We start from the raw sequence: 71,646 nt of genomic DNA, 5'->3' as shown, positions 1-71,646 counted from the left end.
AACCCACTCAACCACACATGCGCTTTAACAGGTCCATAATTATGTGCTTGTGTTGTGCAGACAACCACTGCCTAAACCCACAAACAGGGCAGTAGCTAACACTGCAGACTGAGGTCATGTCCTCGATATTCTTTTCTGGAAATGCCTGGTGATTTTACACAACCTGAGCAGGAGTTAAGATGAAATAAAAAATGTCACACAAGGTTTTGTTTTGTTTCTGACTGTGACTGAAGGCAAAATAAGTTAAAATAAAATAATATAAAGAGATTAAGTATTTGAATTACTGCATGTGATGTGAACAGATTTTCATAGGGGGCTGGGGTTTGACTGGGGGAATGTGGACTCATGATCTCAGTTTTTCTAAAATCCCACCCACAGCACCTTATGTTCAATGATAGTTGGGAACCAAATCTTTCTGTTTCACCACATGTCCGGGAGAAATATTGTACTTTACTTTTGACATAAATTCATCTAATGAAATACTACATACTTACTGTATAATAAACTACCCAGTAGCAAAACAGTTCAAATTATCACTTGCATGGTCAGTGCTTTAACTTTTCATACTTGTACTTACCTTTAGGGACTGTTCAAAAATGACTAGGGTGGAGAGAGGGGCTGAATCTCATATTTAATTTAATAAACAAGACATTTCCTAGCATTATTCATTTCATCAGACCCTCCATTGACTTATTATTTAGTAATAAATCTCAGAAGGTGAGAATGAATCTGGAATGAGAAAAAGTTAAACTTCCTCTCCCAACGAATTTAGACTACCCCATCAAATGTTTGTACATTACTTGAGTAAAGCTATGAAACCAGGACTTTTACCTCTAAAGGAATATGTATGTATATTGTTATGTTTTGGTATTTCTACATTTACTTAAGTAAATAATCTGAATGATTTTACCACCACTGATGATACCTGGCTGTATTGTAGAAGCTGCACGTGCACGTTCATGGCTGCGCATCAACTCCACGCCGCTAGAGGGCAGCGCTTTCATTTTGATGTCAGGCAGTGCCCTAAATTCATTGTGTTTGTTGTTGTCAAAGGAAGTGGCCAAAAAAGTTAGAGAAAAAGCCATCATGAAAGAGAGATAGGGCGGGTGTTGTTGTGATAAAACACAAGAAATTGCTGCTACGCAGAAGAAAAAGCAGTTGGTGCGGTGAACAGATTTTTTTTTTTTTTTTTATGCTGCTTTGAGAGTCGAGGCTGAAAAACGAGCAGTCATGAACGAGAACTTCGACCGAGCTCCCGGAGCAGGGAGAACCCGAAATCTTCCAGCAGACCCCGGGCTCATGGGCACCACCGAGGATGGTGACACCAAAACCACGCTTTTCAACCAAAGGGAACCGTTGAGACAGCCGCGAACATCCCCGCCCTTTTCCGAGAACAACATTAGCACGGACATTGGTGGTGGAGGTAGGTAGCTAACCACAACGACAACTGAGCTAACGTTAGCTACTTTCAGAATCGATTTCATGTTAACGTTAACGTTAAATGCCACTCGCAGACATGCACACTGAAAGCCTAAAACTGTGTTTGCCTAGAACCTCCCCCCAGCTGACAGATCCCTTTAGAAACGGATAACGTTAGGGGTTTTAAGGTACCTGTTTAACCTGGTTTCAAGCTGGAGCTGCCGTTAGCTAGCTTAGCTGCTAAATAACATTCATGTTTGCTAACGTTATCGTGTTGGCGTTGTGACATGCACCTGTTGGATTGTTATTTCATGTGAGGTAACGCAACATCTAAATAAAGCTCCCACTCAGATATCACGTAGTCTACTGGTCACGTGCCACGGTGAAGGCTGTCCTATCCAGCTGAAGTTTTAGTTTGTAGAGCTAACATTCGCTGTAGCTAACTTAATGTTACGCTGAGTAAGTTAAGCAACGTAGAGCAAAGAGGAAGAATCAGTTCCTCTAGTAAGTTAACCTTAGATAGCTGGCGTTAAGGAACAGGGTAGCAAAGTATTAGTGAGAGAGTTCACGGTGTAGATGTACCAAAACCTTATTATTTGGTTATCAGCTGTAAACTCCTCCTGTCCAGGATTTGGACGATTAGAAATTAGTTTGTAATCCTTTTTTCTAAAGGCCTGTGTCACAAAATAAAACCAGAAGTGTGGCATGGCCGGTCTTAGCACCCCTTGTTTGCTGAGCTTCAGGCCCTTTCAGGTCGACATGATCGAGTTGCAAAAGTAACAGAGCCAGAAACTCCTTTATCCCATCAGCCATCACACTCTGTAACACATGTATGAGCTGCATCATTAGTGGGGGCAGGTGCACACACACAGCAAGATCATCAAGACACATTCAAATCGAATTATTGTACATTATTAGCACTGTGTAGTATTACATACTGTTTACTGTGGTTATCAACCATGTGCAGACTATGTTGGTTTCTTTTTTTACTGTGTATGTTTTTAATGTGTATGTTCAGTTTTGTGCCCACACTGCAAACCGATTTCCCTCTGGAAATAAAGTAAATCAATATTTATTTTAATTGTCACCCATAGAAGACTATAAAGGAAAACTATGAAAATACTAAAACCAAAACAATCCTACTAACAAGTGTTATTTGTGTAGCCAAAGTTTGATAGGACTTATTCCTCTGTGCCAAAGATTTCCATTGCTGTCCAAAAACTATTTAAAAACACACATGTGCCAGTGTTGTGATGTTATTTCATTATGACGAACATGGGCACAGTAGTTAATTTGAGCAAATCCCACATACAGCATCCTCCTGCCATAAATACTTGTAATAATAATAGTTTACAACTGCAACAGTATAGAATATCTCCATCAAATTTGGCCTTATGGGATGAGTTGTGTCACATATTACAAAGACTGAGAACATCTTTCGTCTTTCGCTTTCAGATTTCAAAAGACAGAGCAAACCCCAACAAAGTACAAATGCCAACAGTGCGTCTGACTCCAGAAGGAGTAATGAAGTGGATTCTATGGTCAAATCATCAAAGCTTTCAGCCAGTGCCCCAGAGTTTGTACCCTCTGGAAGTAACACGTATGAAGTAAGAGGAATTTTCATGCCATCACTTCGATTATCCCGATACTATTATATTTTTAAGTGTTTTTTAAACAGCATTATATGGTAATAGTTGTCTACTTTGGCGCTCTGGACTTTCCTGTTTATTATTGATGGTTTTTGTTGTGTTTTTTGTATAGGACCCTGCTTTTTATGATGACAGCGAGAGCTGTTACACTGAACCAACCTTGGCTGAAATGGTCACAGATTTTCTTGGCCACCTGAGTTCCTCACCAGGGTCCTTTGAGTCCGATGTTGAACAGATAGCTGGCATGCTTAATTCCTGGGTTACAACTGAGGAGTTGTTGCACGAGCTGGTGGAACTGATCTACACACAGGTTTGGACAGACACATTCAATCCTCATTTTGATTTAAATCAATCCAGTCTAAAGACAGCATTCACATTAAAAATAAATACATGTTTCTGACAAAACACACGATTGTATACCCGCTGGTTATTAAATTTTCTTTTCATTGCAGTCTACAGCCATTCCAAACTTCTCGTACACGGGTGCTAGGCTCTGTAACTTCCTGTCCCATCACCTCGCTATCAGCCCACGCAGTGGCAACTTTCGTCAGCTGCTCCTGAAAAGGTGATTTAAAAAAGAAATAATAATGATTTTTTTTTTTTTTGAATTTATGATGTGTTCATATCGGGGAAAGACAAAATGTTATTACAAAAATCCCATTAATTTTTCATTAAATACAAATTTTTAATGAATAGATTGTTGAGAAATGGTAAAACATCTTTTATGTGATGTAGAAATGTTGGTATAAATATTTTTAGTATTATAAACGGACTCTGTCAATGTTCAGCCAAGTTGCCTATAAAAGGTTGTTGTCTTCCGTAGATGTCAAACAGAGTATGAACAGAGGGATGTAGCTGTCCGAGGAGACCCAGAGACTCAGAAGAAATTCCACTCTTTTGTGCTCTTTCTAGGAGAGCTCTACCTTAACCTGGAGGTAAGAGATTATTTGATCATTCCTCAAGTTGTGTAAATGCATTTTTTTCCCAGTTAAATCAATGAGTTAAATTTTACACAACACAAAATTCCTGTCCCTGCAGACAGCTGGCCATACGTATTAAAAAAAAACAAGCCACACCATTTACATTTAATTTATGGTTATCTGCAGCATCTTGTCAGTCATGTTTTTATACACCCTGCTTGAATTGCTGCCAGATGTTTAGGATGTCTCTGACTGGTGGTGCACTCCATTATATTGTGCTCCCTACTTTAATTCCTTTAGTCGTTGTAGATCTCAGACAAGGGGCCACCAACACTATAATACTGCTCAGCATACTTTCAGCCTTTTCATTGTGTCTGTCAGCCATTTGTTGATATTTGTGTCACTCTGTTTTTGTTTGTTTAGGTAAAGAGTGTAAAAGGACCTCCAAATCGAGCAGATATCCTCCTCGATGCTCTGCAAGAACTGATGAAAAGTCTGTTCTCCAATCCCGTGGATGCAAATCTTATCTGCGCTGTTAAACTGCTAAAGGTTTAAAATGTCACTGATATGTTTGCAGATTTGTATTGAAAACTTTCCAGGTAGTTCTTTTGTTTTGGTAGGTAATGAGAATGTGTTTTGAATTTACAGCTGACAGGCTCTGTCCTGGATGACGCATGGAAAGGGAGTGGAAAACCCCACATGGAAGATCTAATCCACAGAATAGAAACTATTCTACTAGATGCCACCTGCAGCAGGTATGTATATCAACATAGTCTTTTGTGTGCAGCTGCTACTCAAGGCTTGTGCATAACGTAATTTTAGAATTAAAATGCGAAACATGCCTCTGCATGCTCTGGGATAGTTGTGCCACAGTGATCATGAGTTTCCTAGGTGTCACTGTTAAAGACAATACTCTTATCATCAGAACAGTTCAGAGTTAGACCCTCATAGATGTGCAGGGTAAAACATTTTTCTCCCCAGGGATGTGCGACAGATGCTTCTGAAACTTGTGGAGCTGAGATCTAGTGACTGGGGCAGAGTTCGTGCTGCTGCAGCAGCCAGCAATGCCACACCAGACAACGACCCCAACTACTTCATGGTGAATGTCAGCTTTGTTTTAAATACATTTTTTACACTCTCTCCCTTGCTGTTTGTCATGGATTTGTTTTGTTTTTTCCCTCTCAGAATGAACCTACATTCTACACAGAAGATGGCACGCCTTTCACCGCTGCAGACCCAGGTGAGACAGATGAGGGGAGGGCAACATGGGTCTTGCTGTCTACTAGGCTATCCGCTCTATTCAGTCAGTCACCGAGGACATGCTAGATCGTTCTCAGGTGTCCAGAATAAATACAATTTAAAACCCCACCTGAATAATGTAAAGTGGTTTTAGTATAGTTTATGCACACAAATAAAAAGGCTAGAAGGCCAAAAAAATGTCAGGAGGATTAAAATTTCTTTATTTTTTCATCTTGATAGAAGCTAAAATTCAAAATGGAGCCAGTGTTGATACAAATGGACTACTCATTTGTTTATGATGTTATTGTTGCTGAAAAAAGGTGAATTGAAAATGGCAACATGAAGCCGTATGCAGACAGAGCTTTACATTAATATGCAAGATTAATAACGTATAATAAATTTAAGTGTAAATAAACTTTATGTATATTTAAATACGTTGTTATTGACCAATAACACAACTACTCCTTTCTTATAAACATTCTACAAAAACTGATGGTGAGGAAACAGGGGCGAATACTGTCATTAGGCATAGAGGTTTCCACAACAACACACTACATTATTATTTTAGATACAAATAATTGATAAGCATTTTTTGCTTGACTTATCCTGGTTACTCTCCTCAGCCGAGTCACTGAATACGTCCTATAATGGCAGAAAAAAACAACCCTCTCCTACTTTACATGAAAAACATTTTCAACCGTGTTGCAGACTCTTGTGCTTGAATGTCGGTCTCTCTGCTTTTACAGAATATGCTGAGAAATACCAAGAGATCATGGACAGGCAGGACTATTTCCATGATATTTATGGAGAAAATGGAAATGAAGAGTAAGTACATATCATAGATGGATCAGACGTGCCTTTCTTTTGGGTCACAGACACCAACTTTACTGGGGGAGCTGTTGATGCTTGTTGCTATGGATACCATTCAGATATATGACCGTCACATCTTAACCTTAAGTCTTTGTCTTTATAATGTTTATCTTTATAAAAATTAACTCCTGTTTCTCAAAATTTCCTGTGTCAATTTTCACGTGGGTTTTCTTGACAAATAGTAGTTTGGAGGTGGTCGTCGGGTGACAAAGTCGTTGTCAGCTCGTGTTGTGTGTGGCAGTGTTGGGCAAGTTACTCAGAAATTGTAATATATTACTAGTTACTTATTACTCCTTAAAAAAAGTAATATTACTTTACTTATTACTGGGTGATAAAAGTAACTAGTTACTTACTATTTATGTTACTGTATTACTTTCCAGTGTTTCCCACAGAATGACAGCGGGCGGGGGGGGGGGGTATTCTAACGTTGGACAGGTTTGTGCAGCAGTGTTCACGAGAGAGAGAAAGAGGGAGCGAGCCAGGAAGTGCTGCACGACTATATGCTCCTCAATACAGCTCCTTAATCAGAAATGATTTAAAATAGACCTAGTAAAAATTTGGAAAATGAATATGTGGCGGTTTGCATTGATAATTATCCAAATTACAGGCTAAATATGGGAAACACTGCTTTCACTACCGCGACAATGTTCTTTGCATCTTAGACTGTGACACAATAGTGGCAGTAGCTACTTACAGGTGTGGAAAGAACACCTCTCCTCCTCGTTCTACATTTTTCCTTTAGTTTTGGCTATCAGTGGAGATGAAAAACAAAGTCCGGTCCCGCAGAGCTGTCACACAGTCGTGGATTTACGTCAAGGATGGTGTGTTCAGTAACGCGTAACACAGCGTTACTTGCCTTAGTAACTAGTAATATTACCGTTTTAGAAAAGTAATTAGTTACACTACTTAGTTACTGGAAAAAGTATTATTACAGTAACGCGTGTGTGATGACTTCAAGACTCCTGTTACAAGACAGCAAGTCGTGTAGTCTAGGGATAAACTGTAGTAAAATTCCAGACGGTTATTTTTGTCGTGGAAATCTTGCTAGTGAGGGATTAAGCAAATAACTGAGTAACAACCAACCATTGTCTTTGAAGAATTTATTAACAATAAACAGTTTTTAGAGAATAAACAGAGAATTACTACAACACACATACAGCTAGCTGGTCCGGGGACCTGCCGCCGATGAACGGCTTCGGGCGTCTGGCCCCGAGCAAAGGGATGCATCATCATTTACACAGTCTAGGTTTCTATGTTTTGGGGAACAGAGATCCTCTCTCAGCTTTGAATGAACATTCCAGAAGAGGAGAAGAACAACAAGAGAGGAAAACACCAAAACAATCTCACAGCTCTGACCTAAACCCTAGTAAATGTGGACGGACTAACATAGGAGTATAGGAGAAGAAAGGTTAAGGATAAAAACACAGTACATATATCTATAAGCCATAACAAAAATTAGTAATAACAATAGTAATAATAGTAAAAGAAAATACATAAAAGATTAAATGTAAGAGGACACAATTTTCTGCCATAACAATTTTTACCTTACACATTTCAATTATCATGATAACAGGCTTAGGTTGCCGCGCTATTATAAACTCACGGCAAATACTGTCCAGCATCAACCAAAGTTAGCGACAGCGCAGCATGCAACGTGAGTTTGTTTTGGGTCAGTGACAACATGGCGGGAGGCGGCGCAGCTGAAATCTGGTTGCATTTTAGTTTTTGTGAGAGAGCTGAGGGAAATTTGATTGAAGAAAATGACCTTTATAGTGAGTTAACTTTTAGCTTTGGTTTGTCTCTGACTAAAAGCATGTAAACTGAAGCTCTCAGTGTTAGCTGCCGCTGTAAAATCGCTACACGTTGTTCTGCTGCTGTGTGCGTTGTGTGTCTGCAGACTCTATTCGTCCACTGCACATGATAACATGTTAAGCAGTTTAGTCAACCGACCAGCATATCTTGTTCATTTTAACTCCGGCAGCTATGAAATTAGTTGCAAAAGTGTCAGAACAGGAGAAATGCTACAGACTGCTCTGTATTTTTGTCAGTTTTTGGGCTCATTACAGTTACTATCACTTTCTTCTAAAGACTTTCATGTTATTGTGCATGGGGTCTTTGCATTACCTATATAATATAATGTTATGTTTACATCAGGTATTGGCTGTTGTTTGTTTATACTATATATAAATGGCAATTTTATTTGTAGTTTTCAATATAAAACGTGTTGAAATTTTTTCAATGATAATACTGATAACCATGATAATTTTTGTCACTGTAATCGTGATATGAAATTTTCATACTGTTTCATCCCTAGTGTAGTCTGTACTAGGCTTTACTTCTTTCTTGTTTATTCCAAATTTGTTATTGTTTTTTTGGCAAACAAGGTACAAATAACAGGCAACATTGCAAAGTGTAAAACAAATATTAGTACTTGTAAAGCCTTAATACAATAATCTGTTCTCCTTATTTGACACAGAAGCTGAATATTTGTATTTATAGTACATATAATAAGGTTTGAAGCCACAGTACTGATTGGGATAGTTTTGAGTTTTCAAGTCGTTTCTGCAATTTGAAGATACGATTTTCTGTTAACAGAACCTATTCATGACTCATGATTCATGTTTAGATCCAGATCTGCCAGAGTTCAACAGTACCACTGTGACTGTAGAGCGACTTCACACAGGTCATATGAAAACCACTGACCTGTGGGCCCCTGAGCTTGGCGAGTGCATTTGATGGGCCCACAATGCAACAGGGTCAACCATGGCCTCAGATTCAGTGTAGTCAGCAGTTGGGTGTGAAAGAGGGCTTAGCTTGCTCCTATGCTCTCTCTCAGAGCTGTGTGTGTCTGTGATTATGTGTTGTTATGTGTTGTGTAAATGGCAGTTACACATTTTGCAGGTTACGTCACTATTAGTTACACAAATCATCTTTACCATCAGGAAAACATTTGTCTTAAATATAAAAGTAAAGTCGCTCCTTTTTGTTGTTGTGTTCACAGATACGACGACTCTGAAGATGAGTGGGAGCCCGAGATGGAAGAAGCTTTTGAGAATTTTTGTTTAGAATCAGAGAGGAAACGACAACAATGACGTGAGAGTGAGAAGCTGTGAGACTCAACAGGCACATACTTTTCCCACTAAACCTGCAGGAATGTTGAAAAGTAAAGGAAACTAGCTTCAGATAGGTTCTAACTTTTGTTTTACTGCAAACAAGCATTTTAACAAAAAAAAAAGCTGTTCATAGTTGCACTTCTGACACTTTTTCAGTCAGTGTTGATTAGAAAATGGGGACAATCAACAGGATAACTGTTTGAAGTATTAAGATTTTTCTGGACAAGGAAGTTCTCTCTTTGTTGTTTTGAATTCAGAAACTTATTTCCTTTTAAGCCTAAACTGAATGCCAAGAGGGAAATGGTGTGCTGTGGGTTTCTTTAGAGTTCTTTTCTGAAAGGCAGATACGTTTCATCAAATGTGTGCTTAATTTGTGGAATACTAATTAATGCCCCATGCAAGTATAGGCCGGTAAACTTAGAGAACTCACTGATACGTAATCTAAATGGAAATGCACTGTAGATGGGTGAGGTGGGTGTTTTACTACACACCTTTATACAATGCATATACAGCCTTTATCTCTACTGTTGTGGAATTGTGTCTCTTGTCAGGTTGCCAAAATTGAACACTATATTCAAGGTTGTCACTCGTTAATCTGGCTGCAGTTCACTGAAGTTTTCAGGAACTCTGTGAAAGGCTGTGCAGTTTGGAAAATGCAATACTTAACTGTAATTTCAGTCACAAACTGGTAAGTCAATATAGGCACAAACCTATTTTTTAAATCTTTCTGTGGGTCAGGTCGACATTTTAAGAATTTTAGGTTGTAAGTAAATGCTTCAAAATTCTATGAATGCAGTGCATCTTAATCCAGTTTATTTTTCCTGAATGTAGCTTTAAATATCTACACCTTTTGCAGTTAGTGGTCAGTGTGATACAACTGCAAAAAGGATTCATTCTTATCCAAGACTTAAAGACTGTTTACCAGCAATCCGTGGAACCCATAAAGAGGAATGTTGTTTAATAGTTTGTAAATATTATTTATGGTATTGTTTGCCTGCAATAAATACTTTATAATGTGAGGGGGTTTTTTTTGGTTAATTTTCAGTTTGAGCCTGTTTGAAGTTAAAGGAGATATACATTAAGGTACAGTCTGTATTTGGTGCGACCACACAAATGTTTTGCTCCAGAGATTTGATTGTAATGGCTGTGACATGAAACAGCGCAGTTACACTGAGTTACTAGTTTATAAGGTACACCAGGGCCCCGTTTCAGAAAGCAGGATTAGTGAAAATTCTGAGTATGTTAAGCCTGAGATGAGGGAAACTCTGGGGTTTCTGTTTCAGAGACCGAGATCAGATAAACCCTAGATCAGTAACTCTGCAACTGATGCTGTGAAACTAACCTCCTCCTGAGGAGATTTATCCTCAGCACAGAATAAAATCTATGTCCTTCTTTAGGTAGCACACATCACATTGCGACTCTGTGGACATTGCACTGAAAACACAGCCTACTGTGGGCTACATTACTGCAGTGATCACTGTTTAAACTAAGCTGTATAAAACTGATCAATGAACAGTAATCGTTCATATTGTAGTCTCACCGATAGGAACATTCTTATCGTAGTTATGTTGGATATGATGTGAATATTTCTGAGTGAGGATGACTGCTGCAGCTGCAACACTTAAATGTAGCGTAGTTTAAAAGGGAGTTCTTCATTATTACCTGCAGTGTAGGCCTAAATGTGTTTTGAAAGCATTTCATAAAATATTAAATGAGCTACATTTTATTAATGTAAAAAAGACATCTGAAACTTCAGTTTGAACCTTTAGACACATTTTCCACTGCAAAAAAAGCTCAATTTTTTTTCATCCCTACGCACGCGCTTCCATCAGGCTCAACATACTCAGAGTTGATTGAACTAATTCTGATGAGCTGTTCTGAAACTGAAAACTCAAGAGTTTCTCATCTCAGGTTCAGTCAACTCAGAGCTCAGGGATAGGCTCAGACTTTAAGCCTGCTTTCTGAAACAGTGACCAGAACATCTTGCATGAATACATACATACTTTATAATTTCAGCAATCCCAACTTTTGCTTATTATGATATTTTTTAACAGTGTCAGAGGCAGTGTTAATGAAAAACAATGTTGTAGAATTCAGTCACAATCCAATTTACTGTTTACTCGGCTTAACCTAATTTGCTGTTTATACCCGCTGTATTGATAGATTCTACATACATTATACATTTCCCTCTAAGACTTATCTCTCCATACTACATGAATATAAGGTGACAGATCTGTATTTCTGAAAAATAAGTCCTGAGGTATGTAGGACGGATCCTGACAGAATCAGAAATAAATACATAAATAAATAATGCTCAATAAAAAATAAGCATCCTATTAAATTCACAAAAGATACAGTAAATAAATGTAGGCAGCAATTAAATTATACAATGATATATATATATATATATATCCTTTAATTAGCTTCTTTATTTATTCACCTTCGTATTACCTTATTTATTTATTGTCCTTTATAATCTGTCTGCTCTTTTAACATTTCTCTATGCATTTCTGCCTCATTATGCAAATGAGAGGGGGGGGGGGGGTCTCAAAGGGTATTTATTTCTGATTCTGTCAGGATCTGTCCTCCATACTCTGGTTCTTCACATTTGCAAGAAAAGTAATGAAAATAATCAGATAATATTACAACCTACAATAAGGTAGTCAGTAACTTGCAATAGAAAGTAGCCTGTCCTACTTTTTTCTGCTGTTATAGTGTAGAAATATTACTTAACTACTAACAAGTCAGTTTGAATAAACTGCCATCATCTGGTGACTTTGTGTCTGTGCAACTTTGCTGCACAGTTTTCTTCAGTGTTGCATTTGATCAATAAGGCCCATACAAACATCACTTCATCTCATTTATAATCAGATTACAGCTGATGGTTTAAGTCACTGCTGTCAGGACAGCAAAGCACTAAAATCTGCAAATATATTCGGTGTCCTGAGAATATCAAGAATAAACATGTGATGACAGTATCTCTCAATGAGTTGTCCTGCCTGTGTAATAAGAACTATTTCAGATTTGTGTAATTCAACCTGCAGAACATTTTTGGACATCCTTGAATTTCAGTGAGACAAGATATAAGACATAAAACATCTCGCTTTAAAGCGACGTACAGTTGCGTATCAGCTGCGCAGAAATGAAAGTTGATGTTATGTCTATGCATATGGTTAATATGGACCCCTGGAAGACCCCACAAAAGAGACAAACACAAGTGGAGGAGGCATCTTCCAGCACAACAGTATAGCACATGAGGACCTGTTTGACTCATGGGAGATGAACCATGCCAGAGTCACGTCACTGATGCCAACATAGTTTTTCAGACGGTTGATGGAGACATGGTCCACTGTGTGAAAGGCTGAGGTCAAAGAGAATTAAAATGGAGCACAGGCCTGTGTCTGTAGCAAGCAGTAAGACACTGGTGAGCTTGACCAAAGCAGTGTCAGTGTTGTGTAGAGAGCAGAAACCAGAGTGAAATTCTACAAAGATACTCCGACTTGTTGTTTTACAATTGACTGCTGACTAGTACATGGAAAGACAGCTTATTTTATATACAGGTTTCAGATGGTCAGAAGACCCTGTTAGCCATTCTTAATGTGGTTCATCAGTAACAATGCCACGAGAGGTGCCCTGGGGCAAGGCACTAAAGCCCTAACTGTTGGAGAGACGCCGCTGCATGGTTCTGTGTGTGTGCATGTTTGTATTTTGGGCCTATGTGTGTAAAAATGTAATTTCCTGAAATAGATTAATAAAGTAATTATTTCCTTTTTTTGTTAGCCGTATAACTGTATGAGCATAAATAGTGGGCGAACATAGACAGTGTTTCAATGATTTTTATTTATTTTGTTATTTTCAGGTTTGCAAATACTCGTGCAACCAAACAAAGGGTTAAAAATGTTCAAGATACTGAATAGAATGTGGTAACTGGTAAAATACAAATGAACAGCAGTTGCCAAGGAAGCTTGTGTTAAGTCTTTACTACCATCTGGTCACCATGTTGAGTAATGTTTTAAAAATCAGCAGTCGTTCATTGTCAAGAAACTGCATCAATGATTTAACTCAAGACTTTTGGTACTTCAGTAACTATATATCTAAAATTGTCTGTTTTTTTAGTTCAAATAAAATTCTGAAGAAAGGGTTTTAAATTGAGACTGTAAATTGAGTAAAGGAGAAACTGATTTTAAGTAGATAAAGCGTTGAAGCAACACCTAAATGCTGTGATTATTAGAATACGAAAAGAAGGTGGTAAGAAAAACAGTCTGGAGACTGGGAGGTTGTCATCTGTAATGGTCAAACTCTCAGCGCTTCACTATCCTCTTGTCTTGCAGCAACAAATCTACATGATGTTATTGTCTTTGTTGAAATGCAAGCGCGTCTACCCTTTCCGTCGTTCATACAGGGAGCTTTTCCATATAAAGAAAAGATAAAGAACATCTTTCTTCCCATGTCAGAAATTTGTCAGTGTGTTCAGAATGGCCTTGTACATTCTTAGTGGTTGTCATACCATGACAATCCCTTAGCCTCAGTGACACACCACAGCTATTTTTCTTGCTGCAATAATGTAGCTCTTTTGTGCTTTGTAACTCAGCACCAAGCTTATATTGAAATCGTAAAATTCAGAGTTTGAATTACAGCCAAGAACATAGCCTCCTGCTCTTTTGACACTGTCTATATATCTTTCATGTCTGTCAGGGGTACAGTGTACTAAGGCATCCTGGTGCTATACAGCCACAATAATCCTGGCTCCTGCCTTGCTTGGGACCTTTGTTGTGTGTCACCCCATCTCACACTCCAGATGTCAAAAATAGAAATCAGTCATGGGTCACCACTTGAACCTAGGTAGCATACTTTATTTGGTTGTCCTATTATATTTTAAATTTAACTTATGTTATTTTAGCATACTGTTTCACTGAACTTCAAAATACAATGCTTTACAGTGTGTTTAAGTAAATTGTTAGCATCTGCCAGTTGGTACTACTACTGTAGACAAAAGATATTTTTTTGTTCAAAAGATGGAAAAACTTTCCCACAAGTCTGTCTCCGATTTATTGTCTATAAGCAGTTGTTGCAGTTATCTAGACCAAATTATGATCATTGCTGACTGTACTGCAGTAATTGTTATATATAGCCTACTATATCTGATATATTCATGATCTGGGAAAACAAATTTGCATCAATTTACATTTGAGTGTATTTTGAATGTGTGTGAGTGTGTGTCATCCACAGGGCTGTTGAGGAAGCACACTGCACATTGCTGATATCTTTATCTGGAAACCGGTGGTTGCCAACTCAACTATTGCACCATCTTGCTCGTATTTACAAATAACTGCATTCTTTACTTGCGCTTGGATATGCCCCTGTATGAATCTAAAAAACAAAACTAAAAAAACTTTGGTCACGTGACAGGAGGGTAACTTCAGCCATAAGTCACATTACCACCATGTCTGTGTGCAGTCACTGACTCGTGAGCCCCTCTGAGCCTGCTGGATGCGACTGTCTGGCTCACAATGCAACAGGGAAAACCAGGGCCTTAGATTCCCATTGGTCAGCAGATGGGTGTGAAAGAGGGATTAGTTCGATGCTGCAGTCTACTCACCCAGAATTGTGTGTGTGTTTCTCTATCTGTATTAAAGTCTATGCATATATTCCATAAAGTAGTTTTAAAACAGAGATGTATTTCTTCCTGGGAGCATTTTCGTCTGAAAGCTCTTGTGACAAAATCTGTGACTCTGAATTGCTATTTTTATAATGTTCACCAATGATTCAAAGTTGTTGAGGTGGCGCCTAAGACTGAGGAAGAGTTTAATCATGTTTCCTTCACTGCAGCGAGGCAACGAGGACATGCATGTATTGCTGGAATGTTTTTTATTTGGGAATATTAAAGAAACTTTGATTTATGATTTTTGATTGGATATTTTATTAAAAGTAGGATTTCTTTGTTTGCCTTGGCCATTCAATGTGTTGTGTCCACAGTGAATGATCTGAATAATACTGGAACGTACAGTACAGAGAGTGGACATGAACATGAATATGTGTAAAATGTAGAGCCAAAGCCCTGCAATGATCAAAGCCTTTGTGAACCATGTGTTTTGACTGTGTAAGAAAGTAAACACCACACAAACTACCAAATTAAACACCTGGCTGTGAACAGTTTTCATAGGAACTATTTCGCCGGTGTAAAGTAGTCCAGATGACTGTTGATAACATTTTTCCAGAGTAACGGAGAGACTGATTGGAAAAATTTAAAAAAACCATGTTGCTGTTTAATCTTACAAAAGTAATTTTTCATTTCCAAAAACAACAAAAATAGATATTCAGATCACCCCTATTGTATTGGAGAGGTGGACAATGGATTGGTCATAACCTTGAGAAAAACAGCCAACAGTCAATCAAAAACTACTTATATGGCAATATGGCAAGATGCCAGTAGAGGCAATGGGAAAATCCCTTTTTTTATAATGTGGGTCCTTATATAGTTAAAAAGACAAAGGCTTGTCCTGTGATTATAAAGGGTCTCCAAACATCCAGGCCAACCTCAAATGAGTCATGATCCTCCTCAGTGGGGACTTTTAATGACGTCCCACACTGCTCTATTATAGGGGCTCTGACAGGAAAACAGACTTGCTGTTTGAAGATCCTTCCTTAAATTGTTAAACATAATTTAATAGAGCAAGCTGCCTAAACCTCTCTGCATTGTTGAAAGTGAAAGAATGCAGCGTTAAAGGGAGAGAGGTATAACTAATGTAGTTTTCTTTATCTATAACATCAGTGAGTAAGACTCACAACATATTACCTTTTTTACTTTTTTTACTTTTGTGAAAAGTGAATGGTTCAGTTTCTCAAAGCAAGTCTTGTCAAAACAAATATGAGAAAAGAGGGCCGGTCTTTTCCAGGAACTGCTCAGCACCTCTACCACACTCACGCTTGCTCTGGCTCACCAGATGACTTACACAAGAATCAAGACGAGACGATGAGCATGAATAGAGGAGTGGGCATAGGGGTTCAGCTGCTGAATAAGGTTGCACAAGTAACATTGTTTCTTCCAGGACACCCAACCCTATTCAGTCAACTTAACTGAATCACATAGCTGATGGTCGTGGGTCTTTGGCAGTGGCAGACTCAAGCTGTGTGAGGGGCAGGGGTATGTGCCAGCTGCATGCGGTGGAGCACCAGCATGCAGACAGTCATGATGCATTTTTTCTAAAACAGTTCCATCTTGACCAGCCCAGCAGTGGTCTGTGACCCTGCTTACCCAAAGATTACATACACGTATCTGGATTCTGAAGTCTGATACAGATAATTTCCTGTTTCAATGTTCGTCCGGCCCCAATGTGTCTTAGTAAATGAGGAAGGAATTCTAGTTTTCATTTGCTTCACAACTCATTTGCAGGCATTGTATTAAATGGATAAGTTTGCAGGCAGATTTTGAAGACTTGACTGACAGCCTTTAATGATATTTTTGTGTTCTTAACAAGCTTAACACTTGGCAACTTATAGGGTCCGCCTAAGTTCATAACTGATTTAAGATTTGACGTGACCTACTTGGAAGGGTGGAGATTGCTAAAGATGTTCAACTCATCTTTGTTATAGGCTTTAAGTTCATTGGTTTCAGCAAGGACAGCATCACAGAAGCACCAGGTCAATGTTACAGTGAAACTCTCTGTAGGCAAGAGCCACAGTAGGGTAATACTGTTATACCGCATGGAGTAAGTTTCATCTAAATTGACAAGATTGTTAAGTAGTAATAGTTTGGCTACTCCTGGACACCTGGGGGAATCACAAGAGGCATGTTTGGCAGTGGTGGTTTGAGTTGAAACTCACTTACTACCAGCTGCTCCAGAGGAGCTGCTCAGTGGCCACCGACAGATCAGACTGGCGTTGTACTGGGCAGCTTCTGTAGATGTGTGTGTGTGTTCATGGCTGCCCTACTTAAGACAGCTTGACTCTCAGCTAAGTAAATAAAGGTTAACATTTTTTAATGAATTAATTTAAAATCGTCGCAGGAGAGGCCGAGATATCCTGACTTTTACTTCCTTTTATGGGGCAAGCTCAATTTCAACATCCTCAATTTCTTACAATGCAACCAAAAGCATCTTTTTGTTTGATCCACCCTGGCTGCTGAACACACATCTCTGAAATTCCACAAGCCCAGATCACTATGCAGCTTTCTGTTGAAAATCTGTAACTGAGATGATGTCATCAGGGTTTTTTTTCTCAGATTTCCTCCAGAGCCAGAGAAAGTGCAACAGTTGACAGAGGCTGAGACTACTTCCCATGAACTGAGCTTTTTACAAATTACTTTGAAATTGTTACTCACTGTAACTACATCTTGCATTACTTGCTCACAAAACAATATGACACCAGAGGATGTGATGTGTCTGTCTGGATATTAAAAAAACAAGCCAAGATTCTTTCCAGGAAAGCATTTTGGAAAGAAACCACTCTCACAATTAAACGTCCTTCAACTCTTTCACCACCCTGCCCTTTAACAACACACAGCAAATGTATCGTCTTACATCAAGGAAAAAAGGCTTTGGTCATTTTCCTAACAGATGAGAGACTTTCTATTGTTTGGTCTCCAGTTTATAGGTTCTTGATATTCTACATTTCATCAGATACATTTGTCTGAACCATAACTCTCTGCTCCGCAATGAAAAATTATAGGGTGTATCAGGATGATGGGAAATGAGACAAGTTTTTTTATTTGACATCTGTTGATTTAAGTGTTGTTTGTCCACTCCTGATGTGGGTCTGGAATGACGATTAAAAGAGATTTTAAATGAAGGCCTATGGGTGTGGACTTGTTTTGAACACTGACGTTTAGTTGTTGTTGGGTTGTTGTTGTTTTTTTGCTTCCATTTGAACTTAAATTTGTTTGTTTTTCAAGTTTGCACCTTTTTATCTTTATAGCATTAAAAGACTTGGACTTTAAAGATGAGATGTAATTCATCTGTGAGGCTCTTTTTCAGGTCTTCTGCCTGCTCATAGCCGGATTTCAAGCTACAGCATGTCGCAGCTGCCTTTACCCAGTCACACTTTTTTGCAGACTCCACTTCACGCCCTTTGATAATAGCTACCTGGGGCAAAGTTTGTGTCGGCAGGTAAGAGGAAGAACACAAGTCCTTATTTAGAAGTCTGTCCGGTGCGTCACCGCTGACTAAGCGCTGCGCAGCCACAACTTTGACAAGTGCGGCGGCTTCCTTTAACCACCTCATTCAAATGGGATAAAGACGACGATGGAGTTCTTCTGGGGGGATATCATATTCTTCGTACTTGTCATTAGTAAGTACTGAACTTGTTGTTGGACTTTGAACGTGTTATTCTTCACCATTATGCGACGCCGTCCTCTGTCCCTAAGAGTAAAAATGTGCAAATATTCTCGCCACTAATAGCGAGGGATTTATTCCGTTTTCTTAAGACTGAAGTCGGTGAGGTTTATCAGTAGTTAGCAATAGCTTTGAAGGTAATTGTTAAAAGGTGTCAGCAGTGAGTCCCTTTTACTTAAAAAAGTGATTTTGTTTTGATTTAGATTTCACCCTGCGGCGTCTCTTCCTCTGCACTCAAATGCATCATCCACAGTCAATCCACATGAGACCAGAGTCGTTGTTCTACTGTGCATCATTACACTAGTGGAGAAAAGTCACATACTGTGTTTCTCGGTGTGTCCTCTTTAACCTGTGGAAACTTTCAAGCAACAGCCAGACAGAAACGTTTAATTATTCTCCTATGCACATCCCACCATTACAGAACTGAAAGGAAATATTAATGTTAGGTGGTTTGCAGAACCCCTGCAGGAGAAAAAGTGCAGGTAAACAGGCGTGGCAGAAATGTGCTTGTCAAGTACTCCTGGGTCCAGTGCCCATCCGAATTCCTCTGCCCGTTGATCATGGGGGAAGGCAGGCTGATAGCTGAGCTCTCTGCCTGTATGAGCTTGTTGATCTGTTACTGCAGAAAGACTCGCTTGCAGACAAGCGAATTCCATGTCCTGAGGGGTTTCAGAGGGCTGTGATTGCAAGTGGATTGTGCTATGGAGAAACACACAGTTCCGGGATGAGCAATGGCTATTAATGCAATCTTCAACACCTCATGAATAGTATGACCTTCATATGTTGTGAAGCCATTTTAGTGGATTGCTAATCTTTCATGAGTCAAGCTGATGTGGTTTTTCAAACCTACACGATTCAGACAAAAAAAACACCCTCTTGACTCAAAGGAAATTAGATCATCTTAATTTGTTGCTGTAGATAAGAAGTTACACCTCTCTCATAAACAGTCAGAGTCATGAAAACAGTTTTATGGTGAACAATAAGTTAACTATTAGTAATATTTACATTTATCTGATGCTTTCATCCAAAGCAACTTACAATTGTTATATCAGAGGTAGCACACCTCTGGAGTATCTTGCTATTGAAGGGAGTTGAACCTGGGTCTCTTACACCAAAGACATATGTCTTATCCACTGCGCCATCACCACCCAGCTAGTGTACATAGTTGGTATAGCTTATTATTAAGGTCATTATTACCAGTAAAGAGAATCATGTGATGTTACTGATGTGTTATATTATATATGTGTCACGCAACCTCATCTTTGTCCTCCACCAGCTGACAGAATTTGGCATTCACAGTCCTTCAACATTGGAACTGCAGGTGCCAAAGTATTCAGCGGACCAGCTGCAGAAGAGTTTGGCTACACAGTCCAACAAGCGACAAACCATGAAGGCAAATGGTATGAATTTTGTGCAATGAAAGGAGACGTAGACTGCTTCGCTTTTATCTATGTTTCCATCCCAAACTGTGTCCTGCCCAGATGCTAAAGCTTTCAAGTGGTGTCCAGTTAATCATTTGTTTAGTTAATATGTCTTTGCAACAGCTTTAACAGCAATAAGTTGAGAAACATGTCAACATACATATATACACCTCATCAGTAAAAGCCTGAGTTCCAGGTTTGACAAGGTGCCTTACATGCTTCACAGGGATCGATCTTGGTCCACGCTGACTTCTGAGTATGAAACAGTTGTGTGCTTGCAAAAAAAAATCCATGTCCCTAATCCCAAAGATGCTCTACGAGGTTGAGATTTCAGTTTCGTCATGTCATGCAGAACTGTCCTCGCAGAAGTATCCATTTTGCAAATGAGGGCCTGTTGCTGTAAAGGGATGCACATGGTTATCAGCAATGTCGAGGTATTCTGTGGCATGAAAACAACTCTGAACACTGTTATACTACCACCACTAGCCTGTAGCCTACTGTTGGCACCAGGCGCCACAAAGCTATGAGTGTCTTGCAACACCCCAATTAAACACTTCCTTTAGCCCAGTTAAGCCTTCCGTTCACACCAGCTAAAACCAAACTGTTAAGCGGTTAGTAGGTGTTAAATGCTCCTCTGCTCAACAACGTGGGTAATACCACTTGGTTTTATCTAATCTAGTGGCATCGCTCTAGGGGTGGCCGCTCAGCCACTTTGGTTTTTATTAAAAATGTGCATATGTTAGCATACGGATGTTTTTTATGGCATTTACTGTACATCAAAACACCAGTGTGCCTTAGTACAGCCTCACAGAGCTGCTAGCATGGCTGCAGAATGTACAATATTTGGGAGTTAAAGAAATCTAATTTTATCGGTCAAGCACCACTGATAAGAAGATCTTAAAACACCATCCTGATTAAATTACTGCAAAATTTACAAAGAAAACAGACGTGGCAGAAAGCTGTGCTCAGTTTTTCATGCTTGTGCGACACAAACAATCGTGCCATATTTAAAGTCTCTTACATTTTGCCCTGCTCATTTGTAACATTTAGTTAAACAGTTACTGAAGTCTCAGTGATGTCTGGATGTGTGTGTGTTGAATGTGTTGTTCACTCTGAGTCACATTCTCCTAGAGTAACTCACTGTCTGAAGGACTGTCCAATTTGTGTAACTGGAGGAAGTGTACAGTATCCCAAAGTGGTCTCTGACTGTATTCCTCACATTATTATCAATGAGAAATCAAAGGTGATAAATCCTGTTTCCTGTCTTCTACTTCTAAATGCCGTTTTCCACTTCTTGTGCCTTGTTTGACACTGTTGGACAACCTCACTGCTGAACATGTGTAGAACCTTCAAAAACATTCTGTTACCATTTTCAGTATCAAATAATGTGAGTCTCATTCAAGTATTCTTAAGTACAGCCGCTTATACCCTGTTACAGAAACATTTGTTGATTGATGATTGATTGATTGAGATAACACTTGTGGTGCGTGTTTATGAGAGTGGGAAGAGATGAATATTGTTGTTTTCTGTAGGCTCCTGGTTAGTGCTCCATGGAGTGGTTTCAGTCAAAACAAGAAGGGGGATGTTTACAAGTGTCCAGTCGCCGGGTCCAGAAATAACTGTGACAAGCTCAATCTTCAAGGTAAGGTTTGGTGTTTTATTGTTTCACCTTTGACCTCTCTACCAAACATTGGCCATGTACTTAAAATGCCTAAACAGAGCTGAAAAGACACGTCATCTTAAAACATCCATGTTGTCTCCTGATAGTTGGCTTTTTTCTGTTTTGAAAATAAATAAAAAATATCTACCATGTCAAAGCATGTATTTTATTCATACACTGAGTTTATTATTATACACATTGTATAAATTCCAGATTTAACAACTATAATCTGCACTTTAATGTAAGAGCTCATTTATTGTCTTTGTCTACAGATTCTGTTAGTATTCCAGATGTTAAAAACATCAATGACAAGATGTGCCTGGGTTTGACTCTTACCCGCCTGCCTGCAGCCACTGGTTTGATGGTATGGGTATTTGTGTTTTCATTAAAAAAAAGATGGAAAGGAAGGACTGACAGTTTGTATATTTGCTTAACATATTTCATATAAATGTATTCCTGGGCTTTCATGTAACATTCATCATTTTATGAAATGTTTAGTAACATGCTGTTAAGTGCCACCTGAAATACTATCATCACAAGATAAATACACTTAGATGAAACAGCATTGTGCCATGGACAGTTAAGTAATGATTTCCTTTAAAATTTACATAGAAATGTCATTTTTAGGTGGAAGGAAGTGTTTCAGCGGTTTAGGTAAATTGATTGCTGTAGCGGGAAGCCAAGAATATGTGTTTCTAAATAGAAACAGCAGCAACTGCACAACTACTTATGTCACAGGTTTAACTTTGTTTTTTACCACCAGAAACACTTCAATATGACTTAAGTCGAATTTACAATTTAATAGCATTTAATTCACTATAAAACCCAGATGTAAGAGCTTGCTGTGAGCTTTTAAAGAAAGTTATAAGATTTTAACCAAGTCTCTTTTCTTTTCTTCTGTGGTCACCTGATACAGATGTGCGGTCCTCTTTGGGGACAGCAGTGTGGCGATCAGGACTTCTACCCAGGGATATGTGCACAAATGAACCCCCTCTTTCAACTTCAACCTGCCTTCTCTCCTGCCGTCCAGTGTAAGAGCTGTCCTCTTTGTAGATTGGCCTGTGTAATGTTAGATATCTTTAAATACAGGTTTCCGTTCATATCAGAATAGTTGAAATCCTTGACAGTGACATACAGTCTATTATGATGTTATTTCATTACATGGTTATGCCGTCACAGACCATTTTGCTTATGGGAAACTGCAACATCATAGCTTTTAGAGTTTGCTTACAAACTGCAGCCTTAAAAAGACATGGTCACGTTTGGATTCTTGGTTATTCTTTGTCTTCTGGGTTTGATTTTTAGCTTGTCAATGCTCTGCTTTTCATCAGTTATTGAATGTCAGAGCTTACTTGAATCCACCCAACATGAGTCTCTGCTTTTAGCCGTTTAACCACATAATAAAGGCAACTAACAGATGACTTCATTCACATTGATTCATCACTGTTGCTTAAATGCATTCTTATATGTCTCTTCTCATGACATTTCTAGCATGTAAAGGGCCTATGGACATCGTGATTGTTTTGGATGGCTCCAACAGCATTTATCCTTGGCCTCCAATGAACGAGTTCCTCCAGAAGTTAATACCCGGGCTTGACATCGGGCCCATAAACACACAGGTGCAGAGATGAAGCAGGGGATAATCTTGAGTTAATTCACCTTGTTACTTTTTTGTCTCATTGCTGAAAGCTTCCTGTGCTTTATCACACCATTTGCTATTATGCCAGGTCAGCGTGATTCAGTATGGTGTTACTCCCCGGTTTGAATTCAGACTGAACACATATAAAACCAAAGAAGAGTTGATGGCTGCTGTGTCCAGCATCAAGCAAATGTATGGTACACTTACCAATACCTTCAATGCGATTCAATTTGCCAGGTTGGTGTTGCCTTTTATGCATGTGTTTATTTATTTACGAAAGTGTTTGATTTCTTGTTATGCCGTCATAATTTGTATGTTGCTGCATCTGTCTTGTCTGTTGTATTTTTTTTTTCACAAAACCACAAACAGCAGCTTAGAAGTGTCAACTGTGCTTTCTCCAGTGACCAGGGGTTCAGTCAAACTAATGGCGCTCGACCAGGCGCTGCCAAGGTGATGGTGGTCGTCACTGATGGGGAGTCTCACGATAGCAATGTCAGAGATAAAGTCATTGCCAACTGTGAGAGACAAGGCATTACCCGCTTTGGTATTGCTGTAAGTGATGATCTGCCATTGACTCTCATCATGTCATATACAGTAACAGTAGTGTTTTTAAAATGTTGGTTAAAAATAAAATCTATATCAACATTAATATTTGATCATCTGGTCACAGCTTCAGTTTCCTGACTTTAATCACACTTTGAGTTCCACTGTCGGGTTTCATTAAAAATGCATTTTGTTGATCCTCACTATTTTGTTATTTATTAATTTGATTTAATGTGCCGGTGTTATTATCTAGACCTCTTTGCAATCCTGAATTTGTGGTGTTTCCTGTTTTTTTCCCCCCAGGTGCTGGGTTATTACATCAGGAACAACATCAACACGGATAAACTTCTAAAAGAAATCAAATCCATTGCCAGTTTACCCACAGAGAATTACTTCTTCAATGTGTCAGAAGAGGCAGCCCTCTCCACCATCGCTGGAACACTGGGGAACCGCATCTTCAACATAGAAGGTGCATATTATGTGCACTGTACTTGACGCTGCATGTTCACTCTTTTCAAAGAAACTCATCCAGGCACGTCACAACATGTCCGTCATAGCTGGAGATCCCTAAAAGAGATCAAAATAAAAATTGCGTTTTTTTTAAGGCAAGTTTATTTGTATAGCACATTTCAACAACAAGGTCATTCAAAGTGTTTTACATAAAACATAAAAGCAACAGGTAAATATAAAAAAGTTTAAAAGCAACATAGGGAAATTGAAAACAATACACAGGGTAAAACAGGACAGTAAAAGTTACAGTGCAGTGTACAATCAGGGTTAAATGGAAAATAAAAACAGGCTGAGGGGTTGAGCAAATAATTAAGTTACAATTATTTTGAAAAGAGAATAAACAGATAAGTACACTTAATCTACTCTCTCTAGCTAGTCTGTACTCGGGTCTGTAGCAATCTTTGGATCCACAAAAACCCTCGGACACTACAGAGAAACCAGGACATGTCTGTCCGCAGGCCACTTTGAGCCAGTTATACTCTGGACCCACCTGCGTGTTTACAGGTGGACAGAGGTTCCTGCAAATCACTCAGGCGCGAGATTTAAGACCACTTCCTTCACTCTGTTCAGTCTCACTCTCATTATCTTTTCACTCAATTACCTACTCATTTCTCACCGTGTAAATATTTAATTAAAAGCAATGGTAATAAGAAAAGTCTTAATTTAAAAGAACTGACAGTTTCAGCAGACCTGCAGTTGTTGGGAGTTTATTCCAGATACACGGAGCATAATAACTGAACGCTGCTTCTCCTCGTTTAGTTTTGACACTGGGGACAGAAAGCAGTCCTGCTGAGGTCCTGCTGAGGTCTGGATGTTTCATAACAAGCAGAAGATCAGAAATGTATTTTGGCCCTAAACCATTTAGTGCTTTATAAACTAACAGCAGAATTTTGAAATCAATTCTTTGACATACAGGAAGCCAGTGTAAAGACCTCAGAACTGGAGTGATGTGATCCACCTTTTTGGTCTTAGTGAGGACTCGAGCAGCAGCGTTCTGACTCAGCTGCAGCTGTCTGATGGATTTCTTAGGGTGACCTGTAAAGACACTGTTACAGTAGTCGAGTCGACTGAAGATAAATGCATGGATACGTTTTTCCAGGTCTTGCTGAGATATAAGTCCTTTAATCCTTGATATATTCTTCAGGTGATCGTTAGGCTGACTTTATAAATGTGGCTCCTCAAATTCAGGTCCGAGTCCATGACTACACCAAGATTTCTGATTTGATTTGTGGTTCTTAACATTACAGATTGAAGCTGAGCACTGACTTTCAATCGTTCTTCCTTGGCTCCAAAAACAATAACTTCAGTTTTATCCTTGTGTAATTGATAAAACACATCTTGTGCTCTGTCTGATTCTTGATCTGCTCTTCTGTATTTGATTCTGGTGTTTACTCTGTTCCTACAAGGCACTGGAAAAGGGGATAACTTCCAGATGGAGATGGCCCAGGCGGGATTCAGTGCGCACTACTCCAGTCAGGTACAGAGGTTCTATCAATTGTTTAATGTATTTATCAATTGTTTATTGTAATTATCCATCACTGCTGCAACAAATATATGGGGCTGTGTGTTGCTGTGGACATGTGAAATATAATAAAGGAAGTCTAGTTTGTGGCTTATTAGATTCCAAGGCATTGCACAGGGGATTGTACATCTTTGAGAGAGAATTTTACAAATCTGGAAAGTTATGACAGCAGCGTCTTCTCTTAAGTGTCAATGCTTGCAAGGAAAAGAGTCAAATTTGCATAATTCTACAAGGTATATGCAAAATGGTTTTCTGCAGTACTTGCTATATTTGCTGGTCCTAGAACCCTTTCACAACAGCCCTCCTGCTGTACCAACACAGCAAAGAAGCTGCACTTTTTTTACTGTCTGACCACAATTTTTTTCTCTTTTAGAATATTTTCTGTTCTCACACTATGTGTCATTTTTAGTTTCCATCATATTTTTTCTACTAGAAACCCAGTTGAGCAACACCCTACAGTTGAAAATCTTTCTTACTGAAAATTTGTTGGTTGTTTCACACTGCTCCGTCTGTAACCCAGACCAAAATATAATCCTGTGATCTACAGTAGTATTTCCATGGTGTCTGTTGACTGGTCTTTGACCTGTGCTGTTAAAGGATGTGATGATGCTAGGAGCAGTGGGAGCCTACGATTGGAGCGGGACCGTCATCCATCAGAAAGGGAAAAAAGTAGACATTCTTCCTTTCTCAGCCTTTGAAGGAGCACTTCAAGACAGAAACCACAGCTCATTACTGGGTAGGCATTTAGAGTTTTCCTCTGCATTTATTTGACCAACTCTGTTACTTTAAATCTGAGCATGAAACAAGACAGGAATGGAGGTGTAAGATTATGTAAGATGGCTGTGATCAAATGTTTTGACTGAGCTGGTAATAAAAGTGTAAATGCTGCAGCTGCCCTGCGTCAGCACCCTTAGTGGACATTCTCAGGCCTTGGACAAAAGTGGCTGACTGTGTTTCTAAACAAATCTTCTGTCTCAACAAAATATCTGTTGAAACCGGTTTACAAAATTGTCAGCTTCTCAGCCACCTAACCACTGCCTAACTTTGTGTGGCAATTTCAGTTTTAGTGGACTATAAAAGTCATATTGTTAAAATTTCAGTGGGTTGGTGCATGGTTTAGCTCACCTGTAGCATGCGCCTGATTTACACAACTATGTCCTTATTGCAGTCGCCTGGGTTCGAATCCGACCTGCAGCCCTTTGCTGTGTGGCGCACCCCCATCTTTCTCTTCCTTGTTTCCTACCACTATCCACTGACCTGTCCATTAAAGGCGAAAAAATGCCCCAAAACTTCTTTTAAAAAATATATATTTCAGTGGCTTTAAGAGAATATGTGAACTTAATATTATTCTATTACAAATATTTTGCTGAGAGAAATTACAATATTTATTATACCATAGATATTATGCAACGATTTGTTGTTTTTCACTATTGTATTATTGCAGTAACACTGTGTTACAGTGGCTGGTCTAAGTACAGTGTTGGCATTGAGGCACTGAGATTATTTACTTTACTTTAAGTGGCAATACTACGGTATATATACTATGTTACAAGGCCCTGCACTCCAAATATTATTTTAATTAAATTTCAAAAGTAAAATAAGTAATAATGCATCTATTAGTTTCGAGGTGTAATCAATAATAAAGCATTGTATTTTATAAACTGATAATATACTGCATTTTGCATGTAAAATCTTAAAACTGCTGTACACCCATAGTTAACGCACAAAGATGTTTTCATTTATGCTGCCTAATAAAACCTCTTCTCTGGACAGTGTGTGCTTGTACAAACTTGACTGAGACCTAACTCTAACTTTTTATTGTACCTGTTGAGACAGGACAACTTTCCCTGTTATGATTTGTATCAGTACATAGAGTTTAGTGAAACCTAATTCCCATCATTGCTTCACCAAACTTGAACAACAACATACGTGCAATGGCCATACACAAGTCAGACTGTAAACAAGAAAAGGATAGTGTGAGGGTGCAGAGTGCTGAAATAAATACTGAATGATTAATGTAATAGGTTAATTTATATACATGAAGTATGTGGATATGTCTATATACAGTATATGCAGAGTGCTTAGACTTATTATGAAATATATGATTTAAAATTTGTAGGTACAGTAGATGTTTTTGTATATATGACTAATATAACTTCATTATTATTATTACTATATTTCCCTCAAGAAATGTAAAAATAAAGTAAAAGTGTAAAATGGAAATACTCAAAAGTACAAATACCTCAAAAATGCACTTAAGTAAAGTATTATTTCCACCACTGTATTAAGTAAGAAGACGTCCTACGTTCAGATATCATCTAGTAAATGTGTCACTTGTGCTCATTTCCAGGTTACTCTGTCACCACATTGATTGATGGGTCTACAGAATACTTTGTGGCAGGTGCACCTCGCTCCAACCACTCTGGACAAGTTATTGTCTACACCGTCAACACCCAGAAGCAGTTAACTATCATAGATTCAGAAAGAGGGAAACAGGTACTGACATTGGAGGATATGGTATTCACATTTTTCCCAGGAACCAGCCATGTACATGTAGTGTGTAGCCAGACAAACAAATGTAACTCCTCATCAGTAAACAGCAGGCAATTGTTGTCCTAGATTGGGTCATACTTTGGAAGCGTCCTGTGCTCCCTGGACGTGGACAGAGACGGAGTGACAGACCTCCTTCTGGTCGGCGCGCCCATGTTCATGAGCGAGCTGAAGAGAGAAGAAGGCAGGGTCTTCGTCTTTTCTGTCACCAAGGTAAAAATGTCACTTTAATACTACCATTTTGTTGTCTGGTTTTCCTGAGTGTCAGTGAAGAAGGACATGATCATCACTATTCATGCTGAGGTATACAAATGAAAAGACGTTGTGTATAATTACATTGCCTTTCATGATTTAGAAAGTCTATCAGCATTGGTTGGTACACAAAGTCGGTGAAAAGTCATAGACATATTGTCAAAGCTGATCTTTTTCATTTCTAAAATTCAAAACAGCCATCAGTTAATTGTGAAATGGCCTTTTTTAGTAAAAAAAGACACGTGGATTTAATTTGCAGTTGTGTATATTTATAGTTTTTGAATTTAAAGGAACTGCTGGCATGACATTTAGCCACATACTTTTTCTGTCTCATCATCTGAAGGGTATACTGAATGAGCAGGGATTCCTCAGTGGTCCAACTGAGAATGCACGTTTTGGGATGGCCATTTCTGCTGTTCCCGACCTGGATCTCGACGGTTACAGTGATGTTATAGTTGGAGCCCCACTAGAAGAGAAAGAAACAGGTGTCATCTACGTCTACCGTGGGGAGAAGAAGACATTAAACAAAGAGTACTCGCAGGTACGGTGGGAAACGGCCTCGTTTAATAACTGACTGACAGAGAATCTGTTTGTTCTAGTTGGTCCTGTGTGTTGGGAACCAAATACATTTTCGTCTCTCATATCATGAATGTATATCATTTAGTTGATTAAACTCTTTAATAATGAGAGTGATGTTCTTCTATTTCAGAGAATCCTTGGCTCCAAACTGGACCCCCAGTTAAGGTATTTTGGAAGATCCCTAGATAGCTACCAAGATCTCAATGATGATACTATCCCTGACATCTCCATTGGGGCATATGGAAAAGTGGTGCAGCTCTGGTAGGTCTATACATCGCAATGAGTGGGAACTCAACAACATAACCTGTAATAAACTGTGAATGATTAAATATTGAGTAAATGATGAAATGATTATCAAGTTCAGTAAATTAACCCATTATTTATAGAATCGGCAAGGTTGGTAATAATTCAAAACTGCACTTGGTTTCCAGGTCCAGAGGTGTTGCTTCTGTCACAGCTAAAGCTTCTTTCAACCCCGATAAAATCAACATTTTAAACAAACCCTGTGACATCAATGGACGCAAGCTTTCATGTTTCATCACGAACCTCTGTTTCAGTGCTGCATTCAGGCCTAAGAACCCCGTTGGACCCATTGGTAAATCTGATTACGTACTAGGCTTCTCGTGAATGTATAGATTCGAAGATCGATACCACTCTCATGTCTGTACAGTATGAATATGAAGTTACAGCCAGCAGCCTGTTAGCTTAGCACAAAGACTGGAAACAGAGAAAAACAGCTAGCCTAAAGCTCAGTTTTAAAATGACAAGTTGCAGTTTGCTGGTGGGTGGGTTAGTTAGAGCCAGGCTAGCTGCTTCCCCATATTTCTAGTAGTCTATGGTTTCCAGTCGTTATGCTAAGCTAAACTTATTGGCTGCTGACTGGAGCTTTATATATAGCCTTATATATAGCGTACACACATGAAAGTAGTATCAATCTTCTTAGTTAACACTCGGCAAGAAAGTGAATAAACCATATTTCCCAAAAAGTTGAATTAGTGCTAAAAGATATTCCCATCCTATTAGTTTTCAAGAAAATTAAAAATGATTGTACCAAGATGTCAAAGGGTGTGTCATATAAGGTTATTTTTTCACATCTTTCAGATATATCCTACACTTTAACGCTGGATGCAGACTTGCAGTCTTCACGAGTGACATCAAGAGGACTCTTCACTAAAAACAATGAACGCTTTTTCACAGAAAAGGCAAAAATATCATCTACGCCCCTGTGTCGAGACTACCAGTTTTATGTTCTGGTAATGAAAATCATCTGTTTTGTTTTTTTCATGATTCCGCTTGTGTGAGGTCATCAAAGAGCATCAGTGATTTTTATGTGAACACCTTGATGCGATAAGCCTTGTAAAGATATTACTTTATATTTGTTTTTCCAAAATAGGCATTAATTATTTTGAAAATGACGTCCTGATTTGTCCATATATGGTTTCTTCTACAGGAGACACCAGACTTTGTTAATTCTGTCAGTCTGAAAGTAGAAGTCGAGCAGCAGAGTCCAGATGTGAACCCCGTCCTCGATATGTTTTCTCCCAAAGCCTGGGAGTTCTTTGTAAGTGACTGATAAACTACATGGTATCTCTCAATCTGTGATCTACAGGAAACAGATCATGTGACAGAAGACTTTAAACATGGTTGTTATTTTGCAAAGGTAGTCGTTTAAAATGACATGGCGTGCGTTTGTGATGATGGTTAAAACTTCTGTGTGTTTCACTAAGTCAAGCAAGTTCTCAGATTTACACCCTGCTTTTTCCCGAGATTAAAGTTCATCCAATGCAGTGAAATCATTACCTTTATACATTTCCTTTATGTTGTATTTTTCCAGATCTGTACAGATTGTAGGGAAATAATTATCTGTTGAAAATACAGCCTTCAAAGAATAAAGTAGCATCCTGCTCTGTTATTGTTTCAGATCCCCTTCACAAAAGACTGTGGCACTGATGAAGTGTGTGTGAGTGATCTGGTGCTGACTGTGAAGACAAACACGAAGGCGTCCAGGTAAGAATCCATTACAATGTACAATAAACATTATCAGACATACAGTATACAGTTTTGAAGTAATTACAAGATGTGCTCTGTATCAAGATTTCACTTGATGTGTGATGGTATCCTCAGGATAAAAATGTTGTTGCTGTTCATTTATAGGTGAAGTTAAATGAAAATAATTATACTCATGATAGTCATTTGTGAAAAGAGAACAGGTGATTATCTTTGAGGACCTGAAACCCAATTTTCTCAATCAACTCATTGAGCGGATCCACTGACCAGCTGTGTGAAAAGTTTATGTTGTCACATAAAGGCAGCATCTAGTAGTGTGCACACATTTATAGAACAAAGAAGAAGGAATTGTGTGACGGCAAAATGGGTATTCCTCTATTTAATATTATGCCCTGGTAACTCCGACCATTACACCATTTAATTGCTAATAGCTGCACAAATTAGAGTTTTCCAGTCTGTACAGCAACTTCATAGCCCATAAAATGGTTGGGTCCAACTTGTGAGATCGGAAAAAACTTGATATACATGCTCATTGAATCAGCTTGGATGAAAGGATATGAACAAGGACTTTACAGAGACAATGCAACAGTACTTTTCTGCATTCAAACCCATTTCATCACAAGCTGCTGCTATTGCTATATATTTTCAGTTTTGTGGCTCCTTTTTGCAGCTCCTAACTTTTAGTTAAATAGTGGACCAATCACATCCTTCTTAGTCCAATTCCTCTAGTCACTTAGACAATATGCGTACTGTTATCATGCTCCTTTAATCGGTGACAAACATAAATTAACTGACGGGAATGCAGAGGACAGTAATCTCAGCTCTTGTGTTGCAGCTCAGCTCCCTTTCTGGTTGGCGCTAATCACAGAGATCTGTCATTTGAAGTGGTTGTGAAGAACAAAAAGGAGAACGCATACAACACTCTGGTCTTGGCCACGTTCTCCAGCAACCTCTACTACTCCTCCGTCTTTCCTCCCGTGAGTAACAAAGGCCGAACTGAAAGCTGTTTATGTTAACATGACGCTAAAGTGAAAAATGTCCCATACTCTTCCTTGAATAGATTTTCAACATAATGGTCATCAAATTACACTAAATAAAATGCATCATAATTAAATAATTAAATACATTTTTTCAACAATTACTGAAACAGTTCATTAGAAAAAAAGAGTGTAAAGTTATCTGTACTTTTTTGCCTAAGCTGGTGGATAGTTATTTGATATTTATTTATGTGTTGTCAGTAAATAAAGCCACATAGAAGTCATGTGCCAGTCTAAACTATACCTTTACAGACGGATGGAGTGAAATGCACCTCAACACAAACACAAACTGTCACTTGCCAAGTGGGATACCCAGTATTAAAAACAGATGAAGAAGTAAGTGCAAGAAAACAAATCCAATTCTCTACTCCTATTAACTATTTTAAATTGTTTTTTTGCAATACACATTCATTAATGCAAAACACCATGTTATTTCATTGCAGATGAAATTTCAGATCAATTTCGAATACAGTCTTTATCAGTTGCAAAACCGTGCTGAGGTGAAATTTGAAGCCAAGAGGTACACTCAATTCATTAGACAACCAATGAAAAATTGTGACTCTTAATTAAAATGATTGTCAATGCTCTGTACCTTTTTTCTTTACAGTGATAGTAAAGAGGAACGACCTGCAGACAACAACGTGGACATATCCATTCCTGTTCAATATGATGCAGGGATTATTTTATCAAGGTGATTTCATTATTTGCTAGATAACTTTTCTCATTTTAGTCATGCAGTGTAATATTTACAGTTGACGATGGAAAATGCATTAAAATAGTAATTTTTATGGTCTCTTTGCCCTAGGCAGTCAAATATCAATTTCTACGTGGCAGATACTACCATTCCAGTGGTGACAACGGTGAAAAATCTCGATGACATTGGCCCAGAGTTTAACTTTACAGTAAAGGTGCAATAAATGAATCTGTCTCTTAAAATATCTTTATAATCTATCATCTAATTTGTCATTATATTTATTATAAAACATATTTATTGAAACAAATTGTATTTAAAGGTTTCAACAGGTACCTTCCCTGTCAGCCTCGTGTATCTGACCATTGCTCTGCCAATCACTACGAAAGGTGGAAATAAGCTCCTCTATATTACCAGTGTGGACACACAAGCAGTGAGTACTCAGTTGCCAAGTACCAGCAAATTTTTAAGAACTTTAAAAGCTGTTTTACTTCATAAATGTCCTAGTTGACACCCAATCTGCAATGTTTAGTATCTGTAAGTAAAACATCACAGACTTTCAATTTAATACATACACACAATGTGCAACTAAGTTGGTCGCAATCTGATGGCAAAAGTACTTGGTTGGTTACCAAACTGCCATAGCCCCTACAAATTCCCATTTCCTAAGTCAGGTTGTGTAAAATGTTTTACACTTTTACTGCATGTTTGGGAATGAATGACCTAAGGTTTCTCCACCTGTAGGGAGGTTCTGTCAGCTGTGACTCCAGCAGCCTGGTTGATCCTCTGAAGATCGGTGTGAAGAGCCACAAAGTCTCCTTCTCTGAGGAGAGCCTCCGAGACATGGAGATACTGGTAAGTCGCAGCTTTCCTTGCATAATTTTCTCCTCATATGTGTCCACCTTCCTAGGAGACATCTTCTAATGTAGTATTCACTTTTGAGCTATTGATGGACAAATATATGCCAGCACACTGCACATGAGCTATCTAATGTATATTAGTAATATATAATAATATAAAATATTTAGCGAACAAGTGATTTGATCATATTATCCTGTATTTGTGATTAAATGTATAATTCCTGTAGCTTTTTATTTTTTATAAAACTTCAAACTGCAAATACAGAATTTAATAGAATTTTATGTTTTGAATATTTTAAAATAATATTTTCATTTATCTTGTTTATACTGTACTTTGTACCTCAACAGCTCAACAACTTGGTTGGAAATTGTGGAATTTAATGATCTCCTTTTGTTAATGTATTTTTTTTTTACTGATAGGACTGCAAAAGTGCAACATGCGAGTATTTGAAATGCATCCTCAAAGACACTGAAGTTAACAGCGACTACTTTGTGAAAGTCAAAACCAGAATCTGGAGTGGCACATTTATTTCGGTAAACATTTTCAATAATGAATTTCATCATAAGTGGTGTATTGTCTGCTTTTATTACAATAAATGGTGTTCATGACAAATGTTACTCATTAATTAATTAATGCTGATGCATTCAGTGCTCCCATTTATATAAATTTGTCATAATAGGCCACCTATCAAACCATCGAGTTGACCTCCAGTGCTGATGTTGAGACCTCCAACCCTGATCTTATCACTGTCGGCCTCAAACAGCTACCAGTAAGAATTATTTTAAACACTTATTGTGACTCAGTATTCTCTTCTCTGTATTCTGATGCAACACCATTGTTGAGCAGTTTTTGTATCTAAAGGCCACATGCCAAAATACAGAGAGTAAGAATAGAATATTGCACACTAGAGTAAAGACTAAATGCAGCAAATGTTTTTTTCTCATATTTATTGGACATACTGTAGTCTGACATGTAAAAAAAGAAAATGCCCGTGAACGTGAGACAGTAATGACCTCTCCTGTCCTCCTGCTGTCCAGGTTGTGGTGAAAGTCAGTAAACCTGGAGAGAAAGGTGATGTTCCAGTGGGAGTGATAGTTGGCAGCGCCATTGCCGGACTGCTGCTGTTGGCTCTGGCTGTTGGGGTGCTGTGGAAGGTAAGTGTTTGTCTACGCTTCAGTGAAAATCATTTGAACGTAAAGGGGAACATCAGTAAGTGATTATATACAGCTTAGGCACGTCTGATGAGCATTTCACATTTGCCAAGGTGTGAAAGGAGAATTAACCTGATCTGTTTTTTCATATAAAGTTTTTTTTTTAATAAAACTATAAGAACTGAAATAGAAACGGTGTCTAAATCTGTTCACTTTCTAGCTTGGGTTTTTCAAAAGAAAGTACCAGCAGCTTCAGAGGGAGGCTGATGAAGACGCTCAGAGCCGCGCACCTGACAATGAAGTGCTGTGAACTGCAGAGAAAAGCTCCAGTCCTCTCTCCTTACTGGACTGTTTCCAGTGTGGATACTGGTACTTGCCACTGGTGCTTGTAAAGTGCAAATAGACTACAGCTCAATCACTGGAAGACATTTTAATGAAATTGAAGCTGTGGATAAGTGGGATTCAGTCTTCTGTCCGTTTTACAGAGGACTGATGATATTATTCTATTTTTTTTTTTTTTTTTGAGCCTGACTGTACAGTGACTGCTGTTGAATAAATGTAAATACTGTATTTTTTCTAGGCGTTATGACATTGGATGCAAATGTTACACTGTAAAGGAATCTGCCTTCTGGTTTGACAAATTCTGGGCAACATGGTTACCAAACAGTTTCAATTAGACGAGTCTTATAATCATGTATATAACTCGTTTGACCTTTTTAACACAACTGTTGTTGCCAGTCAGTCTGTAGCGTAAACTGCCTTGACATCCACTGTCACCTTTAGCACTCAGGGCTTTTCTTGCATTAATGCTCTTGATATTAATAGTTTAAATGCAATACCTATCCTGGAAAGAGTGAAATCTGCCATTACTCTGTTTCATTGTTTTTGTACTGTATATACTGTAAGATTAATTCTGATCTTTCATATTGAATTTATATAAGAAAAGATCAGAGGCAGTATGGGTCCATGCGGTAGCTGCTTGTGTTGTGTGTTATTGTTGTTGTAGCATATTGCAGCCATTATTTTCAGAATTTAATAAGCTGCTGATTATTTTCTCAATTAATCGATATTTGGTTTGGTTGAAGGTCAGAAAGTTGTTTTAACAAAGAAAAGCAGTTTGAAACAGCAAGTGTTTGGCCTTTTTTTGCTCAAACCATTAAACTGATTATCAAAATAGTTGCATAATAGATACATTTTGTGCTGATCAACTTATTGATTAATTGACTAATAGTAACAATGTAAATAAATTAAATAACAAAATAATTTCATCTCAAATATTTTTTATCTGTAGGGCAGTGTGTACTTTTTGAACCATATTCAGCCCCCAACAACTAATCACACACTCACTACAGAGCAGAGGCGTTACACAGAGAGATTTGATCAAAGTTAATCCTCTAAATGTGTATTGGCACAACTTTGCCACAAGATGGCAGCATAATACAGAAGACATGTTGGTATTGTTCATTATTTTGTCACTGCTCTGCTGATGACTTGAACAATCTATACCACTATCACTTAATAAATGATAATGTATGATTTATTTTGAAATGTGTTTCACTTCTCCTCTCCTCTCCTCTCCTCTCCTCTCCTCTCCCCTCTTGCTGAAACATCTTTACAAAACCTGACCCTTCAAGCAACCCCACTTGGCCCACTTCCCTCCAAACATCTATACAATTGAAGCTTTCCCTCAAACTCAATTAATTTCCTCTCACATTCTTGACTGTCGTTTCCTCCCATCGTCAGGTTTGTCTGTCCCTGGATGGTTTTGGAATGTGTTTCGGACTTTTTTCCTTCTGAACGAGCCAACTCCAGCACCCAGCAGAGCCTTTAGCATTTATTTGTTTGGATCTGGTGGGTTGGAATATGCTTTTTGTCTCTAATAAGTAGCATATTTTTTGGGAGACTGGGCTGAAGTTTTAGATTTGATAAATGATTGAACTGCTCCGTTTCACAATTACTCATGCACTGCAGTGTTGTGAAATATAGCATTTGGATTCTATGTATATGTGTGCAGGGAGCTATGTGGAAATAGTTGATGAAATAAGATACAGTGGAGGTGGTTGAACACCTTTGTAAATTTATCCCTCTGGGGTTTCTTGCAGATGATTGGCAGTTACAGCGAAACTGACCTTGCATGATTGCTCACAAATTGCTCCAGCATTGTTGCTTATCCAAAATGATGTCATAGCAAATTATTTAATAACTGTTGGCCTTTTTTTTTTACACTGTAAGACCTTTAGTGTTACCTAAATATGGACTGTAGTCCTGGTTTCATTGAAACTACTTGTCATTGGCTTGTGCTGGCACTGTAGTGGCCAGGCCCTGAATTTTTTATTTATTTCAAATAAAGACGTGAATTTTGTCACACATGTTCGGAGTAGATTAGAGTAGCTACAGCAACATAGTATTAACGTTTGGCTTTTTTGATGCGGAAATTCTGAATCAAATTAAAGCAAAAAAAAAAATGTCATCCTCCATGGCATCAGGAGTGTATGAAATGTCTCTCAATCAGTCCAGTAACAGTTATGTTTCAAAAGGTTTAAATCAGTACTCATCATTCGTTGCATGGGTCTGTTTGAAGCATATTCAGCTCAGAGCCTGGGATGGGGAGCGCTGTTTGCCCCTCTGCTGATGCCATTAGTGGCTTCAGGGCAACAGCCAGCACTTTAAACTTGATACAACGGTGCAGAAATGTACTCTCATGTCAGGAAGTGTTTTGGCTTCAAAGACACTGATCTCACAAATCACACACACCAAACACTGAAAGATTCGCCAAACATAACTCAGCACCAAGTGAACATTTTCAGATTTGTTGAAAGAAGTTATTGCCATAAATACTGACTTCCTGTGGGTTTATATCCAACCTTTGGTTTCCTCATTTGAAATCAAAATAGTCTGAATGGTTATGTCAATTTTCTGCTTGATAAAACTGAAAATAGTTTAATAAAAGAGTAAACCTCTTGAAGTGTGACATTAAAGTATGAGGCTAGTGTAACTGCCCTTCAGACAGATAATTTTACTGATCACAGACACCTTGTTTCAGCTGTCATAACATGAAAACATTGGGTAAAATGTTCACTCTAAATGATGCTACATTGTCTAATTTGCTTCTTTTTTGCTTTTTGCGTCTTTACTGCAGTAGAATAATCCCTGCATAGATCATTTGGTGATACAGTATATGGTGACTGCATTTCATCACTAAGAAATGGGATTGTAAGGAGGGCAAAATGTAAAATGATTTGCCACAACAGAATATAAAATAGCTTGTGAGCACTGTAGATCAGACAACAAGGACAGAATATGTGTTAATAGTTTCATATTCTGTGTATTTAGGCTTCCAACTGTCAACTGATTCATATGTGATCTGTTGAGCTGTTCTTTTGATTGAGGATTAACACATCTTCTTTCTGGTCTGCTGTTTCTTTTTCTTGAGTACAGCTGCAGGAACTTCTTTTTTTACACAGCATAAAATGAGTCTAGCACTACATATCAAACATTATCCCTTTGGTGTTGTATTAGAGAAAGTGGGTGGTCTAAATAAATAATATGTCACTTGGGAATATACTTTCAAGTTGTATTAGGCTGTACAATGATCTTTTTCATTGTAAATGATGTGGATATTATTATAGAAATGCTAATGTTTTTGTTATAAACCCCTTTGTTTTTTTTGTGTGTATCTGTTGTTGACTAATCCTGTGTTATTTGTGTTAATGATTGTACTGAAATCATTAATAAAACCAAAGTTATAGTCCAGTGCTGTTTGTAATGAAAATGCACTAACAAGAATTAAATGTAAATTGGCTACAAGACAAGCGTGTTATTATATTGATATATGATTTAAATATAATAATTGTATATCATATAATATTACATATATTGTAAGTAATATCTGATCAAATTGGTTGTAGTAGGACACAAATCGATATAAGGCAATTATTTCCATACAGTTTGCTGTATGCTGTGGATATATGGGAATATTGTAGAGTTTTCATTTAATTTATTCTCATATTTTGTAGATGAACGAACCTAAGTGGCATTTAACAGGAATAAAAAAATAGATTAAGGTGTGTTCTTACTGCCCGACAATAATTAACTCAATGGTGTCTGATTCACACAGCAGACACTTTGCTCTTTGCTCTGGAGAGCTGTAACCAGAGTTCCGCTGAAGAGGTCGCGCAAGGACTTCTGAGGGACTTCAGCATGTGCGTCAGTGAGTAGGGAGAGCACTGTGCGTGTGTACGCGTGTGCGTGCGTGCGTGCGTGCGTGTGTGTGTGTGTGTATGTGTGTGTGTTTCATTCAATGAAATGCAACACCCCTCTCCTCTGTCTGAAGCCTCTTCGGAAACAGGTTTGATTATATTTAAAAGCTTGACCCGGGAGAGAAACCCAAACAACTGTCTGTTCTAATATTAGCATTGCGGCTGCGGACTACTATGAATTCTATTATTGCCTGTGCTCGGATATATTTCTAAAGGCAACTCTCCTCAAAAGATTTACACTTTTGTCTGCAGTTGGTGGAAAAAATATCACTTACCATCAAGTAGTACCCTTAATGTGAAGGACTGATGCCCGGATAGGTATGTTGGCAGCGGGCCTGTTTGAATAAACAGTAATAAGGGCCTTGATATATGAGTAACAATGACCTTCATAACAATAATAAAAAATAATAAGAATGCAACTTATTAATGGTATTATTGTAGGTTTAAAGGCGCATACCCAAGCCATGCGTAAAACCAAGCTGTCCACCTCACACTGACATAATATGATGAAAAAAATTACAACGATTAAAATGAAACATTCATATTAGTATTCTCTATCAAAACCAAATTCGTCAAAATCAGCCGACACATTTTTTGGTCTGATCTGCTATTGTTTGACTGCAGTGGCGCATAATTCTGAAGTATGGTGTTTTAACACAAATTCAGACATATTTTCACATTTTGATTATTGTGACAAGAGAAAGTTGCTTGTAACGGTGTCACCTGACTGGGACTGAAAGAACTTTGGTAAGAAAAAAAATATCTCCCCACCCCCACAGAAGAGGAGACCGCCCACCAGAGACAGTCAACCCGAGACCCCTTATAGATTTAAAAAGAGAGGCTGCATTCTCAGACTGACACTTATTCAACACTGCCACCGTAAGCAGATTACTTTTGCGCTGCCTGTGTCAAATACGTAGTTCACTTTGCCTCTCCATCATGTTTAGGATGCTGAAACACCACCTTCACCCGGGCATTTTTCTCTTCTTCATATGGCTTTGTCATCTCATGGAACATCAAAAAGTTCAAGGTAAGCTCACTTCATCAATTTCCTTTTATTCTTTGCCGTTTTTGAAAAACTTCGACTGCTGTCAGCCACAAAACGCGCCCGAGTGTCGAGTACTTGCTGCAACCGAGAAACTTTTCAAAGTGAGTTTCCTTTTTTCCCGCTGATAAAACTCTCTCTGCATCACACAGTGCGTGCGTGAAGCGTCCATAAAACAGGTGCCCTATGGGACACTTCAAAGTGAGACTATATGGCAAGTTTTGCAGCCCTCGCCAGGCGCACACATTCAGCCGCCATGCGGTGTTGGTGGCAGCGCCAGCATTCCATAATACCTGAGCATATTCTGATACTTTTCTATGAGCGTTTAGCGTCTCACGATGTTGTCGTTAAACCTGTAAGAAACTTCAGAATATCCACTGTAAGTTTATGTGTTATATATATATATATATATATATATATATATATATATATATATATATATATATATATATATATACTCATTCCGATTACTCATTATGTGCAAATGGCTGTGCAATTTTACATCTATGGCAAACAATAATAAAACTAGAGACTTTTGCATCTGTTTTCCCCCTTGTTTGGGAGCTTGTAGTTCTAGTATATACAGTAGAAATCTGTGTGTGTTCAATTTAAGAAACACACCAGTTCATGAACACTTATCCCAATGTCACGTGTCGGTTTAGACATCCTGCTGTTGTCTGGATCAAATTATATTTTTGTGCCATAGAAATAGAATAACTAGCCTATAGAATACACTGGTTTGTAAATAGGCAAGACAGTGTCTGGTGTCTGGGATATTGTTCAGAGGCGTTGGAGACGGTGGTGTGTATAGCTAAAGACCGTGGTTTTCTGAAGGAGATTGGCTGCTATTTAACACTGTCTAGACGCTCCACTTTCTGTCCAGTGATAACAGGGAGCCTCTAGGAATAAAGGACACCCCCCCCTCCAAAGATTCTACTTACTTTTTTGGTTTGTGGCTGCATTGTAAGGGCTGTCAGTCACAGATGGGATAAGCAAGTGTTAACAGTCTCGCAAAAAAAAAAAAAAAGAAACAATCAGACAAAATACTGCCGGGAGGGCGAAAGGGAGGGAGGGAGCCTCTCGGATAATACGGGCTGCGTGAGTGTCTGGTGCGTCTGGGTCAGCGGTTTCAGACGTTCACCATGCGACATTCGAGTTTTGTTTGTTTGTCTGTTTACAGCTGGGAACTGCTGGTTGCAGCAGGGGAAGAACGGGAGGTGCCAGGTGCTCTACATGCCCGGGATGAGCAGGGAGGAGTGCTGTCGGAGTGGAAGACTGGGGACGTCCTGGACCGAAGAGGACGTCCCCAACAGCACGCTCTTTAGGTGGATGATCTTTAACGGCGGAGCCCCCAATTGCATACCTTGCAAAGGTGGAGGTGCACTCATTTCCTTTCGTTTTCTCATAATAAACATCAGTTATTTCATTTAATAAATCCTACTGACGATCTGATTTACGCATACCTAAGAGCATAAATTATTAATTTAGTGTGTAGCCTACTTTATACGCCAGAGTAATTTTACGCACATGGTCAAGATCCTGCCCAGCATCATATAACACAGACCTTTTATTTTAGAAACCTGCGATAATGTTGACTGTGGTCCTGGAAAAAGGTGCAAGATGAACAGAAGAAGTAAGCCGCGCTGCGTGTGCGCACCAGACTGCTCCAACATCACTTGGAAAGGACCGGTCTGTGGCTCAGATGGAAAGACCTACAAAGACGAATGCGCACTGCTGAAGGCTAAATGCAAAGGCCACCCCGACCTGGACGTGCAGTATCAGGGAAAGTGCAAGAGTAAGTAAATATTATTTTAAATTTGCCCACTAATGAGATTCAACATTTCTCAAAACTGCATGCCAAGAATCCAGCTGTTTGTTTTTTGTTTTTTCTCGTCTTTAGTGTCAATTTTCAACAAATCTTCCAATGTCTTTGTCTCGACAGAAACGTGCCGTGATGTCTTGTGCCCCGGCAGCTCCACATGCGTCGTGGACCAGACAAATAACGCGTATTGTGTGACGTGTAATCGGATTTGCCCCGAGGTGACGTCGCCTGAGCAGTACCTGTGTGGAAACGACGGGATCATCTATGCGAGCGCGTGTCACCTGAGAAGAGCTACCTGTCTCCTCGGTAGATCTATTGGAGTGGCATATGAAGGAAAATGCATCAGTAAGTCTGCAACTAGAGACGTGAGAGTGTGAGACTTTACTCCCGATGAGCGCCTCTAGCCACTGACTTTGGATATTGTTTGAGTGCATTTTCTTCCTGGCCAGCTCTGCAGTTATTCACTGTTCATTTTTGCCAACATTCCACTGAGGAGGGGGTCTTAGAGGGAGAGAGTGTTTGGTAGTTGCTTGTGTTTGCTCAAGAGATGATAGACATCTTATTATTTCCTGATGTTGGCAGCACTATCCCATATGGGAGAGAGGGAAGGAGAGTGGGAGGGAGGAAGAGAGCAAAACAGGGGAGTGCTGGGGGCCATGAAGACTTGCAAGTTAATATTTGAGTCAGATGGATTCCTATCCAGAAAGCACTCAATTTAAGTCATGTAGTTTTAAAAATGTTAATTAAAACATGACTTTTTGTTTCACAAGACCTACCATCATTAGACAGGATTTAGTTTTTATTCCTAGCTTATTTCTCCAAAATCTCAGTAGTCACCTGATCCTGCTTGAAAATCATTCATGATAATCCAGCTAATCAAAGATTTCCCCTGTGCTGCTTTCTTCCCCTCTCCTTCTAGAGGCAAAGTCGTGTGAGGACATCCAGTGCAGCACGGGGAAAAAGTGTCTGTGGGATGCTCGGATGAGCCGGGGCCGCTGCTCGCTGTGTGATGAGACCTGTCCGGAGAGCAGGACGGATGAGGCGGTGTGTGCCAGCGACAACACCACATATCCCAGTGAATGTGCCATGAAGCAAGCTGCTTGTTCTATGAGGGTGCTTCTGGAAGTCAAGCACTCAGGATCTTGCAACTGTAAGTAAACAACAATAGCAAAATACGAAACAAATGAAACAAAACACCCCCACCTCCCTCTCCAAGCAAAAGACAATGTTCCATGTTGCTCCCTCAACAAAAAACCTCCCCTGAAAGTTCCCAACTTTCCCCCTACTCCCACCCCAGCCACACCACCAAGCACAGCTTAAGCAAGCAGAAAGGACATGGGAATAGAAGAACTTGCATGACATCTTTGTCGCTGGCTTTTGTTCTCGTGTTCTTGTTGTTGTTGTTTTTTTTTTATTTTTTCTGCAAAATGAAATAACAGAAAGGTAAATGAAAGAGTCTGGAAAAAGCTACCTTCATTAGATGCGAATAATAAAGAAGACTGATTTTGTTTGCAGTGGAGCAATCCTGATATTTAAAAGTCTAAGTTTATGCTCATGCTAGTGACCTGCAGGAGCAGGTTGCCTTAAATCTCATGCAGTTGTTTTTAATCAGCAATGATCTATTTTTATTATAGTCATATTGTTACAGCTTGTAAATTCCATGGTCACATTGCTAATTTCAACGGTGTATTTGTGTGTTTCTTGTGTTGTTTTTGTTGCTTTTGGCTGTAATCAATCAATTTTAAATGCACTGCCTTTTGTGACACACACCACACTGCCAACATGTCAATAAGAGCAGATTAATTCATATGTATATATATATATATATATACACACACACACACACACACACACACACATTTATATATATATATATATATATATATATATATGATGCATAAGGTGATTGTAACATTGGTGCCATGTTAGTGACAATGGATTTTAACACTGATATTCATGTAGACTACTTATCTATAGAGTCATTCATGCACTCCAAAATCTGTGGGTAAAGCATCAAATTGAAAATCCTCAAGGAAGTATCAAATTTACATTCCAAGAAGAGTGTCTCCTTGTTAGTACTCCTGACTGAGTACCTTAATGTGATGTGCCTAAGGTATGTAATGGAATCCAAGGGACCAACTTTATGATCACCACCTCATGAGCTAAATATAAATGTGATACTTCGCTGTGTGCGGGATGAGAAGCTTGTAGAATCACGCTCTCTAACAGCTTATCTCATCATTAGAAAAAAAAGTTAACATTTATCAGCTACCTTTTTATTGTTCGTGCTGTTTCCGGTGAATGTGTTGTCTTCTACCAGGATATGTATCAGAAATGACAAATCCATTTGGATTGATGAGGGACTGCCTGTTTTTTTTTTTTTTTTTTGTATTGTCACTCATGCTCTTGCTTGTGCGCTTTTTTTTTACGTGACCGATGTAAATCTCTTCTGTAAAAAGAAAAGAAAATACCTCAGAACTGGGTTGATGATCTCTGACCTGCTTGCTAAGGCCAGGCTGTGACACAGAGTCCTCCCTACCTGTACGTTTGAGCCAGAAACTAAAACAGTAATCAGAGCAAAGGAACTAGCAAATCCGTGAACACAAGAAGCACTTTTCTGTGTTATGTGTGTCTGCTTTCAGGAATCTGCCTAAAAGAGACCCGAGTCACTGGAACAATCAGCCCCAGTGCCCCTCGCCCCCCCCCCCCCCCCCCCCCAACCTCCCATCCACCTCTCTTTTCCATCATCCCACTATTTTCTCTTGTTGCAGCCCTGACTTGCTAGATTATGTAAATGGTAGTTGCATAATTGAGGATTCCACAGTGACTGCTGATGCCAAGTGACACAGACCCTTCCTTACTCTCTCTCACACACACACACACACACACACATAAACATATACAGACAGAAAAGAAACAAAAGGGAGGTTGTGTGCCAATGGCTTTGCTGTGAGCTTTTTTTTGAGAACATTCAGTGATATTCTGCGCTGTTGTGGTCCATATTCATACAACAGCTACCATATATTCTCCCACATAGCTATTACAGAAGACCACGAGGAGGATGAGGAAGATGAGGACTCAGACTACATGACCTATGTCCATATATCTTCTATACTGGATGGATAAGCCCCCATCACTAGGGGAACAGTCCTAGGGCAAGGAATCATGTCCATACTGTACATTATGTGTATGCTTATTTATTTTTTAAAGAAAAAGGAAGTATACATATAGTTCAGTCTGCTAGATGTTTATTTATACTTTTTTTGTGTTTTATAATTTATACATTTACAATGTCAGGCTTACTATCTACCATGATATATTGTGTTACCACTCATTTCCCCCTTTTTGTTGTTGTCCCTTTTACTTTCATTTTTTATCATGAAGAAATATATTTGTCCAAAGAGAAGCAGTGTTATTTATTTGTCATGTTACCGTGTAAGTAAAAGTCCTCTACCAGCTGTAAATTGCGTTCCCCGAGCTGTAAAAATCTGCTTGTTTCTGTCAAATCTCTATCACAGATGTTTATGTCACACATACGTAAATGCATGTTTAGGCTGTGTGTTTATTTATTGGGAATATATCAATCATTTTATGTACAGAAGTGTTTCTGGTTTGTTTACAACTCATAATAACTGACCAAAGGGATTCTCTCAATGGTTTTGCAAAAGAGGATTGTAAAAGTTGCAACACAGCAGTGATGAAATGGAAGAGAAAAAAAAAGAGCCATTTGTTTTTCTTTTCTTATTTTACGTTACAGTTTTAGCCCTTTGGATTTGTTTCAACATGGAGACGACAAACTCTGGACATTATTCAATAGCATTTATTTTGTCTCACCACATTAGAGTAGAGGTATGTTTTGGACAATACTTGATTATTTTGGAAACAATGTGCCATTAACATTTGTGTGCTGTCTTCTTGCCAACATGCTCCATATTGCTCTTGCAGAGCTAAAATAGGACTAATGTACTGCAGTACTCAACACTATATCAGACTTCATCACTTTGTTTCTTTTTGTTCTTCTCAGAATGCATTTTTATTTTCAAACATCACAAGAGAAATACAAAATTCTGTTATGAATATATAGTTTTGTATTTTTAATGTAAATGTCATATGTACATACAAAGTTTGATGGTATTTGTACAGATATGAAGAGTGAAACAATAAAAGTTTTTTTTCCTTATACTTTTTCTTACTGCTGTATCATTGATTTGTGAATTATAGGTAGATAAACAGAACAAGGAATTGGACTTGAATCAAATTTTTAGACCTAAATGCAGTATAGGGTTGGGCAATGTGATGATACTGTGAGAAGAGATACTTTAATCTACCATCAGAGCTTTTACAAATCCGTTGACACTGTGGAATTAATCCCTTTTATATATCTGGATATTTTAGGCGATCGTGGTCAAGCATTTTATATTATTTTTGTCTCATTGTGATAAATTATTCTTTAAAATTTGGATTTGAACATTCCTCTCAGCTAGGTGATATTATCCATAAACAGTTTCTGAACTGATTTGCCGGAAACTTTACTATATTGTGATATGACCTCTGATTAAGGACAGGTACAGTATGTTCCAATAAAATTAAATAACACGGTTTGTCTGTTTAATGTAATTTCGTACAGTAAATAATAGTGTTTCAGCAATAACTCCATAAACTGTGAGTATGCATTTAAAATGTAATATACTAGTAGCAACTTCTGACAGAAGATCCCTTTAAATCAATTACACTCATCAGTATGGAAAAGCTTATCGTTTTTTGAAAATCAAGTTTAATTTTTCATATTTGAAACAGAGTTTAACCAAAAATGAATCTGAGCATGAATGAGTATGAATACTAGATGCCAAAAGCAAAGGCTAGTTACTCTGGATGTGATGAGTTTCTTTCCATTAACACCATCATCATCGTTATTTGTGATATGAAACGAACATCAGTGGCGTAAATAGAGGCTAGATATGTCTGGACATGTCTCGCTGCATGTAACACATCCCTGTAAAGTAATTTTAGTCGCTGGCATCAGTCCTCCATCTCATTGCCAGCTGTCTCCGTCACCCGCTCCGTACTGTTTGTTCCTTCGCGCCCGCCATACGTCATTGTTGACAACAATCATGGCGTCCTCAATGTCACTTCTCGGCTTGGGACGTTTGTCTGTGATCAATGTCGCTTCTAAATTGGCCATGAATCCTCTCAGGTAATTCAATATCAATTGTTTATTCGTTTTATATTCGACCGTGTTACTGTGAGTCATTTCGTTTGAAATATTTAACTCCCAAGTCGACAAAAGACGAAATAAGGAGGCCTTCTCTCTGGCTGGTAGCTGATTGTAAGCTAGCCAGCGTGAAAGCATAAGGCATTCAAATAAAGCATGTTAAAGAGTTTCGCTCTTTACTGGAAACACTACGTGAGTTTACACACTTAACAACGTTTCCGTTGTTGCATATTTAGTCTTTAAAGTGACCACGCTATTAGCTACTTTCGATAGTATCCCGTGTCCTTACAGCACTCGGCTAGCCAGCTAATTAGCCAGGTCTAGTAAGTCTGACTAGAAATCAGTTTAAGAGCTAACGAAATGAAACTTTGCTCACTGCTCCTCACATGTGATGCATACCATTACTACTATTCGATGAGACGGGAGTTTATGTAATAACATACCTCACCGGAGAGCCCAGTGTCACTGACTGATCCACCCCAGCTAACTTCAACTCTGACTTACAGTTACAGTCAGCTCACAGTAGGGACCTTACTGGTGGCTGCAAGGGAGCTAACAACAAAATAACACTTCACAGTCAACAGTTTTTTCCTGTTTAGACAAAATGCATTATTTTCAGTAACAGACAGTTCTCTGAATTATGAGTTGAAGTTAGCTTTCGATATTACATTACTGGACACATTCTGTTCATTTTTGTTTTATTCATAATATTTGTATAATGTGCACTTAATGTTAGGTTATTATTAGACTCCAGACACACATTTTGTGAGCTGGACACTACTGCACAAATAATAACGGTCAGATCTCCTGATGTTACATGCTAATGTTATTTTATGCCCTCATTTTCTGCACAAATCTGTTGATCTCTGATCTGACTCTTCTCTGACCCCATTCCCTGTGGTGCTCCAAAACGTTGTCCCACACTGTTGAATAAAGTGTTATCTAATCCTTTCTTATGTCACATACATTGATGACAGGTGAATATACAATGAAATAGATGTTATTTGAACAATCCAGAAATCAGCTGCAGGAAATGAGTTAGTGACAAGAAGTTTTTTTGTTCTCTTTAAAGGAGAGTGCGTTATCTGGCGTTGGCACGATAACATCTGTTGCAGTGATATGGCGGTACATGCTATCTGAGATTTTGGAAAATAAATTCTTAAACAACAAACCGCTACAATGATGATGACATAATCAAAGTCATTATGACCACAGCTACGACTGAACTCTGGGCCACAGTGACAGATTAAATGGTATATCAGATTTTCACTGTTGATTTCAGTGTTTTTATATTGTTTTTACTTGAATGCCTCAGTTATAAGCAAATAAATGAGTACCGTTTCCATTGATATCATCTGAAAGCAACAATTAACATCCTATTAGCAAGAACGACCAAGTTAAACTCATTTTTGAAGGATGCAAAATATTGTCTTAATTATCAAAATCCCAGGAAATATCGAGATATCTTTTCTTGTCAATATCACACACCCCTATATCATAACATTGCCAATGATTTTATTTCAAGTCTACATAATCCGTAAGACTTTAAGTCTCTAGATAAAATATTGGAAACAAAGCACCAATATCGCTAACATTAGCCAATATTCGCCTTCTATATTGAGGGACTGACTAAAGAACATTAAAATATTTTATTTACCCAGTATCTCTAATCTCTAATTAAGCATGTGGTCTAGCAGACATCAGTTTGTGTCAGCTGACATGATTTAACTTAATGGATTATGATTATGGATTAATACTCAAACCTGCAATGTATGCTTTCCTTCAAAAAGTCATTTTGCCTACCGAGCCTGCCTGTCACTGTTAATTGCTCCATTGAAGTTTTCTTACTTTACAGTTTTTTTTCGTTTACATTTTAAGCCCAAATTTGGCTCTTCGTCAGGGACGGAGGTTCCTCCAACTACTTACAGAATGAAACACCATGAGACCTTCTCTTTACACAATGGCCTTCTCAGCTTATGTAATTAGACACAGGCCTCATCATGCACAGTATAAGGTCAATAAATAATAGATGACAGGTTTGATTGAATTCCTTAAGCAAACAGTAGAGTTGTTGTCCAAGTAAAAATACATTTGTCAAATTAGGAATTCATTTTATGGCCAAAATGTGAAATAATAAAGATAGTGATGATAAGAAATGGATGCTGTTTAATTACTTAGACAGTTTGTTGGCTAAGAAAGTTGGCCTTTGAAACATAATTTCTTTAACAAAGTAAGGGAAAAGGCAGATCAGTAGTTGAAGAAATAGTTAAACTGTTCAAGAGAAAAGCCTAAAAATGAGGTGAGGCTCGAACTAAACTATTTTGATTTTTGATTGATCAATGAATTCTTTCTGACCTTTTGTGTAAATGTTTGCCTTGTCAGTTAATTAAAATTATGTACTTCATCTGATCAGCAGGCAAAATATCCAAGCTTCATTTGCAAACCATTGACTAATTTGTGGATGAACCAATTGTTTCACCACAGAATGAATTGTACAACATTTTGGTCGTCTAACCTTCTAAGGAGCTGCACTTAAGGAACAGATTTTTTCTGTTAAGTACAGATGGGTGACAAATTGAATCAGGCCATCGCAAGCCTCCAGAACAGCTTCAGTGCTCCTTGCCAAGTCTGAGGAAATCTGTTGGAGGGATGAACAACACCATTCATGCGCAAGATATTCCTTCATTTATATATACCACCTTTATTTAATCAGGTCATCTCATTGAGATTAAGATCTCTTTTGCAAGAGCGACCTGAGTGAAGCAGAAAAACAAACATAGCCAGACATAACAAAAGGACATATATAGCATCAGAGAAAGTCACACTCATCACTAAATAGATTGTAATTTTGTCTTATGGAGATGGTGGTGGAGATCATTGTCTTACACGTTGCTGTGATTAACACAGCTACGGTGTTCTTGATTTTTTTCCGCCCCTTTGTTCTAACTGAAATACGAGCCGGTGTAAGGGAAATTGTTAGTGTAAAAATCATACATTTGAAATAAATGTAAAATTGTGATTCATAATCTGGAATATGATTATCTGGAATAGCCCTTCGCTAGCAGGACACGGCAGCACATTCACAAAGAGCCACACAGTCCTCGCCTGACAGTTGACCACAATCAACATTAAGCACGTCCTGTCATTAGGATGAGAGCGAGAGTCTGCCAGAGAATCACCAGACAGAAGTAATAGGTGGCGGGGGGGATTCCCTCCTTGTCTCTTCCTTTTCACTGTATTCTCGCCCCACCGCTTCCTCCAACATAGTCTGTGTTTGCAGAGTGTAACTAGCTTGTGTAATGTATCTCTTACTTGTCTGCCCTTGGCAGTTTGTGCCTTGCGTGTAACGTCTACCTCATGGTTTTCAGGTCTACAAGCACATCAACATTAAGGCTGGCAGAGAAACCAGGACAAGACACGCAACTTATCACAGTTGATGAGAAATTGGTAAGGATCCCTCCCTGTTCAACGTGACACACAGATTGGTGTTTGTCTGATCTACTGTCTTCCAATTACCTTCCTGGAAAATTTGTTTAAAATCTCTCCTAATCCGCTGCCAAAATGAGCTTGTATTAGACAGGAGGCTTATGTAACAATATGATGGTCATAGCAAATGTAGTCATTGGTACAGCTCCCATTACTCCTCTCTTCGTATTACTCCCAACCTTCGATGACAAGTTAATAAAGAAGTTACTGCAGCTACTGAATAGTTTAGTAAATGGCGACGTATTTTAATATGACAAAGTTTGGTGCCACTGAAATGCAGATCAGCTTTAAAGCGATACTGTACATGGAACTTTAATTTTGTGTTTATTCTGGTGGCCCCTGTGGACAAAAGCGGTGGTTCTTCAGCTGCCTAGTGTCAGAAAGATCTTGATCTGGTTAGCACAGGAATTTGTTCCGGAAGCAAGTGAAAGAAAGACTTAACTTATTTATAATACTGTTTTTCTTTTTTAAACACAACTGTTTGCAGGATGCATAGATTTGGCTGCTTGGCAATAGTGATGAATATTAACATTCCTAGTAATGTTATGACTTAACATAATAAAAATAATAATGGTGCTTTCAGGCGGCGCGAAGGGGGCGGGGCCGGCGACGCGAAGGAAGTCACATGACACTGAGTCGCGATAGCCTGTCAGTGTTGAGACTGTCCGTACGTCACAGACGGCTTCAGAGCGATGTGTGGAAAGGGCCAGGCAGAGCGGGAAATTGAAAATCTGCTGGCCGGCTGAGAGCTGCTAAACTTGGGGGAGAGGAGAAGGGAACAGCGCTGCAACCTTTGGACAAATAAACACCCGTAGTCGGTCGGATTCTGCTCTAACAACTATGCCGTTTAGTTAAACTCGGAGCTCGGAGTAAACTGCTTTTATTAAATTAGCTTTACAACGTTGATTTATCTTCACTGGAGCTTCTCAGCAGCTAGCTTCCGTGCGGTTCCAGTGTTGTTGTTAGCTTCGTTTGCTCTGTCAGACTACGACTTCATATTTATATAAAAAACGGACAAAACTGGACATTACTTGGAGAAAAGAAAACGAGGAGGTTGAACTACCTGGAGAGTTCAGAAAACATGTGTCTGTAACTTTATTCCAGCTATCATTGTACTTTGACCAAGTTAGCGTAGCCCTGATCGATCCAAACTTCATTCAGAAAACAAACATTTTAGAAGTTGTTGTCCTGCTGTCTTGCTGACAGACCTGACAAAGCATGAATTCATATGTTTAACAAATCTGCATCATGTTGTAGTTATTTTGGCATCAGTTTAATCCGTTTATTGCTATTTAATCACAGCAAAATGTTTACTTTGGGTTCATACAGCTGTTGTAATGGCGAGTTGTGTTTACTCACGTTATCGCGTTAAAATCGCCTTCTCGCGTTGTGTGCGAACACTTGCAGCAAATATACTTTACGTGAGGAAAGCGTTGCGAGGAGAAAATTCGCGTTTGGTCTGAACGCCGCATAAGCCATCAGCAAGATGTAGCTTGGTAGCAGGGGAACTGCAGCGCGCCCTCTGGTGAGCAAACTACGCTCATCTGACTCTTTCTTTTTTTAATAGTCATATATCTGCTTTTATAAATGTCCGATGCCGATTAAATTGAACTAGCTCATATGGGGCCGATTATATCGGCCGTGCTCTAATTACAGTAATGTCCACCTTGACCTGTACCTCCATAGACTGCACGCGACCAAATAAAATAGACATATTACATAACGTTTCCTGTCTATGAAGACGAGGGCCAATTCAGGTTTGGTTTTGAATTCTTTCAAGTCCTGAACTTCTCTTGATCTGTTTAATGAACAACTAAGGTGATTTGTGTTTTCGCAGTTTTTCTCATTGGTCAGTTTTTCTTTGCTGTCCTGCCACAGTATCGGCTATAACCCTAAAATAGAAAGTCAAAAATAAAATTCTCTAAAGAAAATTCTCCTCCTGCTTCCTTTCAACTGGCTAACGGGAAAATGTGAACATAGCCACTCATATCGCTCGCTCCCAAAAAAAGGACAAAGCTGTGTATGTATTTTAATTTTAGCTTAAAGCCTATTCTGGCCTCCAAAAGAACTGAGCAGCCTAAACCACATGTGAGCAGTATGTGAGTAAAATTGGAGCGGGAGACACGCCAACATTTTAAAAAATCTGCTCTGTGCTCCATCCAAAATCCTCCCTCTTGGCACAGCGCTCGGCTCACATGCTCTGGAACATAGGTTCTTCCGGTGTGTGTGCTGTAAATTGTTTCGTCTAATTTCGCAGGGAATCAGACCCGGTAACAGACATTTAGAATACCTATATAGAAATAGCCGATCTTCTTGCTGATGTCCGCGTTTGCTTATGTAGGTCATACAGAAGCATCAGTATTAAATTAAGAAAGCTTCATAAGCAGTTTAAAACTACTTGTAGCTACTTTAATTTAAATTAAAAAAGCAACATCATTTGGGGTAACTAACATGAAAGGTTTAAGATAATTAATTAATGCATTCCCATGTTGTACATTCTCTGTTGTCTCCACTGGACAAAACCACCAGGTACACACTTACATACAGGCAGGTTACAATGGCCAGTTTTTATGGTGTTTTTTTGTTTTCTAATATTTTGTCCACCCCATCTCAGTGAGGATACACTCCAAAATAACCAAGGTCACTTCCACATTTCCTGCTTATAGTTTGACAAGTTATATCTACAAACTATGTACTCAAGAGACAGTGACCATTAGAAAATAACAGGTTTTTTACAGAATTATTTTTGATGTATCCTGATGTATTTATGTATTTGATTTCCTTATGTTTTCTTAACTCTTAGGCCATACAACATTAACATCATTTCTAATATCCACCAATAAAATAGTAAGAGTGAGGGTGTTGCTCCTGTAGTGAAGTATCGCCATAATGTGTGTGCATTGTATCTTATCTAAACCCAGGATGTCAGTCATTGAATCCTGGCATAGATCACTTGTGATTTAATTAGCCCTTTCTGAAGTGTGAAAACTTTGGCACTAGTTCGAGGGTTCTTTTTTTGGCATCAATAACTGCAGGTTGATTTGCATATTAGTTGCCCTGCCTCTGCTGACATGATGCACCATGCATACTGTACAGGTTTTATCCAGCTTTTGTCTTCATAAAAATCAATAATCATTCCACACTGTTACTTTTAAATAAGAGCACACAGATTGGAGTTATCTGTCCTGCATTGTCCTCGAGGCAGCTTACATTTGTTAAAATTACATTTGTTGCTCTTGTTCAGCTGGAAACTTACACCTACTTACACCCAACAGATTGATTTTGTCCAGAATTATTTGTTCTCATTGTCTTAAGCTGTTCTTTTCTACTGTGTATACTGCTTTATGATGAAAATACAAATAAGAGTACAGATTTACCATTGCACTTCTAAAACATAACTAAAGTACCAAAATTGATGCAGAAGAACCAGAAATGGTTTTTATTCTACACATTCTTCCTAGTCAAAACCCAGCACCTGCATTAACCCATAATGCAGCTCGGCAGTCAACAGTTCATTTGGAGATTCTGATCTGATATGCTATTAGCTGTTAACATCTCAAGCTGAGATGATTAGCGTGCTACAGAGACCTCACTTTTTGAAAATTATTTTTATTTTCAAACTTGCGATCTTTAGCCCCAACTGAAATTATGTTGCTTCAGGCAATTACTCATACTTTGCGCAGCTGCCACTGTAGCCACAAAGGGCTTTTTAAAACCCTTTTTCCACATATGTGGTAGTGCTGCCAAAAGACCTGTAAACCTGTTAGAACCTGTAAAATCAGAAAAGTGCCCCTACAAAGACTTGTTTATTGATTCTAGATGAAGATGAAGAAATAGTCAAACGTTTAATGGTGGAAACCATTTTTACTAAGACTTGGAGGGGCCACTTTTGTCCCACTTTAATCCTGCCCCGCTGCTGCTACAGCTATACTTTCGTTGTCATTCACCATCAGTTGACTAATCAATAAGTCCATCGGCAGAAAGTTAATCAGCCACTACTTTGACAGATCAATGAATTGTTTCAGTAACTTTTCACCTAAAAATGCCAAACATTCACATGTTCCTGCTCTTCCAATGCAATGATATGTCTTTGGTTTTTAGACTGCTTATCAGATTAAACCAGTAATTTGAGGACGTCATCTTGCTCTGAAAAAGTTTGTACATTAAACAATCAATAATATAATCACCAGAATAACTGATAATCAAAATGATCATTAGTTGCATACCTACTGCTTAAATATGGTCAAGAAATTGTCTTTATTCAGGAAAACTTTGCTGGGAAAATCAGGTTTCTCTAATCCCTTACCAGGATTATGGAAACCGGGTGTCTCCGTTTCTCAAATACAATACATGATGTTTATAAGTGCATGAAGCTAAAATGCTGTGTTTTTCTCCTGTGTTTTTCTCCATTTACCTAGCAGTTGGAAACTACATCTGGAGCTTTGTTTCATGACTTTCTGTGAGCAGTCTTCAGCCGGTGTGGATAGGGTAGCGTATCTCCAAAAGCACTTGAAGAGCAGGTGTCTGTTAAAACTGTGCAATCAAATCTAGTTCACAGGTCAACGGGTGACTATGAAGTCACTGTTCAGAATTACCTTTTCAATCCGTTATGTGGCACAGCTGTATTTAGCTTTACATTTCATGACACGTTGGCGCCTCTTTTAATGAAGTGGTAAAGCGCAGCCTAAACAGCAATAAACATGCATGTGAAGCGGCCAAGGTTAGCAATGTACCAACTGTACAAAACAAAGACGGATCTTTGAAGTGAATGCTTTGTCATTAAAAGACGAAGGAGATGGGAGATAACTGAGAAAGAGGGAGTTCAGGGAGAATGTGGGAGTCTGTTGTGGACTTGTTTTGGGGGGGTGTTTCTGTGTGTGGGCAGCGTCAGTGCGCTTTTGTTCCAGACCAAAGCTGACCATACTGGCAGACAAACCTTTGGCTGGGCGGAGTGTCTGTCTCTGTCCTCTCAGTAGGGGCCACTGAGAGGAACAGCAGAGGAGAGGAAAAAAAGGGCCTCTAAAAAATGGGGAGGGGGTGAAAGAAAAGAAGCTTGCATGGAAAAAAGTTTGTGAGACACCCTGAGACTCACGAAAAAGACAGTGGCCACTTCAGTGTTGTCGGCCACAGAGGTTCCTTTGTGGCGTGCTGTTGCTGGTGACGGCGGGAAGTACTCTAATGCTCACCCAGACAGGCCAAAGAGAGAGGCCCTCAGCTGTTTACAGTACAGTGGTCTCTGTCTCACATGGAAGAGGGCAATGAGAGCACTCTCCCTTTTGGGCATTCAGCGTATGTCAGCACGCTAGTCATTCATCAGGCTGTCAATAAGTGTGAATTGCTTTCTGGTTAGACCAATCAAACAAAGGTCTCGATCCACTGAGAGGTTATGCTGTGTTCGCACGCTGTATCTCTCTCTCTCTCTCTCTCTCTCAGCCAGAGGAGAAAGTGGCGTGTCGCTTGTTCTGTAGCGAACATTTCTGAATAACCTCATTTAGTTGAGGTTGCCTTTTTGCCTGGGCAAATGATATTTTGAGTTCGCTCCAAAAACTCTGTCTGAATGTTTGTGCGACTCTCATTATCTTGTCCTTAGTTCTCGTCTGTCCAAAAAATGCAAACATTACAGGAACTCGCGTTCCTGCAGTTTGTTTGGCCATCTCCATTACAGGCAAATTTAGGCTATGAAGGGCAAGAATATCCTGCAGCTCAAAAATATGATGAAAATATTAATGGCAATTGTGAACATTTTTTTGCTGGAACCTAATGGGCAACTGTTTTGATAATTGAATAGTCATTAAAGCAGCTATAATCAGTGTTTTTATAATAACAGATCAAAAGACAGTGTGTGATGTGACAGGTGTTGCCTGTAGTGATAAATCCACAGAAAAATATCACCCGACTCCCACAGCTGGCATCAGTTTTCAGCAGTGTCAGGCGGCTGTCTTCAGAAAAAAGCTCTAAAATATTAGCTGCGTGGTCGTCCTTTAAATTCAGAACAGGATTAGAATGAAATATAACTAAAAGTTGTTTCTATAGCAGCAACAGAAAAAAAACTCTAAATAATATCTCCCTGGAAACAAATCTAAAATGTAATAAAATCTGAAGTCAAAGCACTGAATGAAGTTTAGAAATAACGAAAAACTCAGACAGTAGTCATTATCAGCCAAGTTTATAATAATTTGCCAGATTTTAAGGTACGATGGCAAACTAAGCTAAACAGTCAGCTATTAGTCAAGCTAGCACGCTGTGCTTGCGTAAAACACAGCATCGAGGAACAATTGTCAGTTAGCACTAGAACCTGGTGGAGCATTTAGCAGCTGAAGAACCAGATCTTTTCCTCAGACATGGTGGAGACAAAACCAGACTAAGAGATTGAATATTGGATTTACATTCGCCAAGTGGACAGAAAAACAACTCCAAAAGAATTATCATGTTAATCCGAATCTGATGGGTTTTTCCATTAAGGCTGAACGATTATCGTTTTCAAATCGAAATTGCGATTTGAAAGAACGCGATTAGCTAATTGTGATTTTTGTGACAACGATTAAAATGTAGGTTAATTACACAGCGACTCTGACCCGTTTTAAACGCTCATGCAGTTACAGTTTCATTCAGAGACCTGCTCGCCAATCACAAGCGCCATGCGCCTCCTGTTACGGTCCTACTCACCGATCAGTGCGGGCACAGGGCGTGTGATTTTTACAACAACAACGGAAACTAGAGGAAAACGTGGGATAATGGACTCAGCCGAACCGACACAGGCAGCGGCTGTTCTGCGGTTTTGTCCGGCATCAACTCACACTGAAGTGTTTCAGCAGCGGAGCGTTTAGCCTACACGTTGTGAACGTGTTGTTAATTTGTCATTTTGTGTGCTTCAACTATGGATAAAAGCTCTGTGAGCCCGTTCCGCTCTCTGCAGGCTAACATTACATATCCACATGGAGCATTTCAGAATAACAGCGTTTTACCTGTCTGATTTTGCTGACTTGTTCAGATTTTGCTTATTTGTTCAGTTGTCCTTGATTTTTGTGCTTCTACTAGGCTATGTAGTTAAATTGTTACTTTTATTGTTGATGTAAGATCGGGAGTCTGCAAAGAGTGTTTTATTTTGAAAGAGTGTTTTATTTTGAAAATTGACTGGATTCTCTATGCCATTACGTGTCTGACTTCCTACCTGGTTCATCTTCTCTGTGCTGCTTGACACAGCTTCCGTCAAAATTAAACTGGCAGTGAATGTTGAACTTTAGCAAAACTTCAATAAAAAAAAATAAAAAAATCATAAATCGAATCGCAATATCGGGCAGAAAAATCGCAATTAGATTTTTCCCCCCAAATCGTTCAACCCTAGTTTCCAAAATATGCCAAACATTGCATTGTTACTGCTTCTAGTGTGAGGAGTATTGTTGGGTTTTGCACTTTTAGTTGAACAAAACACACAAGGTGATTTCACGTTGACATTTTATAGACCAAACATTTTATCGATTACCAAGACCATAATTGTCAGATTAAATAACAAAAACATGTACCATATTGTATCTTCACTGTTTTCATTTGTTTCCTTGTAATTAAAACCTCACAAAAATGGAACAAAACTGCCTAAAGTTTGAAATTTGTATGTAAGTCAATGTCTGAATGTCAGAAACAATGCCAAGTAAAAAGACCTGCGTGATGGAGCTCCAGTGGCAAAGCTGTTCCCTAGAATGCCCATGCCGACCTGCTTTTGTTTGTAATTACTGTTTGATTAAGCATGCTGGGCAGCTCCCAGGGTCCGGCTGGCTGGCCACTGATACACAGCTTTACACAGATTGTGTGCGACCGCCCTCAATTAGAGTCAGGACTTTGCTTTTACTCTCTGGCACTTTGCAGAACCAACTGCAGTTATAACCTTAGCAGCTGCTTCAAAATGCGATAATACAATATCTCCCACTTATGGCTGAGTGTCTGAGCGTCTACTTCTGCTCCAGCCGTGGCCAAGTGCACTCCCTCTCTCCACATAAAGACAACACCATAATCTTAAAGCGCTTGTGAAGCCTTGTTATAGAGTTCTCTAAAGGCACTAGGGTTTTACGAGACAGAGGAGGACAGTTATTAGAGTGTGAGGAATAGAGGGGGGAAGGAGGGAGGAAGATGGAAAGAGGAAGAGAGTATTGAATTGGTAGGACCATTCGATGCTTGGCATGTTGAGTTTGCTAATCTGAAATCTTTGGTTTCTTGCGAATCTAAAGCAAAGCGCTTGTCTGGCATGTAACATGACATCTGGACTAAAGATGGGGTTTGATTGCGGTAAGGTAGTTGAGTTTAAAAGCAGGTTGTTGGTTGTTTTGAAAGTGTGACATTGAAATCAGATTGAAAGATCCTGAGTCTGTCGCTCAAAGGATGCCGGTTGACACAAGATCATCTCAAAGCACGGTAAGGGCGATTCAATTGGACACGCCAGTTTGCTTAGTGACACTTGAGAACTCAATTTCCGCAGAATGAAATCTGTTTTCAGTGTTATTGGGCAAAGTACCGTCAACCACTGCGACCTCAAGCAGGTATTTGCTTTCACATTTTGAAATTGGAAGAAAATCAGCATGGAGGACAACGAGGACACAGAATCGCAGTAAAAAAAAAAAAAGCCAACTATGAGGATATATTTAGCACAAGCCGTTTAAGTCTGCAGTACAGGGGTGTATATTCTCTAAGCCTGTCTAGCCTCAGACACAGAGTGACCTACAGTGGAGCAGACCACATTCACCACCCCACCCCCCTTCCTCTCCCTCTCATCCTCCTCTCCCACCCTTCCTCCCGCCTTCGCACATAGACAACTTAAGTGTGTGTTTTGTCTGGTTGTCCTCTCATATGCCCCGCTAAAGCAAAAAAAAGAAAGAAAATCTCTCTACTCGAGTTTGGAGTAGTGGGTCAGAGGATGTTGGTGTTTAAAGAGTGCCAGACAAGAGGCTTTATTATGTATCATCCACTAAATAGTATTTCATTTATTAACACACTCTTCCATAGAGACTAAGCCTCTTAAGAGGACTCCTCAGTCCTGTCAGCGCTGGGTAGTTTTAGGAAGTGTCTAGCTGCTAAGTGTTGTGTTTTCAGAGCGGATCAAAAAAAAAGGCACACTACTGCTGTTTGCCTACAGTTCCATTTAGTCATGAGTTGTAAGCTAGGAGCTTTTTTCAAATTTTTTGTGTCCATCAAAAGTCCGATGTCTAATGTTTTTTGTCTCTAATTATTGGGGGTCATCATAACAACATTAGCTTTTTTGTTGTTGACAGAATAACACAAATTGTGTTGCATTTTGAATTTCACAACGTAACCTGTTCTAGAGCTGGAAGGATTAGTCTGTTAATTGATAAGTCGTAAGAGTTCATCAGTGATTTTGATAATGGATTAATCGTTAGTCATGTTTTAAGCAAAAATGCCCCCAAATTCTCAGCTTCGATCTCCTCAAATGTGGATACTTGACGTTTTGTAGACCAAATGATTAATTAAGAAAATAATAGGTAGATTAAAGGATAATGAAAATAATCAGTAGTTACAGCCTTAATGTGCACTGCTACGTAACATATGTACCATCGTTAAACTGTTATTAAAAGTATTTTCATTATCAATTCCTCTATTGCCAATTTTTATTTTTAATTTATCCTTGAAATATAAAAAGTCAAAAAAATATAAAAAGTCAAAAAAAAAAGTGACAAACGTCCATCATAAGCACGCAGAGCTTAAGAGGACGTCTTCATGTTGTTTGTGATATTCGAACTGGTGTCTTTGAGCTGTCGTGCAACACGCAAATGAATGAGTGTGTCTGCATCAGACATATTCGTAAGTGACCCCTTCAGCAATCCTCTCTTTCCGTTCCTTACCGGTATGTGTAATATGAGATTCAAGATGACCCTCATGCCAGCTGCTTCTCGTTCTCCAGTGTTGAACCACTCCCACACATGAACAAGCAACACAATATTTGTTTCTATTAGTGTCCAATCAGTAATTGGCACGCTTTCTCTTCAAAGAAGTCTGAAGGTGGGAACCGGCGAAGGCTGATGAGTGAGGCTCTTGGTCTGGGTGTAGGCCGGACAGTGGGGGGTTAAGGGTGATGTGTTTGGGCTTTCACCACATGCTGACTCAACATGATTCAGCGCGGCTGACCTTATAACCCCTTCTGGCTGCCGAGCTGCAGCTTTGGAATACGGGAATCGCGCTATGATAGGCCGGAGTCAGGGTGTCCACCATCACCTCTAACAATGTGGCAGGAGTGACGCTAGAAAGGTTGTCTGAGACAGTCATGCACAGACATGCTTTATGTATTTATTTATTTGTCTTGTTTGGTTACTGTACAAACAGGAAAATATACTCTGTACCGCAGTTTACATTTGTAGTTCCTAACAGTACCAGGGTGTTTAGACAATTTCACCTTGTGTGTGGGAAATTTTTCTAGGATTAGAAGATACTTATATCTGCAATGCAATGATTATTTTCAGTATCGATTCATCTGTTGATGTGGCTTTTAATTAATCAGATGACTTTGGTTGTCTATGAAATGTCAGAAAATGGTGAAAAACATCCCTTTGCCCATGGTGACGTCAGACCAACAGTTCAAAACCCAAAGATATTTATCTACACTGAATGGCTTATTAAAATTGTTGGCATTCAATTTTTTACTTGGATTGACTAATCAATTAATTGACTAATCCTTTCAGATCAAGTCTGGTGATGAGAAAATGTTGTTTCTACTGTTAGTGTCAGTATTTTGACCTGATGTTTCGTCTCACATCGGCCCCATCTACACTACTCCGTTTTAGTTTAAAAACGGAGAGTTAAAACGTATACGATCTCCGTCCACACCAGCGTTTTAGCTGCGTATCAGAGTTGATCTTCGTCTATACTAAAACGACTGAAAACACACATCTAGTGGCCGTTCACGCACACTGGGCATGCGCGTGCCGGTGTAAATATGAAGAAGATGGTCTGTTCCGTAGTTACAGAAGATTTGGCAAAAAGTACTGCAGACAAAGAACCACACCAGATTTTATTTTGCAAGGACAAATAACGAGCTGGGACTGTTACAGAATGTAACACAGTCGTTAAAAACGGCGGCGGCGGCGGAAAACAGACTGGGAGTATTTTAATAAAAATACCCTGTCAGCAGCATCTTGTTTGTACTTTGCGTGACTTATAAGGCCCAATCAGAGAGCCAAACGTGAGCGTCTGTGTCATCGTTTCTAAAGTCCTCCATTTTTTTCCCGTCCCCACTAAAACGCTCTCCAGAGTTTCAAAACGAAAAACAAGATCGGCAGTGTTTTCAAACGTCTCCGTTTTAGGTCTTCGTTTTTGCCGTTTTAGTCTGGACGAGAGGTGCAAACCTAGCAAAAGGTCTCTGTTTTAAAAAGAAAACGCAGTAGTGTGGATGGGGCCATCTCACCTCTCTGGTTTAGTGGAGAGTGGATCATTTTCACATCAAACAGTTGAGCCGTCCAGGATCATTGCAAGAGCAGATGTGAATTGCATTTTTTATGGTTTACTTTAGGTTTAGGCACATTGGGAGTATCGAGTGGTTGAAGGAAAAAGACCGACCTATTCAGTTGACTAACTTAACGTACAATAATATGTTCAGAAGACAAGGTCCATCTCTAGTCTTCGTCTAGATTTTGCCAAACCCCAAGATGCTCCAGGCACCCCATAATGATCCACCATTCACACCTCCCCATGCAATTAATCCAGATTTTGTGGTTAAAACCATTCATGTGATTTTTGTTGCCTCACTTAATAATTTTTTCAAAGACGATCCAAGCGTGAGAGATATTTTCTTACTTTGTGCAGGAAATCTGACCAATCACCTGCAAATCATCTGAAACTGACCAGATGGGATAAATGATATGGGGACACATACATTTACCAGTTTCTTTCAGTGATTCGATTTGTCTGGTTTTATGCTCAGTAATCGGTGTTTCCCTGTTTTGAGCCAGTCAGGACTTTGTAGGTGTGTTTAAGAATAGGGTCGTCACCCTCCTCTGCCAGAACCAGAAACATGGCCACAGTGTTTCTGACAAGCATGGATAAGGTCAAAGCAGCTATACATTATAAGTTTTTGGAGTTCGACTTACAGAAATAACAACTCCTTAAAGGAAAAGCACCTTATATGTCCCTCAACTGACAGCAAGTCTCCAGGAAGTCACTGGTGCCGGGCCAAGAAAATCACAAAACTCCCTGTAAAAAAGTGTTAATTAGTGAACTGGGCAGAGCCAGGCTAGCTGTTTCCAGTCTTTACACTAAGCTTAGCTAACATTTCCTGGCTATAGTTTCATATTGAACAGACAGATGTTAGTGGAACTGATTTCATCATCTAGCTCTGTCCTACAAAGCCAATAAGTGCATTTCACAAAATGCCAGACTATTCCTTAAAAATCAGTACATTTCCTTGACAGATGCGATGTGACAAATTCATCACCCAGTGCTTTTTGGTTGGGGGGAAAATACAACCCAAAATGCTAACATGAATAGGATGTCAGACTAATGAAGTGAAACGAAATGATAATTCACTCTGATAATCAGGCTAGCATTATCTACATTTAAAATGGATTTTATCACGTGGAATAAAATGGACATCACGTCTTATAGCTTATTTAACCGTATGAAGGTCGCCTCTGAATCTGAATACAGTTTATTCCACAGATGTTCGGGTTTAGAGGCATTTAGCATCTCAACTCTTCTGAAGAAAACTATTCTTTATAGTATTGTTTTTACATTTCTTTCCTTTCGATATCATGTAATTTCCTTCAGTTTCTAATACTTAAACGTATTGAGATCTTTGAACCTTGTTTACACAGAAATCTTCCATCCTAGGTCTCAGTTGGAGCATTAGGGGTACCAGCGTTCAGCATTCCGGTGGGCCCAGCGGCCCCACAGCGACAAGCCCCCATGCTCTTTATTTGGCACGTAGCCTGGAGGTGTCAGAAATATCGACACGCTTTCACGTGACGGAGACTTTGCCAGCCCTTTTCCCCCCTTTCTTAAGCCCGGCATTCTGCCTGCCCAGCCAGGTATTGTAGGTCCCTGTGAAGGCCCTGTGAATAGTGTCAAACTTGATAGTTCTCATTTTGCTTCCTGTACATGGCAGAAGAAAAAGTGCCCACCGTGTGGGTTTTCCTTTTGTGATGGCCCTCTCTAGTCTTCCTGGGAACACACCACATTCCGGCCACAATCATTCCCTTTGTGAATCCGGGTATTGTGGGTGAGTTTGTTATGCCGATAACCCTCCTAGCTTTCAGTGTAATGCATTCAAGTATCATAGAAGTCTAGACTCGTATTTTTGCAAACAATGCCAGATAATGAGCAGAGTGTTTTCAGTGATTTGGCAGAGCTTTTGTTTTGACACATCCTCCCTCATTCATGAAGGACCTTTTGTGCTCATCCACGCCTAAGATGTGATTTAAGGTCTGCTACATCTGGACAAATTATTGCACCAGTTTACCATGTGTCAGTTATGGTTTATGTAACGTACATACACGTAACCATAGTATGGCCTACTAATCTCAAGGGTAAAATTTCTACTATGTCTCAGAAGGATTTTCATGCATCTATCCCCCATAACACACCAGACCACAGAATATGATTTACCTCAGCTCAGAAGGAACTTATCGTACATACTTTTTCTGGTTCACACAACTACAAATGTGTTATGGTCCACTGTGTACAAAGTATTTTAATCGTTCTTGTCTTTTCTCCAAAATTCTCAGGAAGTTTTTCTTACCTCGCTTTTAGAGTACAAATCTTTTGGACATTATCCATTGAAAATAAAAACATACATTCTGCAAAAAACATTTTATAACATTTTTGATCACCTGCTGCTGGCTCCAAGATGAACCCCCCCCCCCCCCCGCATCTGATTTTGTTGCTCTCCCACACTGTCTTGTGTGTTACTGTGTCATGAACTGTCCACCATTACCCCCTTCGGGTGAAGAGAACATGTTTTCTTCCTCTCGGTGACAAGAAGGAATTGTTAAGGTTAAGTAGATAGGGCAGCCGGAAATAATTACCAAGCACTTGTGAAGTTTTTTTCCCCCTTTGTCTGTCCTTTTCCTTTCATTTTAACAATCTTTTCAACGTGCAGATCTTGTTTATGATTAAATTCAGCCTCTGAGCATGGCAAAAGATGTTTCACTAAAACCAGCAGTAGTTTAGCAGTTGGACCTGTAATTTACTAGGCTTAAATACCATTGGAAGCTCCTTTGCCAAAAGAAAGGCGGGCTTTTGTGTGGAGTTCATGCAAAATGACCCCCTTTCTACAAATCAACTGGCAGATGACAGACAATGATGAAAATTTGAATCTTTGAAGTTGTAATGGCCATTGAAATGTGTAAAATTCTTGTATTGAAAGGAGAGCGCCCTGGAAAGCCCTCAGTCTTGGGTGGCTGGTGCCTGCGTGCTGGGAGGTTCGTCTGTGTTTTGTCGCAGACTTCCCATTGCTTGTTTGCTAATTCCCTGAAGAATTGGACCAGATCCTTGATAGGAGCTTGAAGGGGCTCCAGTTGCTCAGGAATATGCATTTAGTACGCCCGAAGGCCCCTCCTCCTCTTGTCGCGCTGGCCTACTTTCTGATGGTCTGGAATAAATCACCTCAAGTATTAGGCATTAATTTCATCCACCTCAGTGCAAAGGAGTATGAATAACAGCATAAAGCTGGCCATTATTTTCTTATTATCCTGTTCTGTTATTCTCCAGCATTGACCTTTTCACATATTTCAGCTATGGTTTCTTTTTGTTTTGTTTAATGCTGTTACACTAAACTTGTACAGAAATTTTACAAGCAACATATCAAAAAAAAAAAAGGTGTGTGGTGAGTGGTTGTCTGTCTCTGTGTGGCCCTGCAATGGACCGGCTACCTGTCCAGGGTGTACCCAGCCTTTTGCCCAATGACAGCTGGGATTGGCTCCAGCCCCCCGCGACCCTGTACGCAGGATAAGCGGTTGACGATGGATGGATGGAGGTTGATGTGAAGTACAAAAATAAAAACATCAAGTAATTTTTATAGCCACTCAGAATTTTCCTAACCACATTTTTCTGACATTAAGAACTCATTGTCAGTGCTTAAAGTTGTATGTTGTTGAACACCTGTAAGATAACTTTCAGATGACCTTTCTCAACGCACGCATATATCTTAGCATGAACTCTTATTCTTTGCAGGGAAAGTCACAGTGGTTCTGGAAGACCGCTGGCTGGCCTGCAACCAAAAACATGTCAATTTGTTATTTTCAGTTGCTCAGTTGAACCCTTTTGTAAGTTCCCTGTTTTGTCGCTTACAAAATGGTTGCACTGATTATTTCTCCACAAATCTTTTATTTGATACACATTTTATAATAATTTATTGTAGATTTTAGATATTTACTGGCCAATGCATTACGTAGTTTTTAAACTGTTCAACAGTTGTTTGCAAATCAGTATGGGTAGTATCATCGGATTGTCATTAAATGCAATCAAATGAGGTCAAACTTGACTATAGGACTTTTCTGTAATTTAGGTTATGTTTAGCTACACTATATATAAGTTTAAATCGTCTACAGCCACCAAAATTTATGTCACTTCCTGGCTGAAATTCACAGTAAACCAGTTACTCACAGGAGGATGTGCTTTACTTCTGTTTGTCCCTTAGGACATCTCTACCCTGACAGGTGTCCCAGAGGAGCACATCAAAACACGCAAGGTTCACATCTTTGTGCCTGCCAGAACGTCCATGCAGTCAGGAGTCAACAACACCAAAAAGTGGAAGATGGACTTCGATACCAGAGAGCGTTGGGAGAACCCGCTGATGGGCTGGGCCTCAACGTAAGAACCTCAGACATATCCCTGCCAATTTCTACAGCACATAAAATTATGTGAAATTAGCTAGTTGCTTTTAGCCAATGATTTTTGGGATATCAACTTTATTTATACAACTGAAAATCAAAGGTTAGCTCAAAGCGTTATACATTCTGTACATAAGTCGAACATACCACAGCCTCTAACCTTAGACCCTTGGTTCAATGTTTATCATAAAATGTTTGATATTTGCCTATTATGTGAATGTTTTGTGACTAACGGCTCTTTCTGCCTTTCAGTGGTGATCCCTTATCCAACATGGTGCTCACTTTCTCCTCCAAGGAAGATGCCATCGCTTTTGCTGAGAAAAATGGTAAAAAAAAAAAAAAAAAGATGGAACATCAACCTTAACATTTTAAAGCAAGACTTTTGTATGAAACTAAATATAACAGTGAATGCCTTTACTAATCATGGCCAATCAGTTTTCCCAAAGTGTAATCAGTGGAATGAACAGAATGAATAAACAGACTGTACAGGTGACGAGTTACATTTTAAATGAACACAATTTAAGCAAGTTTAAAGATGGATCGAAAGATTTATTTATTAGTTGTATTAGGAGCACTATTAGGAGTAGTGGTGAGTTACTGTTAATAGGAGGATTGTGAGGCTGATAACAAGTGAGGTGCTTGCCAGTTTTGTTGCATTGACTGCATCAGAGAGTGATGTGGTCGGTGCAGGACTAACTAGATTTAATCTGAATCAATGTGCACTTTGATTCAATCTAAAACAGAGTCAGTTACAGCATCTTACATAATACAAAGTATAATTAGAGCACTTGACCATCCTGATGGCAACTGAAAGCTTTGTTGGATTTTTTTTGTTTTTACTGTAATGCTTGCATTATTTATTATAAAAAATTATATGTATAATAGTATATAATAATATATTGAATGGATTTGTGTATATCAGTGGGTAAACTGAATGTGTGAGAAATTTTAATTTGGAAACATCTTGAAGAAAAACTCAATCTGTCAGAGTCTAGCAGAGAATCATACGATGTGGATATTGACAATATTGTTGTTTTTAATGTTCACAGCTATTTAAACATTTCAAACCAGAATTCTCGTGAGGTGTTAGTAGTAAAACGGCACCTGTTAAAATACCTTTATGCTAACAAAGACACCCACTGGCATCCTGTGGGCCTCACAACAAATCAAGTAATAAAACATGAATAGAATACTTTTGATGGGCTAATGAGATCATTAGACAATTCAGAGCAGTCCTGGGTTAGTTAAAGGTAAACATGGTTTTCTGTCTCAGCGCTCAACAGAAAGTTCACTTTGACTCAGAGAACTGAACCATCTGGGGAAGTTTGTTGAAACTAAGCAAAGGAAACTGGTTTACTCTTGTTTATTACATCATGAAAGTGATTAGTGCAGTTCTGACTACACACAGCCTGTTGATGTCTATAAAACACCTCATTGTGCCTGGAACTTATCCAAAGTGAACATACATGACGTTCTCGCCCCCATCAGTTACTCTGATGTTTTTCCTTCAGGTTGGAGCTACGATATAACCGAGAAGAGGAGCTCAAAGCCCCGGGTGAAATCCTACGGAGCAAACTTCTCCTGGGACAAGAGGACCAGGAGGTCTGCTAAGTAAACTGAAGACACCCATCTGTTAGTTGGCTTGACCTCAGTTTTTCCCGCAGGAGACTTGTATCATTCTTGTCAATAAATGCATAATTATATATGTGTGAACCAAACATTTGGGTCATTATCGCTTTATTCGTCAAACATTCACCTCATTACTGACTACCTAGTCTACTCGATTAATGAGTGGAGTTGTGCAACAGCAAAACTAAGGGGAACATATTACCATTAGAACCTGTTTAAACAGGGATAAATACATAAGAGGGCATAAACCAGTGACATTTTTCATGCGTGAGTGTTTGTTTCCATCCTTTTACCTGAATTGTTTCAGTGTTTGGTGAGCAGCACAACTGGAATTTAAATAGAAACTTGGAACAGGTTTTTCCAAAAAAGGTTGTTCTTTTTACTGCAACATCTGTGCAGTGAGATGGTAACATGTGATTTTGATTTCTTTGGTAAGATTTATCTGGAAGTACTGGAAGTTGTAAACTGACAGAACCATGACTGAGAGTGAGTGAATGAGAATGATCCCCATAATACTAGAACTGCAGCAAACGATAACTTTCATTCATTCCATAAAGCTCAACATGACATCTTCCAAACTGTTTGTTTTGTCCGACCGACGTTCTAAAACCTCCAAATATTCAAGTTTACGGTCACATACAACAAAGAAAAGCGGCATATCCTTACAAGGGAGAATCTAAAACTTAGTAATGTTTGGCATTTCACTTTGTAAAATAACAAAATAGTTGCCAGTTGATTTTCTGCCACTTAACTGATGCCAATTCTACCTTTCTGAAGCTCTACATTGTTTGGTTCAGGTCCAATAGTCTTAACCATCCTTTTCACATATCCCAGGTTTATAGCTGAACTCCAAATGGTAGAAAATTGTGAGACTTTTAATGCAGGAGAATTAGTCTGCTTTTAATTTGGGCAAATTTTATATGAAGCACATACAGAATAAAGGCCCTTTTAATCTTATTTGTCTACAAACATTTCTCAAGAAGCGAATGAAATAGTTCAGTATTTCTTCTCCTGTTTAGTTAAAGTTGATCTTTGGAAAAGCCATAAATTCTTTGAAATGCGCAGCTCTTCACACGTGGCACTGTGTTTGTTGCCAGCGCTTGTTTATGGTCTTTGTGTTCAGTAAACAGTGGTGTTACTCTGCGCCGAGTCCCAAACTGCGTGACTGAACTGATATTCACACACCAATCATGGGCGCCTAATTGGTATAGCCCTTCGTTAATTAACGCACTGCATTGCAAATCTTTCACAGCCTTGCGCTCGCTATTTATTTTTTTCAGTCACTCTGCACATCAAAAGCTCCGATCTGATATGAGCGTAATGGTCCATCTGAACGGCAGGACATGAATGACAGCATGTGTTGCTTTTCCCCTTTGAAATCCCCTCGGAGAGAAGCAGCGGGGGAAAACGCTCTTGGCACAACTTTGTATCATAAAAGTTGAAAGCATTCCGCCCGTCTTGGCCCATAAGCGCAATAATGTATGTGAGATGAGAATGGCGGTGCATTGGCATTGTTCAAAGTCATCATTACAATGCAAACATCAGCGATACAACTGCTGGGCTCAGTCAGGACATAAACATTGGCTTGAAGTATTTAGTAACGCAGAGTCCTCATCCTTTAATAGGCATAGAAACAATTGTATCTAGTGATAGTGGGGAAAAAAAGTAAGGCTACATATCATATTTAGTATACTGACATTACTTGGACTTATTTCAGTATCACCAGTTTTAGATGTCATTCTCTGACCCTTCTTCAGCCACCCCCAATACAAGGGTGAAGAAAGCTATGCCATGTCGAAAAGTAAAAACCTGATGCCCTCGTCCTCTCTAATATTTTATCAATATTTTCAATGGAAGTGGGCTAGGGTGGTCAGCAAGTTCAGGGGTCAAAATTTCAATTTAGTTGAACTTTTGGCGCACAACAAGGTAGAAAATCAACATAGTGCTTACTGCTGTGTGCACAACTGCGCTTTTTATTGGAAATAATGGCCTTAGTGTGCAGTGTCGTACTTACACTTGGATGTGAAAGGCCTGTAACAAGGACAAATCTGATTTCAGATTCTGAAAAGAGCACCACTAACTAAATCCCATTTATCTCCACTGTACTTGTGGCAATTTTTTTATTTTTAGATGCACACAATATTAGCCTGCTAGCTAATGAACACATTTAAACATATTTAATTAATCAATTAAATCATGTGTAATTTACCCGTACTGTATACAGCATGTAAAATATATTTACATATGAAATATTTACACAGAACACACAGATTGCATATGTGCTGAGTTGTTTTGGAGGCCATACAGGATTTCCACGACTGATATGTCCAACATACAGTGTAGCACCTGCTCCTTTTTATAGTGTTTCCAGTGTCATAATGTTTTATTGTTTTATGGGTAATAATTGGTCTCACCAGCTGGAAGATACAATAAAAAACTCCAAACCACTGGGACAGGGAAATGTGACACACGACACAGAGTCCAGAAAATAAGCAAAGTCATTTCTGTAGGAGTTGTTTGTCTGCAAATGGTGTTTTCCATTCTGGAAGGAATCTTAAATGATCCTGAATTGTTTTTGGTTTGTGTTATAAATAGATTTCAGCCTGCTGTCATTAAAAAAATAAAAAATAAAAAATAAAAAAAAAGTCCTACACTGTTACAGAGCTGTGCGTCTTGCTTCCACTCAGCAGCTGGAGAGAAGGCCTGGTGTGAAAGTTGGTTTGAACACGAGCCAAGATGGTATTTGTTAATGGAGCTTCTCTAAATAACACACACACCTCCACTCACGCAAACCGCTTGTTGGCCCACTATGACCTAATGATCACTGTTGTTTGTGCTCGCTCACTACTGCAAACTCCCCAACCCAGGCAGTGAGGCACGCAACCCTGCTCGTCTGCAGCAAGACCTACTTCTCTGTGTGTATGTGTGTGTGTTTTCAGCACACTGTAAGGACTGTAGCATAGATCACAGATTGATGACTTCTGGTTAACCAAACACAAGCTCATAGCAAGCTGCCGCACTGAACAGCACCTGTTTACCTGAAGAATACTGTTAATTATTGTTATAATTTATTATCTTCTGTTTGGTTGTGTGGGCATTGTGTTGGAGTAACGGTAGAAATCGCAGAGACAGATATCTCAAGTCCTGGGCAAATAAATCCAAAACAATCTTTGTGGCTAGATATGACGAGAGGAAAGTCAGAAAATAAAACTTTATGTTATTTGGGTGAACTGACCCTTCAAGATTCAAATGTTAAAGGACAAGCCTGGCAATATTTTATTATTTTTCTTATTGTCATCAAAAACATTAAAAAGACCAGACCGTTTCCCTGCTGTCTTGTGTTACTCAGCCCCAAAGCCCAATGGTTCCTCCTGAGGACATAAATCTTTAAAAAGGTTTAACTGATA

The 71,646-nt window shown here is 39.0% G+C and overlaps 4 protein-coding genes across 5 annotated transcripts; all 4 read left to right on the top strand.

Annotated features, from left to right (window-relative positions):
- Positions 1-1,048: 1,048 nt before the first annotated feature.
- Positions 1,049-10,229, top strand: paip1 (poly(A) binding protein interacting protein 1). Its single transcript, XM_038703886.1, has 11 exons — positions 1,049-1,423; positions 2,875-3,026; positions 3,181-3,378; positions 3,521-3,633; positions 3,892-4,003; positions 4,412-4,537; positions 4,637-4,743; positions 4,970-5,087; positions 5,174-5,228; positions 5,974-6,052; positions 9,099-10,229. The coding sequence occupies exons 1-11, from the start codon at positions 1,231-1,233 to the stop codon at positions 9,187-9,189; spliced, it is 1,344 nt and encodes a 447-aa protein (XP_038559814.1). The 5' UTR covers positions 1,049-1,230; the 3' UTR covers positions 9,190-10,229.
- Positions 10,230-18,340: 8,111 nt separating this feature from the next.
- On the top strand, positions 18,341-36,502 carry LOC119892304 (integrin alpha-2-like). The gene is made up of 30 exons (XM_038704504.1): positions 18,341-18,495; positions 19,816-19,939; positions 21,493-21,602; positions 21,893-21,984; positions 22,537-22,651; positions 23,112-23,239; positions 23,348-23,496; positions 23,661-23,811; positions 24,106-24,271; positions 25,719-25,789; positions 26,432-26,570; positions 28,185-28,330; positions 28,454-28,597; positions 28,980-29,177; positions 29,346-29,476; positions 29,647-29,810; positions 30,317-30,468; positions 30,666-30,776; positions 31,137-31,222; positions 32,058-32,199; positions 32,512-32,595; positions 32,703-32,779; positions 32,867-32,950; positions 33,065-33,167; positions 33,273-33,383; positions 33,695-33,805; positions 34,231-34,344; positions 34,491-34,580; positions 34,849-34,965; positions 35,183-36,502. Exons 1-30 carry the CDS (start codon positions 18,450-18,452, stop codon positions 35,270-35,272), a joined length of 3,546 nt encoding a protein of 1,181 aa, XP_038560432.1. The 5' UTR covers positions 18,341-18,449; the 3' UTR covers positions 35,273-36,502.
- A 3,530-nt stretch (positions 36,503-40,032) lies between these two features.
- fsta (follistatin a) lies at positions 40,033-46,268 on the top strand. Of its 2 annotated transcripts, none has more exons than XM_038704607.1 (6): positions 40,033-40,251; positions 41,447-41,644; positions 41,843-42,061; positions 42,209-42,433; positions 43,008-43,238; positions 45,126-46,268. In XM_038704607.1, the coding sequence occupies exons 1-6, from the start codon at positions 40,161-40,163 to the stop codon at positions 45,212-45,214; spliced, it is 1,053 nt and encodes a 350-aa protein (XP_038560535.1). In that variant the 5' UTR covers positions 40,033-40,160; the 3' UTR covers positions 45,215-46,268. The 2 variants fall into 2 exon arrangements, with proteins under 2 accessions (XP_038560535.1, XP_038560536.1); XM_038704608.1 differs by having other exon boundaries at positions 40,036-40,251; positions 41,447-41,638.
- An 860-nt stretch (positions 46,269-47,128) lies between these two features.
- Positions 47,129-68,328, top strand: ndufs4 (NADH:ubiquinone oxidoreductase subunit S4). Its single transcript, XM_038704006.1, has 5 exons — positions 47,129-47,282; positions 50,669-50,747; positions 66,418-66,590; positions 66,863-66,936; positions 68,122-68,328. Exons 1-5 carry the CDS (start codon positions 47,200-47,202, stop codon positions 68,223-68,225), a joined length of 513 nt encoding a protein of 170 aa, XP_038559934.1. The 5' UTR covers positions 47,129-47,199; the 3' UTR covers positions 68,226-68,328.
- Positions 68,329-71,646: the final 3,318 nt, after the last annotated feature.

The sequence above is a fragment of the Micropterus salmoides genome, unplaced genomic scaffold (assembly GCF_014851395.1).
Source record: "Micropterus salmoides isolate LMB-PRFRI ecotype aquatic unplaced genomic scaffold, ASM1485139v1 Ms_hic_scaffold_7, whole genome shotgun sequence".
Classification (NCBI taxonomy): Eukaryota; Metazoa; Chordata; class Actinopteri; order Centrarchiformes; family Centrarchidae; genus Micropterus; species Micropterus salmoides.
The sequence above is the reverse complement of the archived record's forward strand: the minus strand, read 5'-3'. Positions and strand labels throughout refer to the sequence as shown.

Coding starts and splice junctions, on each gene's coding strand:
- paip1 (XM_038703886.1), top strand. CDS start 1,231: ATGAACGAGAACTTCGACCGAGCTCCCGGAGCAGGGAGAACCCGAAAT. Junction 1,424..2,874: donor CACGGACATTGGTGGTGGAG/GTAGGTAGCTAA, acceptor TTTCGCTTTCAG/ATTTCAAAAGACAGAGCAAA. Junction 3,379..3,520: donor TGGAACTGATCTACACACAG/GTTTGGACAGAC, acceptor TTTTCATTGCAG/TCTACAGCCATTCCAAACTT.
- LOC119892304 (XM_038704504.1), top strand. CDS start 18,450: ATGGAGTTCTTCTGGGGGGATATCATATTCTTCGTACTTGTCATTA. Junction 23,240..23,347: donor TCGGGCCCATAAACACACAG/GTGCAGAGATGA, acceptor CTATTATGCCAG/GTCAGCGTGATTCAGTATGG. Junction 34,966..35,182: donor CTGTTGGGGTGCTGTGGAAG/GTAAGTGTTTGT, acceptor TTCACTTTCTAG/CTTGGGTTTTTCAAAAGAAA.
- fsta (XM_038704607.1), top strand. CDS start 40,161: ATGTTTAGGATGCTGAAACACCACCTTCACCCGGGCATTTTTCTCTTC. Junction 40,252..41,446: donor GGAACATCAAAAAGTTCAAG/GTAAGCTCACTT, acceptor GTCTGTTTACAG/CTGGGAACTGCTGGTTGCAG. Junction 42,434..43,007: donor ATATGAAGGAAAATGCATCA/GTAAGTCTGCAA, acceptor CTCTCCTTCTAG/AGGCAAAGTCGTGTGAGGAC.
- ndufs4 (XM_038704006.1), top strand. CDS start 47,200: ATGGCGTCCTCAATGTCACTTCTCGGCTTGGGACGTTTGTCTGTGATC. Junction 47,283..50,668: donor TTGGCCATGAATCCTCTCAG/GTAATTCAATAT, acceptor CATGGTTTTCAG/GTCTACAAGCACATCAACAT. Junction 66,591..66,862: donor CTGATGGGCTGGGCCTCAAC/GTAAGAACCTCA, acceptor TCTGCCTTTCAG/TGGTGATCCCTTATCCAACA.